Below are 72,089 nucleotides of genomic sequence, written 5' to 3'. Positions count from 1 at the left end.
TTTAGTGCCTCTGTCTCCTATAACTCTCAAACCCTGAACTTTTGCTATAAAACAGATTTTAACTACTTAAAAGATGAAGATAAAAAGGCAGAATTCTACATAATTTTTTAAAAGCATTCAATGATTGAGATACCTATACAACTTCACAGGTATATATTGCTATATTCTTAATATTTTTACATTAATTTATTTTATCAATTTATTTTAAAAAATCAAATTACATAATTAAACTATGTGTATTTTAGATTTATCTCTTGGTTTGTCTGTTATTAACTATGAATTGATAATTATTTTCTTTATTTTAATGATAAAGAAATATATATTTGTAGTTAATTGAGATTATGGAGAAACCTTATCCTGATAAAGAGTTTAGATCGAATTATAAATGAAATCGTATCAAAAGAGTTTTTTCATCAATGAACATGTATAGTTAAAAATTGATTATCCAATTGAATAGGAGATCAATGGATGACTGATTGTTTAGTCACATACATCAATAAAGATATATTCAAGACTACTAGGAATTAAGAAATCATTCAACAATTTCAAAATATGGAAAAAGTCAAGGGCAATTGAGTAAATTAAGCCAAATATGAAGAAAAAAAATTAGTTTATATTTTATTCTAGATTGCAAATGACAATTACATTCGCATATAGTTGTTTATTTATTTTATTATTAATATTGATTAATATGTTTTCAGATTAATTTGACACTCAATCTTGTTCTTTGATCTTGCCCCCCAACCTAAAACCTTAGCTCCGATGTATGAGCCAAAATTCAAGTCTCCAAGAATGAGTTTTACCTACATATATACTTAAATTAAATTATAAAATTTTTATCTTTTATATATATATATATATATATATATATAAAGGAACTTCTCGGAGGGTAAAAAGCTATGATTCAAAATTGGATGATTAACTGTTGAAACTTGAAAGTGTATCCATGTAGGACTCAACTTTGCCAATGATTTAAGAACCAGCTTATCCAGATTTAGGGTAGATTAGGAGTTTCTTTTCTAAATGCGTGTCCATTCATCCATTGCCCATTAAGTGCTTTGTCTTTTTTTGACAATGATTTAAATGGCTTATATAATATTGCAAACAGAAAGGGAAAAATGATTTTTTTTTAAATAAAAATAATAATAAAAAAAGATGTTTACATAATCAAGAGGGTGCATAATTTTTAAGAAAAACCAAATTATTCATGCTCATCTCGAGAAAACGAAGACCAGGATGCATCTAAACACACAAACTACGAAAAACTTAAAAATAAAAAAGAGTTTGTATTTTGAAGTCCTTCTTATTAAGGATATTGAAGAAAAAAAAAATTCACATAAGAGGGAAGACAGTTAGAAATTTCCTATATGATTTCTTTTTCTTTTTGCAAGGTACACACTTAGATTTTTTTTTTTTTTTTCCTTTTTTTGTTGATATGGGTGTGGAGAAGTTTTCAAGTAACTAACTAACCTTTTTTATGTGTATAGTCTAGAAAAATCCTTAAAATGTCTTAAGGTATTAGTCAAAAAAAAAATTTATAAAAAAGAAAATTGATAATTATAACAAAAGAGACGGGATTTGAACCGTGATGACATCAACAAAAGGTGCGCACCACCAATTGAGGGAGCTAGACTGAGTATTTCATAGATCACATATAATGCTAAAGAGAGTTGGGTATTGCTTGATTTCTTGAGGAAGTTATATATAATAATATCTGCAAGTCCCTATAAATTTTAAACAAGATGCTCTCTTCGTCGATCTCATATATGTTAATATATAAAGTTGGTGGACCATTTATATATCTATACCACGCATTTTGATTGGACAAGAAGTATTTTCGTGGAGACCAAATGGAGGGTGGGGCAATAGACATGCTGCACCTGCATGCTTAGTTTATGTAATTACAATTTGGACTAATTTTTCTTAAACCACTTGGTAAAGAGGTTTTAGTGGACACAGCTCGATCGGGTGGTTCAATTGGGTTTTGGCACTGTTTATTGGCTCGAGATATACTATAATTAATAGGGTTTATGTTGCATCAAAAGTCCCCAATGCCATTACTTTTACACGGATTTTACTTCTAATTAATCTAGGATTGGATTTGGAGGAATGAGATCTTAAAAAAAATGGTGAATGGTAGTTCAATCTGTAGTTTGTAAACTTGTCAATGTGAAATTATTTTTTTTTTTCTGTGTCTGTTTAGCCATATATGGAGGACCCTTTTGCTCATTCTCTCTTACTTTTCAAGCATCTAGCTTGTATGCCCTCTGATCACTCAAATATTATTAAAAAGTTCTACTGTTTTTTTATTATGTCCACGAAGCTGCATATTGGAATTAATTAGCATGATTATTATCAAAAAAAATTACACAAAAGATGCATGAAAATGACCTATATTTCTTGTTCAATGTAATGATTAATTGTTCGTAATGTATATTGGTTAGAGCAAGAATATATACTAAATGCTTGATGTGAGTAATCATCTATCAAGGATGTTGCCAGCATCTTAAACCATATGGGTAAGTCAGAATTTCATTTTTCGATCATGATTAAGACATAAAAGTTTTTAAAACATTTGAATTACCAACTACTAATTGGGTGTAAGACAAACTTCCTAATACATGCATGTTAGGTATTGAGTGTCAAGTTATTAATTTGTGGTGGTCTCTTAAGGTACATAATTGTTAATGTTTTGATCCACGCCATGGTGAACCACCTCAGATCATGTGAGTTCACGCTTAAAAGGAAAAGGAGAAATAAGTTTAAAAATGAGAAAAGTCACATAAAAATATGTTGCTCAAATATTATTTGAATTCGTGTGTCTTCAAATAGGAGGACATCAAACCATCCCACAAATATTACCGGCAAAAATGTTCTTTCTAAAGATTCAAAGTTTGAAATAGTGTTTGGTAAAGTTATTCGAAAATGGAAGAAATATATGCCACATAAACAAAAGTAGTCTAATACGTTATACGTAGTCATCGTGTTTTATTATAGAAACTAATTAAAACGGTCAGTACTTAAGGAACTACATGTAGTCGTGGCCAAACTACAAAGTTTTGAGTTTAATAGTATGGTTTTTGTTGGAGAATTCTTTTCCAGAAAAGAAATACACAAAAGTTACCTTTGGATTTCAAAAAGGCCTTTCACGAGTGTTATATATATATATATATATATATATAAGCTAGAATAAAGTTGAGACGACAGAGGAGTGTTATGGTGTGCTCCTTTAAAGATTAGTTGAACCCCTCCTACATTATTGTCTAAAGTGAATATTATTATATATAATAATAAGCCCCATTTATTGACATGCTTTCTTGTCTCCAAGATCATTCTCTCATTTCATGCTCAAGTGGCCAACAAGTACACATGACTCAAAGGCAATTCTCCATTGTAAACGATAATGGCTGCCAATGAGGTTGAGATGCCGCAAACTCCTGTTGATATGTCCAACTGTGTTGTCCAATTGTGCGTCAGTAGGTTAGCCTTGTCATCATCCCTTCGGCTAATCAGTCACGACATGTGTATCGTGACTGATTTGGGAGCAGATTCATTATACTTTTGTTTTTATTTATTAGAGCCCACCTTTGAGTTGACTCATGGCCCCTTAATTTGGTAATGTAAGGCTAGTGAAAAACATGGAAAATTAGTTCCAAAAATATTTTTCCTAATGAAAAACAATGACCTTTTACTAGAGAGGAGGAAAACAATTTCCTCTTCTCAAACACAAGAAGTTGTCTTGAAACCAACTCAACCTTGCGCTGCCTCACTCCAATCACTTACCATCGTTCTTGCCGTTATCTTTCCAAGGTGACCCCACTACATTTTCCAACTTAATTTGTGTCATTTGTGCTCCTTGCTAGTCCTCCTTTGATTTTTGATGACCTTTATCAGTAATTTACCTAAGAATTTTGTAAGAAACTCATTGGTAAAATTGAATGGAATTGACTAAAGAATTTGTTGGTTTTTACGGAGAATGAGAATTAACAAAATTTGAAGTTGTCACCTTCCAAAAATGAAGAAGGATAAGAAAGGGAAATGAAGAAAGAAAATCTTGAACAAGGAAATTGAGAAGTTGCATCTTATTTCTTCAATCTATTCCATGATAAGTTCCAACATTTTACAAGGGTATTTATATATTTACAAACTTATTTCTCAGAGGTTAACTTGTTACACGTGTTGATTGAATTTCACGTGTTAAATGGTAATGCCTAACTATAACTAACTACTACTAATTGGGCATGTGCTTGTAGGGAATTTAACCAAAATTCCTAACCTGTGAGAAACAAAACAAATAGAGAAAACACACGTCAAAGAAAATAATCACACGCACAAGACAATATTTACGTGGTTCGGCAATTTGCCTACGTCCACGGAGTTGCAGGGATTTCACTATTATCAGAGAAAATACAATAGTGCAGAAGAACACTCTCAAGAAACCCAAATCCCAATTACACCCTAGCACTCTCTCACAGAAAAAATAAGAATAGGAACTGACTGCCTCTCTTTTCTCTATTTTCTCTCATGTGGCTACACACTAGGTTAATTAGAATTTCTCTCCATATATGTTCTCACGGCTGCATTATTTCACACAAACCTAATATATATATATATATATATATATATGTGAAGGTCGGCTACACTAGGAACTAAATTCCTAGTTGAATTCGGTCAAAATGGACTGACTTAAAGTGGATGTGGGCTTGTGGCAATTCAAGCCACACGAGCCCACTTCAACAAATCTCCACCTTGGCTTGAATTGATCAAGCTACACGAGCAAACTCCTCCATCAGCTCCACCTTAGCCCTTAAGGGCTCACAAGCTGCAAACATCAGCCACAATCCTCTATAACACAGTTCCTCATCCCTGCAACTCATCCTCCTGTCCTCAAGCTAGAAGACCAATTGAAGCTGCGCACAGCTTCAACTTCTCAATAGTGACACCCTTAGTCAACATGTCTGCCGGGTTCTTAGATCCACAAATCTTCTCAAGCATTACCAGCTTATCTTCAACAAGGTAACGGATAAAGTGGTATTTTGTCTGTATGTGCTTCGACTTTGAATGAAAAGCCGAATTTTTGGCAAGGAAGATTGCACTCTGACTGTCACTGTGTAGAATGCCCATCTCCTGCTTCTTACCCAATTCATCTAAGAAACCATGTAGCCAAATCATCTCCTTTCCAGCTTCAGTTGCTGCAACATACTCAGCTTCTGTACTAGACAAAGTAACAATCTTCTGTAGATTTGAAGCCCATGATATAGCTGTACCACCCAGAGTAAAAACAAACCCAGTAGTACTTTTTCTACTATCAATATCACCAGCAAAATCAGCATCTACATAACCCTGCAGTTTCAAACTTGCACCTGTGAAGTAAAGACATGTATCTGATGAACCCTTCAGATATCTCAGAATCCACTTGACTGCCTCCCAATGCTGCTTTCCAGGCCTACTCATGAATCTGCTCACAACTCCCACTGCATGTGCAATGTCTGGCCTTGTACACACCATAGCATACATCAAGCTGCCAATAGCTGAGGCATAGGGTACCTTGCTCATATGGTCCCTTTCTACTTCTGTCTTCGGTGACTGTTCTTTGCTTAGTTTGAAATGACTACCCAAGGGTGTGCTCACTGGTTTAGCTTCATTCATATTGAACCTGCTGAGAACTTTCTTCACATACTCTGATTGTGAAAGCTTCAATGTACCATTAGCCTTGTCTCTAATGATTCTCATACCAAGGATTTGCTTTGCAGCTCCCAAATCCTTCATTGCAAACTGTTTGGACAATTGCTTCTTCAGATTATTGATCTCCTCAATGCTAGACCCTGCAATAAGCATATCATCCACATATAACAGTAATATGATGTAAGAATTGTCAAAAAACTTAACATAGCAACAGTGATCAGTTTCACATCTCTTGAACCCAATTCTGTGCATAAAACTGTCAAATTTCTTGTACCACTGTCTAGGAGCTTGTTTTAGGCCATACAAGCTCTTTCTCAGTTTGCAGACTAAATTCTCTTGTCCTTGAGCAATGAACCCTTCTGGCTGAATCATGTAAAGGTCTTCCTCCAAGTCACCATGAAGGAATGCTGTCTTCACATCTAACTGCTCAAGATGTAAGTTTTCTGCAGCCACCATTCCCAGTACTAGTCTGATTGTTGACATCTTCACAACTGGAGAAAATATCTCTGTGTAGTCAATTCCTTCCTTCTGCTGGAAGCCTTTAACAACTAATCTGGCTTTGTAACGTTTGCTACCATCATGCTCATTCTTTATTCTGTATACCCACTTGTTGTGCAAAGCCTTCTTTCCTACTGGCAATTCAGTTAGTTCCCATGTTTGATTCCCCAACAAGGAATCCATCTCATCCTTCATGGCTAACTCCCACTTGCTTGAATTCTCATCTTGCAAGGCTTCATCATAACACTCTGGCTCACCACCATCAGTCAATAGGAGATAATTTAAAGTGGGTGAATAACGCTGTGGAGGTCTAATGTTCCTGGAAGATCTGCGGGCTTCAGCTACAGGTGTACTCAGATCTACCTGTGAATTTACATTCTCCTTATCTTCTTCACCCCTTTTCTGGACAGTACCTTCAGTCAATTCATCTAAGTTGACAAACTCAGATTTCTTTTGATCTATCTCTGTAACATCTGACACTACAGTTGACCTGTCCTTGTACATAACCTGTTCATTAAATATCACATTTCTACTTCTGATGATTTTCCTGTTTTGTTCATCCCAAAACCTATAGCCAAATTTCTCATCACCATATCCAATGAAAAAACATATTTTAGACTTTGCATCAAGTTTACTACGAACATCAGAATCAATATGAACATAGGAAACACAACCAAAAACTTTTAAGTGTGAAAACTTTACCTCTTTACCGCTCCAAACCTCCTCAGGAAGTCTGAACTCCATGGGAACTGAAGGTCCTCGGTTTATCAAGTAAGCTGCAGTGTTAACAGCATCAGCCCAAAAAGTTTTTGGTAGTCCAGCATGCAACCTCATACTCCTAGCACGCTCATTGAGAGTTCTGTTCATGCGCTCAGCCACACCATTCTACTGTGGTGTCCCAGGAATGGTCTTCTCCATCCTAATTCCCTGTGCAGCACAATACTCACTGAACCCTCCATCTATGTACTCTCCTCCATTATCTGACCTCAAACATTTTACTTTTAAACCTGTTTCTGTCTCAACCATGGCCTTCCACTTCTTAAAGGTTTCAAATACATCAGATTTATTTTTCAGAAAATAAACCCATACCTTTCTGCTTGAGTCATCAATAAAAGTGATGTAGTACCTTGAACCTCCAAGGGATGCAACCGGAGAAGGCCCCCACAAATCAGTGTGTACTAACTCCAATTTTTCAGCCTTCGGTGTCCTGCCAGTTTTCAAGAAGCTCACCTTTTTCTGCTTTCCTAAGATGCAACTTTCACACATGTCAAAATCAATGGACTTCAATTCTGGTAGTTTTCCTTTTGACAGCAGCATCTTCATCCCTTTCTCACTCATATGACCAAGTCTGCGGTGCCATAGGCTTGTATCAATACTTGCATCAGCAACTGCAATTGTGTCTCTTGGACTTGAGGTCATGTACAGAGTACCAGTTTTCTTTCCACGAGCCAATACCCTAGCTCCCTTTGTAACCTTCCAAGTACCACCAACAAATAGTATTGCATGCCCTTCATCATCAAGTTGTCCAACAGAAATCAGATTCCTCCTTAGGTCAGGAATATGTCGAACCTTCTCCAGTAACCAAACAGACCCATTAGGCAACAATATCCGAACATCTCCCATACCTACAACATCCAAGGCTGAACCATCAGCCAAATACACCTTACCAAAATCACCTGCAACATAATTCTGTATGATTTCTCGGTGTGGAGTGGTATGAAACGAAGCTCCTGAATCCAAAACTCAATCATCAAGTGGACTGTCTACTGCAAGAAGTAATGCATCCTGTACCTCTTCTGTTACAGCATTAGCAGAATCATCTTCATTCTTCTTCTTAGGACTTTTGCATTGATTCCTAAAGTGACCTGTTTTCCCACAATTCCAGCATTGTACTTGTTGGCCTGATCTAGATTTACTTTTGTTCCGATTAGAATTTCTGGATTTTGATCTGCCCCGATTTGAATTTCTGTTATTACCTCTGCCTCTTGTCTCAAGGTTTAGGGCAGAACCAGATCCTGAGGATTCACCTGCATCTCTTCTGCGAATCTCCTCAGCCAGAACTAAATCTCGTATATCATTGTACTTGAGTTTTTCTTTTCCTGTAGAATTGCTTACTGCCATCCTCATTGCCTCCCAACTGTTTGGCAAAGAAGCCAAGACGATCAGAGCACGAATCTCATCATCAAAATCAATTTCTACAGACGACAATTGATTTGTGATAGTATTAAATTCATTCAGATGTTGTGCTACTGATGCATTCTCTGCCATCTTCAGATTGAACAGTTTCTTCATCAAGTGCACCTTATTGTTTGCTGACGGCTTTTCATACATACCAGACAAAGCCTTCATCAGATCTGCTGTGGTCTTCTCCTTTACAACATTGTGTGCAACAGACCTAGATAGAGTTAACCTGATAACTCCTAGTACCTGTCTGTCAAGAAGAGCCCATTCCTCAACCTTCATAGCCTCAGGTTTTGTCCCCAAAAGAGGCAGATGCAATTTCCTCCCATAAAGATAATCTTCAATCTGCATCCTCCAATACGCGAAGTCTGTGCCGTCAAACTTTTCTATTCCAGACGCCTTTCCTGCTTCCTCTGCCATTGCTCCCACTCAAACCTAACCCTAGGCTCTGATACCAGTTGTAGGGAATTTAACCAAAATTCCTAACCTGTGAGAAACAAAACAAATAGAGAAAACACACGCCAAAGAAAAATAATCACACGCACAAGACAATATTTACGTGGTTCGGCAATTTGCCTACGTCCACGGAGTTGCAGGGATTTCACTATTATCAGAGAAAATACAATAGTGCAGAAGAACACTCTCAAGAAACCCAAATCCCAATTACACCCTAGCACTCTCTCACAGAAAAAATAAGAATAGGAACTGACTGTCTCTCTTTTCTCTATTTTCTCTCATGCGGCTTGCTCACTAGGTTAATTGGAATTTTTCTATACACTCACACGGCTGCACATATTTCACACAAACCTAATATATATATATATATATATATGTGAAGGTCGGCTACACTAGGAACTAAATTCCTAGTTGAATTCGGTCAAAATGGACTGACTTAAAGTGGATGTGGGCTTGTGGCAATTCAAGCCACACATGGCCCACTTCAACAGTGCTAACTTCTAATTAACTCATATATCATATGGTAATTGTGCTTTGATAAGTTAGAACATGTGTTACAAGTACAACTCTAATGGGGTATGGTCACATAGCATCCATATCTGATAGGGTTGCTCTTCCTCAAACAGTAGATGAAGTTAAAGCTATGGTGGCATTGAGAGCTTTACTCTTTTCTGAGGAACTCAGCCTCTCTTCTATCATACTTGAGGGTGATTCTAAAATAGTCATCAAATCGCTGTTAAGCGAGGAGATTTCTTTAGTTTCATATGGTTATCTTGTAGATGATGAGGCTAAACTTCTAGCAGATACCTTTATTTAGGTTAAATTTTCTTATATTAGCAACAAAGTTATCTTCAATGTAGTATCCCATATACTCACTTTTATTTAACGCCCCACACTTGGTTAAACTACACATCTCATATCACAATTTGGATGAACAATTTCATCTTTATCAGAGGATTAGAAGGTTTCCCCCTGCTTCTGATCTATGTTGTTAAGTTGATGATTAAAATTAACCAAAGACTACAATAAAACAACTTTGGACATAAAGTTTGCAAGATGACAATGTGTGTGTGTGTGTGTGTGTGTGTTGGGGGGGGGGGGGGGAGGAGGGAGGGGATAGAGAAATTCTGGTGCCACACATTTGTGCACAACTTTGTGCCACAACTCGCCACATGGCGAATTGTGGTTGGTCAGAGTGTGTCCCCCACATGGCCCACTAACACATTCTGACCAACCACAACTCGCCATGTGGCGAGTTGTGGCACAAAATTGTGCACAAGTGTGTGGCACCAGCATTGCTCGGGGGGGGGGGGGGGTGGGTAAGGTGGCGTGTTATAAATATCTCAACCCGCTAAATTATCTATCTAACCTGCCCAACTTGACCTGCCTCACTTAATGTCTGTTTGGGATCCATTTATTTTGCTGAAATTGAAAACTTTTTACTGAAAGTACTGTAAATAAAGGTAAATTTTAACTGAAATAGTATAGTAGGACCCATGAATAGTACTAAAATGTACAATAAGACCCATGAATAGCACCAAAAATAAGCTAAATAATAAAATAAGTTGGCAAAAATAATTCATGTCAAACGGACACTTAATGACCCGCATAAGTTGGGTCGAGTTAGTGTGGGTTAGGTAGGTTGGCGAGTTATGTGGTTTTTTTGCACAACCCTACCTTCCAATTCTCAACTTATTAAAAAAAATAAAAAAATAAAAACCATAAATGAATAGAATATTAAACCAAACAAACAAGATTTGAGTACAAATGAAGTTCAGTGATATTACTTAGTCTCCTTTATAAAGAGTATTAACATTCAAATTTTCCTCATCACTGAAATAAACACAAACAAAATAATAAAAACGTTTTCAAGTTTGACCAAATTTTACAATGAAATAAACACGATAAAATAATGAAATGTTTTTTGTAAAGTATTTTATAGTGAAACAAATGGAGCATTATAGTTCATCTTTCTCGGGTTGTAGTTGATTGCCCAAAACAATTTATGAGAGAATAGTGCTAGAATGATGAATAGAAGGCACCAAAAAAGAAGAAGAAAGATTCTTAGAACCCCAGCTCTAATACGGTAATACCATGTAAGAATTGTAGAAAATTGTGTATTTATTCAAAGATAATTAAAATATGCTGTTAAACACTCAGTTTGAACTATTTTCTCCTAAACACTTCAAACACTCTATGTATATGAAAGTGACAATTGAACGGTAAAATTGTGTATTGAATGATGAAAAAAGCTATTCGTTATATAAGCCTAGTGACCTAGGGTAATAGCATAAAAGTACCACTGTACAACACAAAAGGTACAATAATACAATATACTACAGTTAAATTCGTACAATAAACCTAGCTATAATGTGCTTGGGCCTATTTGGCCTAACAAACCCTATTATCAAAAAATTACTACCTTATTTCATAAGAAATAATAGCCAATGAATTCGAACTAAATTACTTCTCCTCTAATTAGAAAAAATTAAAAACTCCTCTTATAAGTTGAGAGTGGAGGATAATGCCATTGGTTCAACTTTATAAAAGGGTGGGTATCATCATTTTTATTTTTTATTTTTTCTTTAGGAATTAGAAAATACAAGGAAGTTTTTTTTGTGCTAACACTAGAAAATTATAGAAGACTGCTTGGGGAAAAAAATTATAGAATAAAAAACATATTTTTGAAAATATTCATCTTATTGAAACTAATTTTCAGTCAAAATCTTATTTTGCACGCAACAAATAGAACTGTAAAAGTCTATCTATTAAAAGAATCTTCAAGGGCATTTTTTTTTTTTTTTTTTTTTGTTTTTGGGAGGAAATGAGAGAGAGAGAGAGAGAGAGAGAGAGAGAGAGAGAGAGAGGGAGGTGGGGTGTCATTATTAGAATTAGGGTGAAGGGTCCCAGTGCACATTTGGGAGAGGGTCTACATGTTGGTGCATATATGTGACACAAGAAAGTGATTAATGATTATACATAGTGATTAATTAATGATAATAATACAGTATTGCTCGACAAGCTGTACCTTGAGGGCTTAAATAAATCAAAGACAAGTCCTTTCCCCTTCTCTCCATCTAGATCTCCTATTTTTGCTTCCCTTTGGTCAAGTGTTCTATCCCAGTGTCACTATCTTTTGTTCTATTCAATTTTGGAATATGCTTTTTTCCTTTTTCTTTCTTTGTCTCTTTTGCTCCTTTACATTTTGATTATCTGTTCTTCTTAATTAGTATCATTAATCCAATAATGACATCCCACCAGTTAGTGATTAACATGTTAACGAGCACAAAACTGTGTTATTATCTAGATTTAGTAATAATATATATAGTAATATGCACACTAAAACAGACAGTAATTAACAATGAAAAGTAAAAATATAAACAAAATGAAATTTTCCGTCAATAAACGTAAATTATATATTTTGGAAAATTCCTAGCTTGATCCACGAAGGGAATATCAATAATATTAATACAAATTTTACCCACCTCCCACCAAACCTGAAGGGCAATTCTCCCATGCACTCCTGACCCAAGGGTGGTCGTTTAATGGTCAGTAGCCTTACTCCCAAATGGTTAGAGGACATTATGTCCTCCTGAGTCTGACTTCTGCAAAGGGAGCGCCTATAGATTATTGGTGAAATATTGGTTTAATATTTATTGATACTCACTAGAATAGTTATAGCTCACTAAACCTTGTGAATAAAATGTTATTATGGTCAGTGGTCACCCCCTAAGTAGGGAAACCACTTTTAATTGCTCTCTTCTACCCTTTTTTTACTCATTAAAAAAAATTATAACCCTTAAATTCATGCGTCATGTTTTGGACACTCGTTAATAATTCATTTTAAGAAAGTTTTGACATTACTTTTATGGGAAATGAAAAAGGCTGTCAAAACATTAATTATTATTTTTTCTTTTCCCATAAAAACTTTCTTTAACTGGATTCTTAACCAATAATACCCTAAGGGCACTCATTAGTATTTTCCTAAATTCATAGTTGTACAAAATTGCCGTTCTTTGCAAAATAAATCTTTATCAAACAAAGGGAAAAAAATACATTTGCTAATAATTTATTGGTCTGTACGCAAAAATTACTTGTAATTGAGAGTAATTTAATTTCTTGATATTTATACATATTTAAACTCATTCTTTGAAAAATATATAAAAATATTATATAATAGAGCATTAAATACATCTTAATAAATAAAGTTGCCTGGGCCAGGAGCTTCATTGGGTTCGGATTTGCCTATTAAATACTTTAAACTTTTCACATATTGGCTAAAACCCAATTTCAACTTTGGCCCACAGTAGTACTGTACCAGTAGGGAGGATAGATCAGGCTTATAATAAATTTCGCATCTCTAATGAAATCCACTATTGGATTTGGGTGCCCTAGACCTAGAGATTGCAGAAGAATAAAGTCTACTTCTAGGAGGACCATAGCGCGCAGCTAGACTTTAGGGTAGGGTCCTTATAAAAAATGTATTATTCTAGATAACATGATGCATAAGTTTTAGTGTATGTTTGGATTGCACTGAAAACAACATATGTGTATATCTGTATTTTTTTATGTGGGTTTCGTGCATTGTTTATAGGATTCGCAAATACGAATTTCAACAAAAATTTCTTTAAAATTGAGTCTCACGACACTATTCACACATTTAAAAATTATTTTGTTACAGTATTTTTAGTTTTTAATAATTAAGCGGTATCAAAACAAACCATAGTGTTTGGATCTGTTCCATTTGTTTTTGGGTCGATCCACAGTATTGACTCTTAAACCAATCTGACTATTACTTATTAGCTTTCAGATCCCACAATAAAGTTAGTATAACTAAATCACCTTTTTTTTTTTTTTTGCTAAAACTAAATCTCCTTAAAACTGCCCTTGATTGGTACACTAAATTAATGTATGAAACACATGTTATAGGGATCTCTGACCTGATTCCAACTGTAGAGTAGTTCAGCAATAGGTTCTTATAAAGTTAATATATTTAGATTTTCTGATATCTGACACTATTCTTTCAATTTTTTAAAGAAATTATTATTTTTACCATATTAAAAAAATGTTTTTTTTTTAAGCTAATATTTTAACCATAAGATTTTCAATTACCCTGAGAAGTTACTGGTTTTGACAAATGTGATGGAAGACTAACAATATCTAAATTTGGATATTCCATATCATCATAAGTACAAATAAAATCTAATATCCTTCCCAAGATAATTCTCATCTTTGATCATCCTGGAATATATTCTAATTAAACACCCATCCTCCATAAGAGCCTGCCATTTGTTATTACCAATTTAGTAGATTTAAGCACATAATTAAGGTTCAATGCCAAGTTTTTACCTCCTATTGGGGAAAAAAAATCCAAGTTTTTACTCCATTGTTCACTAAGGAGTTGGAAAATCTCCCAAGGTTTTCATAAATAGCATATCGCAACCAAGAAAAAAAAAATAAAATAAAATATTCCATCCAAAATAAAAGTCTCAAACTATAACAAGTATGACAATCAAAAACCCAAATGATATTACAATTAAAGGTACATAAATTGAATTGTAATGTGATTCATGTGAACATGTGAAGTGTTTTAGATGAGTAAATGGAGTCAGGTAATATAGGTTGGACTTAAGACGTCCCATGGCAAATAATTTGGTTATATCAGTTCTCAATTTATGAGTCCTACCCATTTCCATCTAACATGATGTATGACTTTCAAGCCAAAAAGCTTGGTGTATGTCTCAAATTTGTAGACTAAGCATACAACACAAGTTCAAAGAAGTAATATGAATAATCTTTTTCCACTGGAGAGATTGCTTCCGGGTGATGCATCAAATAGTGGGTATTAATCTTCAACACAGAAACTAATGAAGAATTTTACACACAGTTCAATTTATGGTGGTGATTGTTTTAATTTTGTAACAATATGTAAATGTAACAAACATCTTTTTAACCTAAATTCCTTGTTTAATCCTCATTCTCTCAGATTCTAATAATATTCAATCTGTAAACGTAGTTGTAGTTATCGCATATGGGACCGATACATTCAGAAAATGAGCTATAATATATCCAATCATCAAGAAAACTAGAAAATAAATGGGTTTGGTTTATGCTAGCTCTTTTGTCCTATAAGGATGATGAATGGAATCTTAAATAAAAGGATAAAAATTTGGTATGGAGGGGGTGACATCCAGTTTTATATTAAACAATAGTGAAAACTGTAGGCCATTAAGGGAACCTAATGTAATTAATTATTCAATATAATATAATCCACCCCCCTCTTCCTCTGGTGTTTATAAACATGGTGATAATGCCTGGAACAAAGCTAAGAAACCCAACAAGCAATATCAAAACCCCAAAAGATAATTAAGATGACAGGTTCTGGTTCTCCTTGTGGAGCTTGCAAGTTCTTGAGAAGGAAATGTGTAAGGGGTTGTGTTTTTGCTCCTTATTTCTGTCATGAACAGGGAGCCACCCATTTTGCTGCCATTCACAAAGTTTTTGGTGCAAGCAATGTATCAAAGCTTCTTGCTCACCTCCCAGTGAGTGATCGTAGTGAAGCCGCGGTCACAATCTCATATGAAGCTCAAGCTAGGCTTCAAGATCCTATTTATGGCTGTGTTTCTCATATTTTTGCTCTCCAACAGCAGGTTTATTTAGTACCCTTTTTTCCTTTCTCTTTCATTTGATGATTCAAACCCTAATTAATTTGTTTTTTCTTGGTCCTGACTCAATCCTGGTATTTTGCTTTGTTCTCTGCAGGTTGTCAATCTACAAGCTCAACTAGCATCTCTTAAAGAATTACAAGCAGCTCAAAGCTTTCTCAATGGCTCTGCTAGTGCAAACCCTAATGAAAAGTACTATGGAAAACCTTCTCATCCACAAGATGTTCAAAGTTGGTTTCAGTCAGAAATTTCAAACATGATACAACAATTCAATCCAAACATCAACAATAATGCCTCAACAATGCCATACCAAGAGAACATGTCCATGTCAAACTCTATGGGGAACTATGGAAATTCAAACATCCCTGAAGAAATCAATGCTTCATATGGCTGCAGCTATGAAGAGGCTTCTCATTCCATGTCTTCTCTAGACATGAATATATACGACAGGCAATGGTCTCTCCAAGAAACTGATGACCTTCAGTCAGCGGCCTTCGGCTATATTCAGCATTCATGATCGAAGATATGGGACTTGGCGTGACAGATGTGTAATCGGTGAAGACGACCTTTGTCAGTTTTGAATTGCTGCACCATACTTTGAAACATGCACTTTTGTTGCCATAAATAAGCTAGAAACCCTAGAAATGTTCATACAATTGGAAACCCTAAAATCCAGCCTATGATTGTTTTGTTTAATCTAGTGTAATCTTGGAATATATGAGTAGAATAATAGTGTACTTCTTTGACAAAACTGAAGATCTGCCTTATGTTTGAGCAAATTTGCTTTGTTTATGGACCTAGCTAGTAAAGACCCTAAAATTTAGACTTAATAAATACAGTTACCTAGTTTGCTAGTTTGATACTTTCCCTTCATAAACCTAAGAAGTTGCTTTTGCAGACCTTCTTGTTTGGTATAAGGGAAGTGGGTAATACTTTTAAGTTAAAAATCTACTAATTTATAAACCCTATATGCTATATACTTTCATGATCAGTGCTGAGGAACCTAAGGACTCACTTTTTTATTTTAAAGAAAGTTGCTTATATACCAAGAAACTGGTGTTGTTATTCATGTAGTTAACAAATCACTTGAGCAACTATAGCTTCATACTAATTCCCACATTGAGTGAACTTTTGGAGAGTAACTTAATATCCAGTCTCTGTAGCTCTGTAGCTTTGGTTGCTGTTGATCATGGGTCATGGCCATACTAATTGTCTTCTATTTTCCCTTTCTAGATGATTTATAAGCATATGGATGTCTGAAACTCATTTTGTTTGTAAAAAAATTCCTCTGCATATGACACACAGACGTAAAATATAGATATTAATATTTATGTAGTTGAAGAAATTACCAAAGCATACTTGTTTCTCTACCTAAGCCTTACATTGAATGAACTTCAGTAGTGCATCTTTGCTTAGTGTCTCTGCGATCATTGCTTTATTAGTCATTCTTTTTTCTTTTGTGTTGTAATAGAAAAACATATGGATTATCAGAACAAGTTAATGACAATAATTTTTTGAATAAGCATTTGCATTTGTATCTCAGTTTGTGCATGAAAATTAAGCAGTACCTCGTTTTCACTAATTTATGCAATCCCTAGAAAAGATTCCTCTAACTGTTAGTTTACTCGGGATTAAACCTAAATTTGGTCTTCATCTACCTTTTCTTGTTTCTTTATTTATTTAGTTTATCCCTATTCCCAATGTTTCGAATGCTTGAGAAATACATCTAACCTCACATTTCCTAAAATGAAGTAGTTTTTTCAATTCTTTTATTATCAACAACATCTCTTCCCTCATTTGCTAGACAGGTTTCTCAAAATGATTACACACCTCTGTTAAAAGTGTACCACATGTTATCCTCCCTAGGAACCTTACATTGTATAGTACCATTCTTTAAGCATTTTTATTATTCTGTAAGAACTTGCAACCTAAAGAATAATGTTCCACAGTGCAAAAGATTTTATGCTGAGTTTGAGTAATTGAATTAAGGTACTTCATTTATAGTCTCTCCTTGTAGCCTTTCAAGGATTCTTCTTTGCTGATCCACATAAATGAAACTTGTTTTACTTGATTATATGTGGCATGTAGGCTTCAGAATCCTGAAAAGCTCTAGAAAACTTTTGATTGTTTTTTCTTAGTGAGTCAGCCCTTAGCGTATTGGGAATTCCTCTTAAGATCAACTTTAACCTGCTTTCAAGCATGTAAGAAGTATTGGACTTGGTTTGGTTTTCTCATTGTTCTTATGCTTTTCCTAGATGAGCAAAAAGAGGAAAATATAATGCATGCAATTTCCATTTTTGTCAAAACAGTTTGAAAACCTTATGAGAATCAACTGTAGAGTGTATATTCTGAAGCATTCGGGGAAACATAATCAGAAAACCACCCAATCTAATCTACTGATTGATATAAGTTCTAAAGCTTCAGTATATATTTTCTTCAGCCTTAGTAAGTGTTAGTTTACGTGTTTATATAATACAATATGTGGATGTTCCAGCTAGATTATCATGTAGGTAAAAGGCAATTTCTTATATCTGTCTGCATTACACCTAGAGCATTTTGTGGGTGACAAAAATTCTCATTCTTGTTCATGCATCTCACTGATATTCAATGATTTATAGCTTTGTTTCATTAGAATTAAGTTTTAAGAAAAAAATTGGTCGTTCTCATTTACTAAAATGTGCTTGGGTGCAACATGTTTAGCCCTTGCATTAAAAATTGTTACTGGCTTACCACGCATTAATGAAAATGGCTTGGCTTTGATCATATATTATCGCTAACTATAGCCCCATATATACTAAATATCCACATGCAAGTTCTGCAGTACTAGTACAACTTTGGTATTCAATTCTTACAAAAGCCATGCCTTTGTGCTTTTTAATGAAAGTTTATGTCCCAATACTTAATAACAATGTTCTTGTACCATTATTGTACGAAGTGGGGTGTTTGGACCACCATTACAGTCAAAGTGAATCCATGTTCTGTTTCCCAGAATACTAACAAATTTGTAAAATAATTGTCTTGATTGATCTTATGACACCAATCAGAAGAACATAAAGGTGCTCTTAGGTTGTCATGTCTTATATTCTCTTTTTCAATATACTTTGAGAAGCAAGAAAAGCTCTTCTGGAATGCTACTAAAAAATAATGCTTATTTTAACTTTCAGATTTAGCTGTGTGCCAAAAGTTGAGGGGGAAAATAGAAGTAATATGATATAAAGCTAGACACCCATCCTTGTCTTGTGCAATCCATTTACAGCATTGATGCAATAGCCTTTCCAGCAACTTTTAGATGAGAAGACCAGGTTACAACTTACAACTACAACTGCTTTTAATGAGAAAAATCTAGTTGGCCCAATCCAAATGCTAATAATATATGAGGCCCTGGCCACTATCCTTTTTCTTTGGACCAAGAACAAACATATTAGACCCAACTTCTGTTTTACAAAGTCTGACTCAGTAAGCATTAGATTGTAGCCTCCACCCAACAATAAAAAATAAAAAATAAAAATAAAAACCCTCCTCCCATAAAAAAAAATATATTAAAAAAAACCCTCCTAAATTTAGTTGGGCTTATACGGAGTTATAGTAAATACCACTTCAAAACAACAAGTAATAATCCTTCATTTACTAAATTATTAGATTGTAATTCAAATCCATTTACTATCTTCTAATGACCTATCATTCTATGGAACACAGTTTATTTTTGGTTGTGAGATGGGTAAATAGTGGAGGGAGAGGTGGTGTTAGTACCATAAATATTGGACATTATAAAATATGTTATTACTAAGGTTTAAATTGGATATGTGTCCGCATCTTAACGTGTTCAGTGCACTGGACACAAACATCCCATTACTTAAATAAGAGAAATGCTTATGCCTATAATATTTTCATAACAATTCTAAAATGGTAGGTTTTTATTAGATGTTATAGTTGAGCAAAAAAGTAATTTAAATTGTTGATTCAAATTAAAACTAATAACCACTGTTATTTATGATTTCTTATGAAAATTTTTGGTCGATCACTTCCCATACATTATTTATTTGAACCGATTTATTATTATTATTATAAACAAGTTCATTGAAATAGCGCTATATGGCAAGATAGAAGGAAAACACAATTTTTTTTTTTTTTTTTTAGGAAAACAAATATATGTATATTAAAAAGAATAAAGAAAAGGCTTTCCGCACGAGCAAGCAAGAGCGCAAGACCCAATTCAATTGGACTGACTTTATTCAAAACCCACGTCACCAACTTTGTACTTTCCTCGGTGAAATAGCAAAAGTTACATGGAATTTTGAGATTAGCATCGTCACCGCACATGGGCATAGTAAATAAATAGATAAAAAAAGAAAATAAATAAAAGTCTGGTTTTAGACATTTTAGGATTTTTAAATAGCAATTATAAAATTCAAAACTCTGTTTTACAACTCATTATAAATTTTTTTACAAACGTTCATTTTAAATTCAAAACACAATTTTTCAACCGTTTATACAAATACACTAAATATATATATATAGAGTTTGTTTGTGATGTGGTGAAAAGTTCAACTTATTTGAGTTTTTAACTTTTTTTTTTTTGTATTACTACCGCATATTCTTGGTGCGATGGTCACTCCACAAGTATAAGTACTTGTAGGATGTGGGGGGTAAAGGCTGGAATTCAAGTCTCTAAGAGGGAGTTTCACACACGTATACATTTAGATTAGGCTAGAGTAGAAATTCTATCATATATAAAAAAAGAAAAAAGAAAATTTTTTTTGGTACTATTCATGAGCCCCATCATACTTTTTTGTATTATTTATAGATTTCATTATATCATTCAGCTAGATTTTAACTTTTTTTTTATATTTTCAACAAAAAAGTTTTCATTTTCAACTAAATTAGTCGTCCCCAAATGGACCCGTAATATAATAGGTTGAGGGGTTAAAAAAGGTGAAATTTGAAAATTAATTATTTTAGTATTAATATTTAAATCGACATTGTTTTGAAGTTATTTGGGATCTAATCTTTTTTAATCATATTTTAGAAATACGATTTCATAACCTGATGTTTTGTTTATTTACTATAAAATATTTTTCAATGTATAATGTTTTTAGAGAAAATATTTGTTTTTTTGATGTTTGGTTGCATTACTGAAAATGCTTTGAAAAATATTTTCAATTGTTTGGTGCAGCATGAAATGAAAACATTTTCCAATCTCACACACCACCACCCATAATCTACCAAATCAGTGCTAACCCAACTGAATCCATCCACAAAACACCATTATTAGCACATTTTAGACCATATCCACCCAGGGGCGACTTGATAGATTTAGGGGCCTTAGGTAAAAATTGACTTGAGACTTTTCATATATTTAAATATGAATTTTTTTATTAAAAAAATTAATATTACTTAAATTCTATTATCTTGTTTTAGATGAAAAATTACTAATATTAACCATGTAGAATCTTTTTTTCTTCAGAAAATCTATAAATACAAAAAAAATTGACAAAAATTTTCATAGTTGTTGATGTGGCAGATTGGTAATAATAAGTAAAAATATGATGTTAGTGATAGATCTAAATGAAAACTTGTAATTGCCAACTCAACTGTTGTGAAATTCTTTGTGTATTGCTCTTTTTCTTTTTCTTTTTTCATTTTTGAAAAGTGTTATCTTCACAATATTTTCATAATAAATCCTAAATATTAAGTTGTTACTGGTTCTAATTTAAACTCACCACTGAAATTACTTTTTTTCCTACCAATAACAGCCAATAACAACCTACCACTTAGAATTTGTTGTGAAAAATGTTGTAGACGTAGCATTTTTCTCTCTTTTTTCTTGTTTTTTATTTGATAAAAAATGTCATTTTATTTATTAGCTATTATTTTTGGGCTTAATGAATAAGTTTATAATAAAAAAAAATTACTTTATTGACTAAAATTTGGGGGCTTTTTTCTACTTAGGGCTTTAGGCGGCGGCCTCACTCACTTTCATACTATAGCCCGCCCTGTATCCACCCACAAAAGCAAACGATTTGATGCAAATCAGACTGTGTCCACACACAAACCCATTGGATCGCATCACAATCTAAGCCCATGTCGAACATAATGCCACTGTGCCACCCCTTACGTCCACCACAAACCAACGTTGCCTAGTGTGAGGTGGTGCTTGATGTCTCTTGGCCTTCGAGGTTTGAACTAGAGAGAGAGGTTTGAGACTTGGTCAAATCAAGTAGAGATAGGAGAAAGGAGAGCCATTGTTGGTGATGGTGGTGGCATGAGCAATGAATAATGATTTGAGGTGAAGCCTAGCCTAATTGGCCATGGATGGGTTTGACTCAATGAAAGAGAGGTTATATTGCCACAAAGCCGCTTCTACTTGGTAGGTACTACCGTATTACCAAATGAACCATGTATAAGATCTTATTGATTTTCACAATAACTAAATTTTGAAGGGGTAAAGTTTAAGTTTAGTATCCAGTTGCACTGAATCTGTTAAGATAATGACACATGTCCAGAAATGAACATATGTCATCATTTTGATGGGTTCAGTATAATTGGACACTAAACAAAAGCCAAGTCCAATTTTAAGACACCCGTATGTTGGGTTTGCAGACCCAAAATTTTAATTTCAACCAATGTACAATCACGATTCACGATTATGTGAAAAATCCTAAGTAAGAATCAGCTATTGTATGTTAATAAGTCGATGGGTTCACATCTTTTTCTTGAGATTCACATGCAACATCCAAAGTCTAGTAGCTTGTACAAAACTCTATAATTTAGCCCACCAGGAGAGTATTTTGCTTTATCATCAGCGACATTTGGTCATTTTCACACAAGACACTGCACACAGCTCAATGAGCTAAACTCATTTTTTTACACTACTCTTTATGTAAAGTTGCAATTGCCAAACTTCTGATTTCTCTTTCTCATATAATATTACTACATATAAGTGTTTTAAAAATAATGGTAGTTACTTGTAAAGACAAAGTCTCTTGTTTGATAGGTCAGTTGGCCCCTATATCGGACGGCTAAGGTCGCACGTGTGCTCGTATTCAATGGTCAAATTTTTGTTTTTTTAAAGCCAAAAAGAAACTATTACTCTTGGTGTTTTTTATATGCTTGGTCCAATCTTTCTGTTTTATATTATCTATTTTCCTTTTTTTTTTTTTTAAATAGCTGTTTCTGTTTATTAATTAACTAATTAGATTGATACATAATCAACACTGCTGTCATGTGAATAAAACAACTGCTTTACAAACAATCACTTGGTACTACAAATCTATATTATATTCCGGTTGTGAACAAGGAATCTATACAAAATTAATTTGATGAGGCACTTATGAAGTTCCAAAAAATTAAAAATTTATACTGGTGGCAACATGAATTTGCATTGATTAGTACTAAGAGTATATTATTTCCCTTAGTGCAGCTATATATATATATATATATATATATAATTTCATTTTCTTTTTAGAAAATTAAATTAATTCCAACTTATTCCACAACATATAGATAGAAATTAAGAGGGAAGATGGGGAAGTGTTTGTCATGATTCAAACACATATAACATGCGTCCCTCTCCTAATGGAAGAAGACTATCAAGGAAGAGACCACACTTTTTTTCTCTTTTGAACTCTGAGTTACATATCTATTTTTATATTGAAAAGTTCAATTCTTTATTGTCTTCTTTTTTTTGGTCCTTATTCTACTTTTTGGTGACAGCTTTTGCCCTCAAACTCACATTCAACTAATGATCACTCATTACCAATTAAATTATGTGTCTTTGGAATAATTACTTTCCAAGTGCAACTAATGAAAGTCTATTGGGGGGGCGGGGGGATGAACAAAATGGGATTCTAGAGCTAAAGTTTTTCAATTTCTTTTTCTCTTTTTTCCTTGCTATTGTTTAATGCTGACTACAAAGTATGGTAGTGATTACATGTCCCTTGACTAGATGAGTTATAATATACATTTTATTCCATGGTCATGGGCTCGAAAAACATGACATTTGATTAATAACAATAACAATGTGGCTTGACTAAGACAATATGTTCACTTTAAATAAATTTGCATGTATTTTTCCTCTCTTTGTCTTACGTTTTAAGGTGGTCCATGACCAGAAGAGCACCAAAGGCTAGCTTCAATGGCCATTATTGCACAACAATAATAACACCCCCTTGCCCCTACAACATTTGTAAAGACTTATTTAGCGATGATGATCTAATTTAAGGTGGATTTTTGTATATCAACTTGTCTAATGCCTGATTTGGTGGGGCGGAAGACTAATAATACGAGTAAAATTCTCCAAGTATATATGAAGTTGTGTGCACGAAATCACTAACACATTGCTCAACTTTTCCAAGTCCTTTGTTTCATTCAATATGCTTGATTCTTTATCAGCTTGAGCCTTCAACCTTTAACTTCACCGGAAATGGATGTGGCTCTTTTGCTTTGAAGTTTTCTTACTCTGCAGTTGAGTGAACCCTTCATTATTATTAGTCATGGGCTATTGATTCTACATGTCTTACTTCTAAACAAAAATTGGAACGAATCGGTGGATTCAGTCGAAGGATTCTTATCCCATCAAATTCAAACAAAGCTCATAGACCTTTACAGACAAGTTTGATTTAGTTTATTAATGAGCTTGTTAAATTAACCTCTCTTTTTTTCTTTTTTCCTTTTTTTGTCTCCAAGTGTATGATCAAATGTCATAAATAACATCAAATCTTTACCCAAATTTGTTCCTCATTTGCCGTCTTCATCAAATATTAGCAAGCTAAGAAAACATACAAATTTGTCAATGGGCTTACAGTCCAATAGTATCCTACCTCCTCTCCCTTTCTCTTGTTGTTGGTTCTATTTTGCCTCTCATTCCCCTCGTTAAAATATTATATATAAACTAATACATATCATTTTTTTTTTTTAAATTGAGATTTATATTTTGTTAGAGTATCATGACCAAGCCCACTCTTAGGCCTATTTATTGTCTTTGTATTATTCTTGAACCACCTTATAAAATCACACTACGCATTTACTATAGTTATGTAGTTTTATTGTACTATTAGATTAATCGGCCTTTATATATTGACCTTATACAGTACTCATTACTTATTCATTTATTAATATATTCAACTATAGTCTTGATCTAAACATGGATTTTTTTTTTCAAAATAACACCAATTTTCAAACAATTTCGTTAGTTAGCATATTTTCCAAACTATTTAGGAAACTAACATCTCGAGTGTCTTAGACTCGATTTCACTGTAGCAACTCGAGTATCAAAGACTCGATTTCTATGAAAATCAATGTAAAAATCGAGTCTCTAAGACTCGAGTTCCACAAATTCACTAAGAAGAAAGAGGCAGAGACCACAAAGAAGAAGGCAAACCAACAAAGAAGAAGAGAACAACAAACCCAAATCAATCAAAAACAACGAACCCACTCCTTTGCTCTCTGAACTTCTGTGGCTGAGCTCCTTGGCTCTTCCTCCGACCATCATCGCAACCATCGGCAATGGTCTGATCTCCAGCTCATCTCTCTCAACCCAAACCAAAACTATTTTTGTGATTTGTGGGTTTGTTCCTGAAGTGGGTGTGGTTTTTGCCGTGGGTGGGTGTTTGTGGGTTTGTTTCTAGGTTCTTGAGGTTGTTCTTGATTTGGTCTTTGTGGGTTTGTTCTTGATTTGGTCTAGAGAAACGATCTAGCATCTGGAGAATGAAGAACGAAGGAAAACGAAAAAGAGCAAGGAACTCAAGTTTCTAAAACTCGAGTTCCATCGAACTCTAGACTATTCCACTCAATTTGCTACAGTGAATTCGACTCTCACAAACTCGAGATGTTAGTTCCCTAAATAGTTTCCAAACGATGCTAACTAGCGAAATTGTTAGAAAAATGATGTTATTGTGAAAAAAAAAAAAAAAAATCCATCTAAACATGGTATCATATCCAATGTCATGAAACTCTACCACCACCTTTCCTTTCCTTTTTCCGGCGTTTTTCTCAATAGTGCCACACATGCTACCACATGTCACATGCTCTTTCATGTGTCAAAACATGACTTCTATCACGTGTTGCCATCCTATTTTGACAAGTTAGGCCTATCTCCACATCATCGTAGGCCAAAATCAATGTCACATTAATGCATCCTAGCTACCATGTCAACAAAGGTTGCCATGTAATTAGTGCCACATCAGCAAAAGTGATCATGTCATCAGTGCCACGAGAGCACCAAATAAACCCTATCTACTATGTCAGTAGCCACATCAATGTTAAATATTCACTAACTTTGACATGTGTTTCTCACTAATTATTTTATGTTGATTTCATATTTTCGGTATGTTTTTCATGTGAAGTGTCTAGATGGCCTAGAAAGATATTTCTCGCCTTATTTGCATAACTCTGTATGACATAAATTACATTCTTTGGTCCCAATCCATGCACAACTTTTTCTAGGGTTGCAAATTTTGGCTCTATGTCACAGAGGAACTCAAGAATGCCCACTTAAAAGGAACATCTGTCTGAGTCATATCCCTCGTCTTTTGGATTAAGCCTATTGCAATCAAACACTATACCCCTCATTATTTACTACTACACCTGCACATCATCCACTTGAAATTCACAAAACTATAGCTCCATTATGTCTGTTCAAACAATAGACATTGTCTCTTCTTCTAACATATATTTTATGCACTTGAGGTTTTCATGTCCCCATACTTTCCTCCAATTGTGTTGTGCAAGATCCTTTGACGGGACAGGCAATCGGCACAGGTCATATACTTGGGTTCTTGTTCAAGCTCTCCATCTTACACATTTCGATTTCTACCTATGGATTTTTAGTAGCTATATTGACACCCCTAGCTACCCTCAGTTGCACTTTGGACTTCTCGACTTGGCTATGCACTTCCACTTATGATTTGTGATCAATGTCTACTGGTACTTTTAATTACATTTTTTGTTAACTTGAAAAACAATTAACATCGTTTGCTACTTTTAGTCACAATGAGGGTCTATTATGCTTTTGTATCATCTGCTATGTTAAGGAGACCGTTTTTCATGGCCTACACTTCTCTTCACAATAAACCTCTTATACTTCGAGCCTAACCTAATGTTGATAGGCAAAAGACCTTACTAATTGTCATTTGCTATTGAGTACAACTTTATTTACTTTTCTCTTATATCATGGTGAAGTAAGAAACAAATCAATATATATATAAAAGCAGTGACCTCATGCGGGAATGCATGAGGTCTTGCCATGTGGTACTCTAAGCTTCCATTTAGTCTTTTTAACCTTTTTCCACATTAAATTTTTTCACTGTAACCCAATAATTTATAGTAACTTATTTTTACTGTCACATATATGGGTTGAGGTTGACAATGACCAAACAATTGTAATCTTCTAAAAAAATAACTACGTTCTCAAAGTAGATGAAAAGCCCAAGCACATAAATATTGACCCAAATATGAATTCCCCACCAACATGTAGCTCAAAGGCTACAATCTGAATTCCCCACCAACGTGTACCTCAAAGGCTAACCCATGCCAAGTCTAAACACCCCACCAATGTGTAGCTCAAAGGCTAACCCATGCCAAGGCTGACCCACGCCACAGTTTAGTAGATGAAAGCCTAAATTTTTACTCACAAACCCTCTTCTTCCTCCCACCTGTAGATGAAGCCCAGCCAAGAAATTCAGTCACTTTCAACCTCTGTTTCTCTATACAAAAACTCTTCAACTTCTAAGAAAACAACGATTTCCATTCCAACTCAATGATTATCTGTGCAAATACTCTTCAACTTCTAAAAAAAACAACGGTTTCCACTCTGACTCGGTGATTATTTGAAGACATAAATGAAGGAGCTAGCTTAAAAGATTTTAGCGTTTAGTATTTTGGGCTTCAATGCAGCCACTTCCAACCAATTATACAATGCAATTAACACCAGGTAAATGCCACCTGATTTATGAAATTGAAGGGTTAGTTTCATTTAATGTTTGCTTTGCATGTTGTAAAATTTGTTCTTTTATATATCTCCGTCTCCTTATGCCTCAAAACTTATGCCACTATAATTTCTCACAATTCATTTTAGAGAGGTATGTTTACTTTCTTAATTTTATGTTCCTCTTAAATAGTTCGTTTATTAATTTATTTTTGAATCCCAAAATACTATGTTCATTGTTATGCCACTATAATCTTACATCTCATTTCACATTCATTGTTAATTTCATGTTTATCTTCAATAGTTTGTTTATTGATTTGTTATTTATTTAGTTCAGCCATCTTTGAAAACTATTTATAATTCAATAGTTGTTAACCCACAGAAACAATATTGATTTGCTTGTTGAACCAAAAAAAAGAAAACACAAATAAAACAAATCAAAGGAAGTATTTACAATTAATTTCAAATTCCTTTTCAAAAACCATGAGGTTCCTTAACACCTCAAATGCACATATGAGATTCTCCAAACTAGAAATGATGTAAACGACTTGTGATTTTGATGCAGAGGTCAAAGGTCATTGTGGGTTTTGTGAGGGTTGTGATTGGATATGGGTCTTTGGTTGTTTGAGATTTTTAGTGTTGGAGCTTTTGTATTGGGTTTACGATGATGTGTGACTGGATTTTTGGTAACAGGTTGAAGCCACAAAGAATGTTTTATGGGCTTTGAGACTTTTGATTTGATAGATATATATGTCACTGTAAACTATTCTATCAACCTTCAACCCTTATTTCACTTTTAAAAAAAACTTATTCTCTACATTAGTCTTTTTTTTTTTGTATTTTTTTACTTTTATTGCATACGCATAAATGAAATAATTTTTTTTCCCTTATTAGTGTGAACTATTTGAATTGTATTTAAAATTATGAATGAGGTTTATAATTTAATAGATTTGAGAAAATATGTTAATAGTTAACATTAAGTTATTTTATATGAATTTAAAAAATCGTACGAAATCTTTTAGATTTTTTTTCTTTTTTCTTTTGCAATTTTCCTTATACTATATGTTTTTTTTGGCTGAATTTCCTTATACTATATTTGAACAGTTGGGAGCTTGCTTCACAAATCTATTAAATACTAAAAATATTTTGAATATGAACATTGAGGATAATTGCACGGATACTCTAACAAAGCTAATTAAAGAGAATGGTATACCATCAATTTGGAAAGTAAGTATTTTCATTATACCTTATTTTGCATACTATAATTGCGATTTAGTTCCAATTTTTCTACATATTATTTTTAATATTAAATTTATAATATGGTATGGTCTCCTAGAAATGCTTAAGAACTATACAATTTCAATCTCATATATTAATATTAGTGAACAAAAGCCAATCAATAGTTTGGAACTACTTTTAGAAGTGCAAGAGGTGAAAATGGTGAATTAAAATGCTAAAAGTTTTGTGTGTAGAGCCTCAAGTTAATGGCACACCAAGAAAATTGCGCAACCTACAATTGCTTTTGAAAGAGTAAGACATTTTTTGATGTGATATTGATGTCATTATATGTTTATATAGAAAAATCAATTATAAATAATAATAAAAATTACTGATAACAAAAAAATCCTCAATGATTTAAACTATACCATGGGAAAAGAAATTAGGCTTTCATTATGGGGAACAAGTGTCTGGCAAATCGATGAAGATGTATATAAGAACAATCCAAGACCTTTTGTCTTAATTGCAACTCCGACTATTGTCAAATCATTTGGAGGTAAGTATAACTAAATAATGTTTCCAACTATCAATTTTAATGTACTTAGTACTGCTATCAAGTTAATAAGTATATTGGTTACTAATCTTAGGCCATAAATTTTACATTGAGAAATGTAATCACTAATTATAAATTTTTTGTACTCAAACTTATTCATTTTCAAATCAATCTAATGATACTTTTAGAGAATCTCATTCTCATTAAAACATGTCTTCTTTTTTCTCAATTTCAATTCAATACGATTTTGGTTATTATAATGTATTCTGCAATTTTTGCAGGCAAATCCTCTTTGTCATCGACCAGTGCAACAAAAGTATATCTAAATCTTGAGATTCTCGAGATTGCTGAAATAATTGACAGGTGCATATTTTTAAAATTATTAATAACAAAAAAAAATATGATAAACAACATTTTTTTATCTCACAAAATACCATTTACATTCTTTTTTCCTTTTGAAAAATTCAATGATAGGAATGGTAAAAAACATGATCCTATATAAGAAATACCAAAAATACATGCAAAACAGTTTTCAAAGGAGGATTTATCTTCAAACAATATGAAGACAATACCAAAGCTCAAATGCATTGAATGAGATCCTACGAAATAGGTTTGTTAATCATTTCAAAGTAGACTCATCATTTACATGAAAATATAATAATACATCATTTAGTTAAAAATAAAAAAAAATAAAATAAAATAAAATAAAATAAAAAAGCATATTAACTTCAAAGTTCATTGTAGGATGTTAACTGCTATTGTGTTGCAACAATAAGCAACATTGATACTACAATGGGTTGGTATTATATTTCATGTGTGTTATGTGGAAAGAAGGTCAAATCGTAATCAGGATCGTTTTGGTGCACAAAATGTGAAACAAAAACAAATCTGCCTATCCCAAGGTTAGTGGCACACACATTAACTACAAAGTTTGCAATTTTTTTTATAAACATATTCATCTTACTATAATTACTATGCAATTGCAAAATACTAGATTCAAATTGAAGTTTTTGATTCAACTAACAAGACAACTTTTGTCATATTTGATCGAGATGCTGAGAAAATCCTAAATAAATCTGCAAGAGACCTTGCTGAAAAACAAACTGGGGTACAACTTATTTAAATTATTAAATTTATTGTGAAACTATTGATTATAATATAAATTAAAATTCCTAATATGCAGATTGATATTGAAGAAGGAATCCCATGTGATCTTAAGAAAATTTTTGGAAGAAAATACATTTTTCTACTTCGCTTGAATGAATTCAATCTGAAGGATGGTTTTGAAAATTACACCGTTGCTAAGATTTTTGATGCACCTTCAAATGAGAAAAAGGTATAGAAGAAAAAAAAAACACAAGCCAGTATGTTATATTATTTCTTTTGCTACACTATACTGATGTAAATAACATGCTCAAATTTAATATGAATGCAGATACCTATGCAAAATCTTAGCGACAACAAATCTACTAGCAGAAACTTTTTTAAAATCCAGCTAAGAATCTTCCAATGCCATTTCATCAATGATCAACACAATATTACTCTAAAGCTGATTCTTTTTTCGTAGTTACTTCAAAAAAATAATTATAATGAATATGTGTCTGCAATTTATAATTGTTACTTCTTATGATAAACTCAGTACTAACAAAGTTTTATAACAAATATGTTATAATATATGTACAATATTCTTCATAAAAAATTGCATAAACCATTAGAACATTATCCGTGCATCGCACGGGCAACTTACTAGTTGTTATTAATTACTTACTTTACCACTAAGATTACTGACACTACCTTAGAGGAATATACAAGGGTCCTGCTATCTTTTACTACTCCTATATATTGTGACAACAAAAGTGCCATTTAGATTATTCATAAAAATTTCTTCCACAAACAAACCAAACATGTTTATATTGAGATCATTGTCATTTTGTTTGTCATAGTCTTCTTTAGGGCTCCTTACAACTCCATTCTATTTCATCTCATGCTCCGTGTGAAGACATCCCAAAATCAGATTCTTATGGCATTTTCGTGATCTTGTATTCAAATTAAAATTAGGCTATTGCACTCCACCTTGAGTTTAAGGGGTTGTTAAAGTATTAGACTCAATTCCCCTATAAGGCTCATTGTACTATTTCTGTACCACTTTGTACTATTATAGTTTACATGCATTACAATCTCGTACTTATTTTGTACCACTTTTTTTTTTTTTTTTTTTTTTTTTTTTTTTTTTTTTAAGAATGTTCCACTAGGTTAATTGACCTCTATATATAGACCCTATTTATACAGTACTTATTTCATTCAACAATATATTATTGATGTCCCTTACTTTAACATTTATGAACCTATAGTATAAAATAAAGATTAAAACATGTATATACATGCATATTTTTATATATAGAAAAATTAACCTGAAAAGTAGGCTAGGGAAATATGTTAAAATATAAATCTTAGATATTATATGCCTTAATAACCCTTAGCATAGATGAACCAATCTTAAACCAACACTGATATACATTAGTTTAGTCCCTTCCTCCAATTTATTGTAAGCTAATAAACTAGTTTTTAAAGTTAAAATAAGTTATTTATGAACAGTTTGATTCACCTAATATACCTGTAAGAGAACTATATTTTTCTTTGAGTGGTGCTTGTAAGGTAACAAATAAACCGAGACTAACTTCAAAATAAGACCGTTTCCTAATTTGCTTTGCTACAGGATTAGGAGAACCAAACTATTTGATGTTAATAGTTTCCAAAATACTCAATCATGATGTATCCCTGTGCATTCAATCAAGGGGACATTTTGTCTATACATATGAATACAAAATCATAAGGTTGTCATTATTAAAATTACATTAAGAGTACTAAACTACTAATGTTAGGTGAACCTACTTATTAGCACATAAACCCTATGCAAGTGGGTCCATTAAGTACTCACATCAAGGGAGTGCTTAGCTTCAACAAGAATGATATCGTTCACCTCTTCACTAATCCCTATACAGCCAAATCAAAAATTTCAAAGCAAGCTAGCTCTTCAATTCATCCCAAGGGGACGAATTCTTTCTTCTTCTTCTTCTTCTTCTTCTTTTTTTAATTTTTTGAGCCGGGGGACAAAAGAAAGATCTACATTTTCTATATATTTTGGCCCCCAAGAGTTCCTTAAAGTCAACACTCATTGTTGACTCTAGAGCTAGCTAGAGAGCTAATGACTAGTTAAATTTTCTATATATGTTACGTTAGTTTTACTACTAGCATTATATTAGAAGCATGAATATGATTTTTTAATCTAGTGAAGATAGGACAGAGGTGACCAATCATCTTGGCTAATGGCTAAGGAAGAATAAGAAAATATAAACATAAATCTTTGGGATTCCCATTGATATTGTAATTAAGTATGTGTTATCTAGAACATCTTGAACCATGTTTGGCTAGCTCTTTAATTAAAACAATATAAACCGCATGTGGGATGGGAAGGACAATTGAGAGTGATATATGTATCATTATTGAACTTGATAGGTGAAGAATGTAAAACAATTCAAGCTGACCCAAATTCCAAGACTTAACGTGGAGTCACTCCATTATTGTTGTTCAGTAAAAACTACATTATCTTCATGAAGAAAGTGAACTTTAAGTCTTCATAGTAATAAGAGAGAGGGAGAGAGGGGCTCATTTCCGAGTTCTTGAAACTAATTTTGTTTGTTCTGACAAAGAGGAAAATTAGTGATTGGGACAAAAGATTAAAAAAAAAATTCAGGGACATGCCTATTTTAGGCTTATCAGTCATACCCAAAAACTTAGAAATTCTCATTATATACAACATTTGAGCATAGATCATCCTCACCCTCATCCTCATCCTCATCATCATTAACATCAACATCAACGTCAACATCATATTCTACAAAGAGACATGATGAATTAGTTCCTCATCATTCTAAGGGCTAGTGCTTGAAGCTCACCCAAGTCATTGCCATAAGGTCTTTTCTTAGAACAAGGTTGGACTGAGCAATCCTCTCTACAGCTTTGTATTTCTTGCATGTACATTCCATCATTGCTATGGTCAATTGACTCAAGTGAGCTCTGAGGGGAAATGGGATTCATGTAAGTTGGATAAGTTGGAACCATTGGCACCCCAGCAACGTTATTCCCCGGCCACTGATTCTCTATGTTCCTCGAATCAATTAGGCTTTGAGCCATTTGAGCCTTCACTTGAAGCAATTGTGCTTGCAAGCATGCCACCTATAAAAAAATATAATTAGATTTTGTTTGTACATTGCTATTTTATGTAACCAACCATAGACTTGGCTCTTGAGGACTTGCTAAAGCCTCCTTAGACGCTTAATTTATCAAGAAAATTAGAAGAAATTTGCTTTGGTAGAAAATTAGAAGAAATTTGCTTTGGTGCAAAAATTTTAAATTGATTGATGTGATGAGTGATGTTTTTAATGGATATGATTGGTACCCATTAACGAGAAGTTGCAATTTTAGTCATCTAATTGATTCAACTCTTCCTTTTTTTAATGATGAAAAAGGAAGAGCCGTATTTAATTTTTTTTTTTATTTTTTTAAATGGAAAGAACAAACCAAAGAAAAACACATCTCCATGAATTTTATCTTGAACATAATTTATGCAACATAAAATGACTTATGGAAGGAACCAAAAAATAGAAGGAAAAACAACTTAACTCAAAATCTCATCAGAAGGCTTTGTAAAATCGTACACCTAGCTCGCAACCCAAGTAAGAAATAGCTTTTAGCCCAGAAGGAAGAAAAAAAAAATTTGTAGATATGCATGTAATGCCAGGCAGGGAAAAATAAATTTAAAAAAAAAATAAAAAAAAAAAAAAAAAAAAAAAAAAAAAAAAAAAAAAAGAAGAAGAAGAAGAAGAAATATTGAAAATAACCTGTTGTTGCAAGGCAAAAATGTGAGCCACACAGCCATAAACGGGGTCTCTAATCCTTGCTTGAGCTTCATAGGCAATAGTGACAACAGCCTCACAGCGATCATGAACTGGGACATGCAACAAAAGTTTGGACACATTACTAGCACCAAACACCTTGTGAATGGCTGCAAATCTAGCAGGACCTTGTTCAGAGCAAAAATAAGGAGCAAAGATACAATCTGTGGCACACTTTCTTCTGAGAAACTTGCATGCCCCACAAGGAGAGCCAGTACCAGTGGCAGTAGTTCCATTATTCCCAGCCCCAGATGCCATAGTAGCAACTAGAAAGATACAGTGAAACAAGAAAAAAGGAATAAGAGACAGAATAATCAAAAACAATTTTTAGGCACACGAGCACACTAGGAAATGGTGCACAAAAAAAATGAGGAAAGACTTATGTGTGCTATGGTCTGGGGGTATGGGTTGGCTAGGAAAGTGGGGCAATGAAGTTAAAGATACATAGAGAAGGGGAAGTTTATAAGGAGTGTGAATGGGAGACATAGAGGGCCTATGTGCAGGGTTCTAAGGGAACATTTTTTAATGGGTTTGCTAGTTTTTGTTTTTGTTTTTGTTTTTTTTTAATATATGGGTTAAAACTTGGACCAACTTATAGACTTTTTTTAAGAGTATGGTTTAATAAGTAACTTTGTAATATAATATTTGGGTAAGTTTGATTTTGGGGATTTAATTTTCCGCCGAACGCCGCACCTGGGAACTGCTGCTGTTTGTCGCTTTGTGGATACTGCCACCTGCCGGTTTACTTCTACCGACAACAACACTCATACCACACTCATGCTTTTAGGAACTACTTTGTTTTTTGTGGTAAAGTAAACGTTATAATCTTCAAATTTATAAACGTGTGTTCTAAATATTTGTTCCCCCTCTCTTTCAAAAGAGGTGGAGTTTCTAAAAATAAATGTATTATTGGTGTCTGTATATATATATTTGGAGAAGTCATTGCACTAGGAAAATGGTGTATGTTGTTTGGCCGTAACTTATTTTTAGTAGCTTATTTGTATGGTATTTATTAAAAATTTAAATTTTGGATTTTTTTATATTAAACGTGTGATTAAAAGTTAAAAATTAACTTATTTTTAAAAAATTTTAAAAAGTTGGGTATTTACCAAAATAATTGAGACAAACAAATAAAATAAGTAAAAGTCATACGTACTCTTTAACTTGATAAAATTTGCTAGAAATGAGTTGTTTTAAAAGATGAGCTTAAGAGGAAAAAGGTTTTTTTTTTTTAAACAATACTTAGAAAAAAAAATTTCTAAGTCACCTTCTCCAATGTAGACTTTGTGTGCATTTGGATCTTATTTATAAGTCAACTTTATTACTTTTTTTTTCCTTACTATTTGCGAGTCTCATGTTAATCTTTTATTTAATTTATTTAGATTTTACTTTTTCTCAATGGTAACAACAACAACAAAAAAAAAAAAAAAAAAAAAAAAAAAGTTAGACAAGTTGTTCCACTCTTTTACAGTAGCATTGGCGATTTTTTATTTTTATTTTAAATCCCGGAGTGTGAAAGCTTGAAATAGGGACACCAAATAGTCATGAAACTAGTGCTTTTCTTTCTCAAAGTCTTCAATCCTAAGAAAGTCTAGGCATAGAAGCTGTGTGACCCTCGTGCAATAAGCTCAATTTATTACATGAGACAAAAATAGTAGCTTAAAGTGGCAACAAACTAAGCTGCTTTGCACATAGGCCATCATTTCCACAAAGCAAATGACCTCTCACTAATCACTAGTATATCGCATCCCTTTTTTCTACTTTTTTTTAACCACAAGGAAAAGCATTAATTATTTATTATAACAATTTTTTTCATAGCCATTATTATAACAAAAATTAAATACATTGAAGGATGGTCATTTCTATAGCATCCACGGAAAGGTATGATACAGAAAGTTCGAACACTCATAATTTTGTAATTTTTTTATCACTAGCGTCTTCAATTGGATTCGCAGGGGTTATTCATCCAAAAATTCTAGCAATTATATTTGTCGTTTTTTTTTTTTTTTTCAATATGGTTGCATGGCTTTTCCGGCAATAATTCATTGTTGCTATATATTCAGGTGTCATGTTAATAAATGTCCTTAGGACAAATTGTTAATAAACCATCTTAGAAAAGTTTTAACATAATTTTTATAAAAAATATAAAAAACCGTTAAAAAATTTAATTATTTTATCATTTTTCCATAAAATATTTTCAAAAATAATTCATAAACTAATGGCCCATAAGGCATCCATTAATTTTCCCTACATTCAGAACCAATTACCTAAAAAAATACCCAATTACTAACCTCTTTTTTTCATGCTATAAAGAGGAGAAGACCAGAAATTAAATAATGTCATTGAGTTACAAGTCTCTTATACATTTACTTATTATAGTCTTGCCTTGCTCATTTATCAACCATATTATCTTACCTATCGCCATATCCACCTACATGGTTGTCGGCCTCCTCTCTCTCTCTTAGTGACATACTTATTACTTTTCTCTACTACAATTTCCCGCATTTAATATGTTGTGTATTTTATATCTCACTCATTTTCCTACCCATGCGGGTTGCACGTTAGGCTGTAGCCTAAGCTACAAGTTACTGGAGAGGATACACCATCTTTTGAATCATCAGCCATGGGAGAAGAAAACAATTTGGTCTAAACTTAGAATTTTCAACTCCAATCTCACAACAGTCAAAACCAGCTGTAGAGAAAGTTGGGTTTGAGAATGGTGCAAGAAGAGCCACGTTCCTTGTACCAAATATTAAAAAGGTAGAGCATACATCATTTGAAGATGAAAAGAAAAGAAAACAAAAACAAGCATGAATGGGTTCGTCACTCTTAACCAAGGAAAATGGCTCTTTGCATAGAAAGTACACTCCATGTCATCCTCCTTACCTCAGCTATGCCGCTTCATGCTTTATCTTTGCTTGGAAACCATTAACAACCACAACACACACAGCCTTTAAGGGATCCATAAGAATTGCTCACATGCAAAATTTTCTGGTCTACCAAACAGTGACACAAGCATCATTAATTTTTGAGTCAATCTATAACATCATCCATGCACATGGCACACATGCAGGCTGCCTAAAAGATGTCCTAACTTAAAAAACATCTACCCAACCAACACTGTTCTATCTGCGGCAGGACCAAAGGCTAGCTTGGTTAACGAGAACATTCTCATGCTTTCATTGTTTAAACACCTTTTTTTTTTTTTTTCTTTTTCTTTTTCCTTTTTTGATGGTGGGGAAAGCACGATTTGAACTTTGAACGTCTCCGTTGAATTCAATAATAGGACGTACTAGTTAAACTACAAGGCTCTTGGCTAAGCATTTGTTTTTGAACGAAACTGAAACTTATACCCTCTTATCAACTTCAATTTGTGCCCATATCTAATGCCATATTACACCATAAAAAATGCTTTTTTCCATGGGATGGGATTTCCTTTTTCACCAGCAATAGAAGCAGAGGGCAGCGTCGTTTTCAGACAACACACCATTGTCAGCGAACACAACTTTTAGAAACACTTAAAAGATTTTCACTTTTTTTAGTGAATACGAAATTCGTAAAGAACAAATAGCAGGAAACGGAGTACAATTGAAACATGGCTGCACTAATCAGAACAGGAATCCCCAAGACATGCTAAAAGAACAAACATGCCAGAAAATCAAAGGGTGTAACGAGCAAAATCTTAGGATCTTTGCCAATGTAATCGTTTCATTTTGTTAAATCTACATGGACCCAAACACGTCCTCAAAGCTGTATTTGGCACCAATATGGCAAAGAAACTGCTTTTTAGTTTAATTATATTGTCTCAGAAGGCCAATGAACTTATTTGAGAATTAAGCCAGGAACCACTAAATTTTTTTTTTTTTTTAATTACTTCAAGTACCAACATAACATTTGCAATCCAACTAAGGTTGGCATTTGGTAGTCAACAACCAATATAACATTCTGGATGGTGTAATCTGGGTAATTATAATAACACCACCCTCTTTTACTCTCCCCCAGCTCACTCCACCCTACATTTTTTTTTTTTTTGGCCGGGGGGGTACTCTGCACTTGGTACATGTTGAAGACAAGCACTCATCCCAACAAAAAAAAGGACAAGAACTCCATTTACTACTCTTAAGTCCAAGTGCAAATGCATTTCGCTACACTTAGAAAAGTCAAAAAGGGCAGAACAGTGGAGAAAAACTTGTGCATTTGAATCCAAAAGTTTGCATGACAAAAAACCCACATGTGCGGTAGCTTGTGGTGTGACAGTTGAAAATATATAACACTTCACAGTATGGAAGGGGAGGGCCCATCAATGAAAAAAGGCAATCATTGAAGCATACAAAACAAAAGGGTCTAATTTGCATGAAATGCTTCATACCAAAAACTATGAATTTTCCCAAGATACTGAACTTGCTTCTACTACTTACAACCAACATTTACACATTGAAAGATCTCCAGCAAACCCCAAAACGAGATCTTATCGAGACTAATAGGTTAAAGGATCCCAAAACAGAGAGAACATTGTGTGAAATGCTGAACTGAACAGGATGCTATATAAATCCACTTACCTCTCCTCACCTCTTGTGATGAAACCTCACCTTCAACAAGAACTGCATCTTAACCTGTCCAAGATAAGAACCGCCAGTTCAGTCACACTAACTTGCCACATGGACATGCTCTAAAAGAGCACAATTATATAAAAAGCAGATCAATATTGTTGAAAGAAAACTTATTTAGTATATAGCCTGCCCAACTCCAAAGCATTATTAACTTTTAAGTAGGCTGTGTCAGTAAACCCGCCCTCAGGTCAAATAAATTGGTGCCGAGTCCACAGTACTAAAAACACCCACTAATTCAAAATATATATATATATATTTCAAACAGATACAATCCTCTTCCTCACATTAATTTTAACAATAAATTTTTTTTTTTTAATGACATGGAACCTCACCAAAGCAGGGCCCTTTGGACCCATCCTTGAGGATTAAACCATGGATACATGATCCCACCCACCAGAACCGTGTCAGAGAATCCAAGAGAACCCCTAGTGGGGATCGAACCAAGGATGTCTAAGTATCAGATAATTTTAACAATGAATATTATAACTCAGTTAACTCACAATACTGAATCTGATGACATTCAAATAATTGAAGTGCCTGCTCACGGCAGGTTTTTTATGGTAACATTAATTAATCCACATTCCAGAAGACCCTGGAACTTCAAATCTATTTTCATATCTGTAGTACATAAACATCTATCAAGTCTGACTTAAATTTAAGACTAAAATGCAAATTACACCCATATACCCAAACATGTCACCAAAGAACCCTGATTGACCCACTCAAAGGCCCAAAATTGCCATTGCCTTTCTGAACCAAGACCCAATCCTCAACCCACACCACAAACAACTTGACCCCATGTCGCTGCCATCTAAGAGACACTCTCCACCATCCCACAATGATAAAAATTAGACAGAGATCAGAATCAAGAGATCAGAATCGAGAGAGAGAGAGAGAGAGAATCAGGTGATATGAGAGAAAACAGTGAAGATGAAGAGCTAGGAAGCATGGGTGCCGATTCAGGTGCAGAGCGGCAACATGGCAATTTCTGAAAAAGTAGGACACAGGTGCGGCGGAACACGTTTATTAATTAATTATTAAATATATTTTTATTTTTATTTTCTATATATTGTTAGGCCTTTTTTTCATATAATTGTTAAATACATATCAATTTAAGAAGAACAATGGATAATAAAGTGAACATATAACTATTAAATGATGTTTAGAAATTAGAATATAAAATTGAATAAAAAAGGTACAAATTAAAACAGTAATATAAACTTGATAATGAAATATATATACACACACACATATATTATTAATATTATATAAAATAATGAATTTAAAAAAAAAAAAATCTTAAATAAAGTGAGATTAAGAAAATCATAAAGTAATTAAATTGGTAATTGAGAAAAATAAAATTCAAATTCAGGTATTATTGTAAATAAACAAATATAATGGGATATTTATACGTTCCACCACGGCACCACCTACCCCTACCCCACGTGATGGCACAATGCACATTCCAATGTCCCACCTCCTACCCCACTAATGGTCATCTGACTCATCTCACTTTACCCATTTTGAAAACTCTCCAGATGCAATCTTTAAGCTTTGAGAGCTTCTTCGTCCACCATAGCTTGAAAACTCTCCAAGAACCTTTGAAGAACCTCCTTTGTCCACACGTGATAGCACAACTCATTTCTTGAAAGTGAATATGCAGGTCATTTAGTTTGTTGCCCTTAAAAAAAAAAAAATCATGTGAACGCACGTGCAGCCGCGTCGCACCCCGCACGAGAGTTGGACACGGGTGCGTTAGATGAAGACATCAGGCAGGAGGGAAAGAAAGAAAGGAGAAATGGAAGGCATTCGTAAGAAGAGGTTAGCAAAGAAAGAAGGGGTTGAGAATTGAATCAGCGATGAGAGGTTAGCAAATTGGGAACCACACTTTCTGTTAGTGCACTGAAAATGCAACAGTGCATTGAAAATGTAACAGATGTGTTCTCCATCATGAACACCTTGTACTTGCTTTCTTCTATTTTTCAGTCTGTTTGATAAAATTCTTATTACTTATCAAAAAAAGAAAATGTAACAGATATGTCATAGATTAGAATGTTTCTTAAATTTCTATTACTAAGTTTAAATTTCTTTGGCTTATTTTGATTGTTGTTGTGTGGGGACCTGTGGTTGTTGTGGCTGATGGTGGGTTGATATTGGTGTTGTTGCATGGTGTGTGCAGCCAATAGCAAAGAGATAAAATGGGGTCTGAATCTGTTGGTGCTGGAGCTTTGACAGTCTATTTGGTGGCCAGTTGAATGCAGCTGTGGTGAATTTTGGTAGTGATGTAGGACAAGAGGGAACAAGCAAAATCAGTTTTAAAACTACTGGGTCAGATCTGGGCTGCGCTGAGATTTTGAGGATTAGGGTCAGGCTTCAATTATGGAAAGGCTGGAAATAACAAGGATTACTAGGGTTTCTAACCAGTAAAAAGAATAGTGGGCTTTGTGGATGAAACAAAGGGGAAAAACCAAGATATGGGTTGCTGCTCTCAGGCTGTGCACAGTAACCCATGAACAGTGATGGCACTGTTTAAGGGTTATTTTAGAGCTATTTGATAGATGAGTGGCTTAATGGGTTTTAAAGCTTTGGATTTTTGTGGTTTAATGGGTGTCAAATTTGCATCACATCTAGGGTTTCCTTGGCATCACACCTCAGAGAAGGTTGCATCACACAAACCTCTAACAAGATTCATAGCTCCTCTTAAAATATAAAACCTTATTTATATTCTATAAAAAGCAATATATGTTTTTAATAGAAGACTAACACCTATTCCTAGTAGAACTTGAACTTCTTAAAACCCTAATAAGAGTTGGACTCCTTGGCCTTTTATTACTAAACCCAACTAAATAACTAAACTTAAATAAAACCCAAAATAAGACCTAATGGACCATTAGTACAGCCCATGTCCAGAATTTAGGAAATTACAAAATTTCCTGACACTTTAAAATAAATAAAACTGAGATTGACCCACTGCCCGCATCAGGTTGCTTTGGTGGTTATGGAGATTGGTCGGTTTATTTGGTGGTATGTGCCTGTGGTTGTGGATGGTGGGTTGAGCTTGGTGTGGTTGCAAGGTGTGTGGCAGCCAATAGAAAAGAGATAAGATGGGGTTTGAGTATGTTGATGCTGGAACTTTGATGGTCCTTTTGGTGACCAGTTGAAGGCAGCAATGGCAAATTATGGTTGATTTGGTGGTTTTGGAGATTGATTGGTCTATTTGGTGGTATGTTTGGAGATTGTGGTTGCTGGCTCTTTGTTTGGATGCCGCAATAATGCTGGAAAGAAATATCTTTTTGAGTTTTTTAATTGATTTAATTTTCAATTTTAGAGAATTATTTAATTTTTTAAGGGTTTTTTTTTTTTTTTTTTTTGCTATTCAATTGATCTGACATTTTAAATGACATGACATATTTTAATTGGCCCTGTCAGCACATATTACAGGCTTAAATGGAATTTTACTGTAACATTATTAACAGGATGGACAGCAGGATGCCATTAAAAACAGTGTAAAACTGAGTTGAAGGATTAAAATAAAAAAATTTAATTATGGACCAAAATCAAAACTACCACAAACTAAAAGGGAGTAATTTACATTAGCAATTCGCCACCATGGATAAGTGTAAATAAAAACGAATTGCTAGTTTGCCAAACCAGTGATGGGGAATTGAGAAAAATAAAAGCAGATAACTTACCTGAGCTGTATTGTAAACAATGTACTCATTGTACATCAGCTCAGATGCCTTGACCTTTGATGGCACAGGTTTGCCACAAGGGACAACAATGTCATCTTTCCAATTCACATATTCTGACTCCAGAGGTATATTCTTGCCAAGTCCTTTTGTAGAGTGCTTTCCTTCAGGAGGTTTATCCATATACTGAATGAAAATAGGAAAGATCGTGAGAAGGGTGAAAGTCGCTAGAGAAATAACAAGTTTAATGTATCTGTGTGGGCTGATTTTTTTTCCCCAACAAACCATATTGGAAAAGTTATGGGAGAATGAAAGTGTGTCCAAAAGTATACTGCAGCTATGTATGCTAGGTTATGATATTGCACATGCACATTTGAGTGAGTTCGTGCACATCAAATTATCACTTCACTACATAAAACACTCTTAAATATTCAAACTTAAAATCATGTATTTTGGACTCACTTTGGCCTTTTTGAGCTCATAGATCTCCCCCAGAGCAACTTCACTAAGAAGCATTAGGCCAACAGGATTTTTCTTATCAGTAAAGCAATACTGGGCACTCTTACTGACAAGGTCAGCAAAGTAAACCCCTTTGCCAAACTGCAAAGCAAAATGAAGAAAGTAAGGCTGGCAGAAAAGTAGGTCAATATATCACATATGCATGTAAATATAAACACACATATGCACAGAGAGAGAGAGAGAGATAACCATATAGCCAGTAGCTGGGGCTTCAGGAGGGGCTATTCTCAGTCCTTGGCTAATTATTCCCACAAAATTTGTCAACCGAGAACCTGCCAAAAACAAATTGTTTTGAATCTTTAAATTTACTTCTACCTCTAATTTGACTTTCCCGACACTCCAATAGAATCCCACAAACCTCGATCTAGAACAAACTTTCAAGAAAATACTGTCACTCACAAGTCAGAGCAAAGAACTACTATTAATCAGCACCGTAACTTACCATGCCATAGGAGCATTCTGTTTTTAAGCTTCTCTCGGTATGGAGCAAACTTATCAAATTCCCCTTCTCTCTCAAGTGAGAAAACTTCTTCCAGTTCAAGTGACCATTCCTGATGATATTAACAGTTTCCAGAATTAATTTGTCAAAATGAAAAAGAATCCAAGAAATAAACAAGAAGTCATCACCAGCCTAGTAAGCGTCAGTGCCCAAAGTAAACCCACCGTATGTGTAGGGGCATGAGTAGTAAGGAGATACTTCTCAATCAGCTGATAATCTTCACTATCATGAGGAAGTGGAGCAACATCACAATGGAGCTTCATATACTTTTCATCTAGGGAGTCATCACTATCAGCATCAAAACCTACTAATCTGGAAGCTATTTCAATATCCTGGAGAGCTTCTAACATTTTAACCTACCATGGAACAAAAACAGCGTGCTGAGCATAAGTCCTTGTACTGTATGTGGAAAATGAACGAGTGACTTGCATGTGTATCGCATTACTCAGCCATCAAAAATAAAAATTCCTGTGTTCCATACAATGCATGAACAATAATGAAATTCCATCTCATTGTTTTTTCAACCATTTTGGAGATGGTGCAAAAGAAAATACTCTTTCCTACAGAGCTTCCCAGCTCAACAAAAAAAGGTGATACCCTGTGCACAATGCCCCCCACTTTTGCATGCAGTAAAGTGGTCATCTGTAGGAGATTGTATGTGTTGACAAACAGAGTTAACAGCAAATGCCAAATCAGGTGGGTCTAGGAGAGGTGATTGGTAGGCAGCCTTACCCCCAACTTCCCAACTCAAACTATTGTCATTAAGGTCAACTCTAGACAGAATGACTACGAATCTGAACTGAATTTTAAAATGATTTTGGAATCTGTCCTATTTCAGACCATCTCAAGTCCAACCAATTTGAAATTTTCAGCATAAATTTTCCACTCCATTTTCTTCACTCTGCTTCATAGTTCAAGCCACGACCAAAAGTGATGCTGAACCAAGAATTCATAACCACTTCGAACCAAGTGATAATTTGGCACTTATTGGTTTTTATCAATACACACTTCCATTCCTAGACCTTCCTTGATTTCCATTTCCATTCTTCATTGTGTGTTTCAAATAAAACAACATCCATCTTTTAATTTCAGGGTACAACTTAGTTTTTGTATACTAGGTTTCAGAGGTCTTCCAAGTCATGAAATATTCTTACAATATTCTTATCTAATACAATTGACATGATAAATGAAGAAAACATGTAAATAGGTAAAGGGAAATGTCTTCCTCTATTATTTACTAATTGCTCATACTATCAAAATCAACTGAAAATATTTGAATATATAAGATTAACAGAGATTCTTCAGAATAATGCTGTTAGCTTTAACAAGAAAAGGGTAAGAGTTTATTACATCAGATAACATGCCACCTAAAAATAGTAAATTTTTAGATACAAATACAACAGGGTTAGCAAAATAATAATAATAATAATCCATCATTTATGTGAGTTAATATCATCTCTAATTAAAGAGACAAGTAGATTGAGAATATGCAAAAAGCCAAAAGCATGATAGATGCTCCATGCTGGATCTTGTACCTTTGACTTAAAATCATCCTCATCTCTAATAATATGTGGATGAATGGAAGGGATCACAGTGAAAAAACGATTGCTGGCATCAACAATCAAGCTTTCCTTGACAGAAGGATTATGAGCATTACTATTTAGTAGATTCTGTATTTCAGTTAATGCCTCAAACCCTGGGGGAAAAGGAAAATTATAAAATTAGCAAAATGTTAACATATCCTCTTTTTCTTTTTGTGCATCCTTCTGTCCAAGTTAGTTTAAGAACAAAATAGCAACATATCTTAAGTGCAAGACAAGATTTTTGACGGTATGTACCCTTTTGGATATTGCTTTTGCTCAGTTTTCCCAATGGCATTTCTGACATATTAATCTCAAATTCCAGCATGGCAGCTCTGTAAGGATTGAGATTTAGCTTTCCAGGCATATAAGGTTATGTTTGATAACAGTTTTTGTTTTCTATTTTCAAAAACTTGTTTTTCGGAATATAAAGAAAAAATAATTTTCTTGTATTTTTGAAATGAAAAACATGTTTGATTAGTTGAAATTAAAAAGATAGTTTTTTGAAGAAAAAAAATAGAAAATATTAAAATATGTTGTTACTAGGATTTAAACTTTAATGCAAACTCATTAAATAAGACAGATTCATTAAACTAAATGCATGTTTTCATTGACTTTTGAAAATTAGAAACTGAAAACAGCCTTTTGCATGTTTTCAGTTTCCTTTACAAATTGAGTTTTGAAAACAGTTTTTGTTTTCTGTCTATTTTGGATTGTCAAACAAGTTTTTTAGTCTCAAAAATAGAAAATTGTTTTTGAAAACAGAAAATAAAAGGAAAAAACAGTTACCAAACATTCCCTAAATCTCCAATGAATAAATAATAAAATAATGATCTGCTTATAACCTGTATGTTTCCACATTAAAGAGCATCTTCATCAATTCAACTACAGCAGGAGCAAGTTTGCTCTCTGCATCGTTCTGTCTTTTCTTAGACACCTGTTTGTTAACTCCATAGTCCTACAAATTCCAAATAAATTAATAACTATGAGAAATGACTACTACCCAAGCAAGTACTAAAAAATAAATTAATAACTATGAGATATGACTACTACCAAAGCAAATACTGGAAAAACATAAAATAAATAAATAAATAAAAATCTTTACAATATCCAATGGGAAAAATCTTCCAGGTTGTTTCTGAAAATTTTGCTTTTTTTCCCATGCCTCCCATGGGTTCCCAGTCTTCTCAAGAAACAAACGTTTGAATTCGCGAATTGCATCTGATTTTGACATTTCTTCCAATTTGCTTCCTCCAATTTTTTCATTTCCCACTCGACCCCATTTACGGAACACATAGCAATCTGAACCTTTATCATCTTGGATTATTTGGAGGATGTAATAACTGTACTTGGGCAACATATAGAGGAATAACATGCAGAAGGTAAAAGTTAATATAAAAGATTTAAAAGAAGAGAAAATGGCCAATGCAGAAACTTGGAAAGATAACGCAGAAATTTGAGAGTCCAATTTAACAGTGTATATGTCAAACTACAGTAGGATAAGAGGTTGAGGTAAAAATTAGCTCAACGTGAACCACGCTATTTGAAATTGTCTCAAAGTTCAACACCCGCCCCCCTTCTCTTCTCTAGTTCCAATGTTTTATAATCACTCAGACTTTTCTTTGAGAGATTATATGTTTGCTTGAAAAATTATAGTTTTGGTCACCAACACTATTTATAGTTTCTATACAATCCCCCCAAGCATATAACAATTTCACTTCCAACTTACCTTTTAATTCTTGTTGGGTTATGGAAATGCTCATTCTCCAAAGTCTTAGAAATAAACGTACACTATATATTCAGATAGCAAACCCAAATTACCAATAGAAAATTTCTTGGTCATCCCCTAACTAAACTATGATCCTAACTACATGGAGCTGTAGTACTATGAAATATTGCTGCATTCACACAAAATATCCCAATAAAAATGATGCTGTATATTTCTGCCCAACTTTGCATACATTTGATTTTAAGCCAGGATAAATCATAGCTATTATTTGAAAAAGAGATAAATAAAATCATTAAAGAGATTCAAAAGAAAGATGGAATAAAACAAATGTCAAATTACAATTTTGGTCCCTCTACATTTGTCACAGTTTCAATTTCGTCCTGCTACACTTAATTGTGTCAATTTCGTCCTTCAACTTCAAAATCAAGGTCTCTCAACTATTAGTTGTGACAATTTCATCCCTTAAAATTTCAAAATCAAGTCACTTAATTTTGAAAGTTAAGGGACACGCTTAATAGTTGAGGGACGAAATTGAAACTACCCCTAATTGTTGGAGGACCAAAAGTGTAGTCTGGCCTAAAATAATATTACCTGTTAACACCAGTTGATAAGTCAGACATACTCAATGTCGTATTATAGATGCTTTTCCCATCCTCAAGTATGTGACCTGTGTCTTGCAGGCCAGAAGATTCATGCACAGCACTTCGCCCTTTTACTTTAACAGTGACCATGCTAGAGGCCTCACCAATGGCTTCAACTTTGTACAAATCAAATGGAAGCTTCTTTTGTCTTTTGATGCAATCAGTCAGATAATCCTCCCGAACAATTGGTAACTTCATCCTCCTGTTAATGATACCATTCCAAGTCAAATGAAAATGAATCAAAGAAGACAAAATACTAAAGACCCACAATTTGAGTCAGCTTTACCTTGCCTTCCTCGTCTCAGCATTTTGATCATCCAGCACTCCACTCACAACTAAGCAGTTAGTATCTGCAATTTAAATTGTTAAGCAAAACAACTAAAACAATGCATCATTACATCCATAACTTTGAAGACACAAGACTTTAAACTTAAGGTTCAGTTGAGACACAATATTATTAAGACTAAGATTCAGTTAATGGATTATATACCTTTCTTGATCTTGGTATGAACAGATCCACCTGCCCCCTCAATTTTTCTCTTAAATTCCTCCTGCAAAATTCTCCATCATGAGATTAGCTCACTACTAAATTATTTACCACAGATTTTGGAACCACCTTGGACATGATTTCTGTAAAAGTGTATAACATCAAAAAAAAAAAAAAAAAAAGTGGAATGAAATCCTTGTTGATTGGTTTGGGAAACATTCTTTGGATTTATGGAATCTGGTGCCAGCATGCTTGACATGGATAGCGTGGATGGAACAAAATAGTCTTATGTTTGAGGACCTTGAGAGAACCCTTGATCAATTAAAATCCTTGTTGATTCGTACTCTGTTTGATTGGTCTTGAGCATGGGGAATCACACATTGTATATCCATTTTTAAGCTCCCATGCTCTTTTAAATCTTTTCTTTAATCTTCTTGTAATTTTTTATTTTAGTTCAGCATCATGAACACAGTATTTTCGTCATCAATAAAACCTATACTAATTATCAAAAAAAATGGAAGGAAAAAATCATACCATGGATTCCTTAGGTATTCCAGATACAGCAACCCTTAAGTCTCCCAAACTTTCACTCTTTGTTGATTGGGATGGGCTGTTAGTAGCTTGACTTCCAGAAGGATTGTTGGATGATGATGTAGGCAATATCCGAACAGGTTTGGTACCCTTTTGTGATCTAAACCACTGCACACAATTGAGTAACTTATGTCACAATTTGGGTACTTTAAAACATGACAAGAATACAAGTTGAATACCTTGCTGAGATATTGATTATTGGTTTCTTCCGGGACTTTCCACTTCCCTTTCAGACGTTCAGGTTCATGAGTAGAGTAAGAACACTTGCTCCATGCTGATAAGAACCCACGGCACCGATACATGCCTCCAGAATAACAAAGAGAACCAGAACAAAGTGGGCAGGTAGCTAGTGCTCCAAACATCATCCCATCAGCACTAAATAAGAATTACAACAATCAATATTGTGTCCATGTTAGTAAAAGGGATGAGAGTAATACAAAATAGTGGTAATTATCGCCTTATTAACAACTTACGTATCCATTTGAACTATTTTCAAATATAAAAAACGGTTTAATAATTGCAAAGTATGACAAACAAAGCAACAGTTTCACTCATTTATGTCAAAACTTATTTATCAGGGTAATAGTGATCTAGAGAACAATAATGATACACTTGGCATACAAGAGGTTAGTGTCAAGACAAAAAATAAAAATAAAAAAATATCTCCTTTGGAGAATTTAGTGATGACATTTCATCAGGAACAGATACACAAATTCATGACAAAATTTGTAGACAATTTGATATATATATATATATATATATATATATAAGACGCTCAAAGATAGCACAAAAAAAATATATTACCAGCGCTCACGCAAATCAAGTTCTGATCCTGTCAACTCTTGCCCATTGGCTTCAAGCATTTCACGCAACTCTACTGTTGACACATATTTTTTAAGATCATCTTTCAGAGCCCACAGTTCTTTAGTTTGGGTCTCTAGTTTACTCTCCAAATCAGAAGCTTTTGAATGTTCATTCCTGGAGTCCGCAACATTCTCCATACATGCAGCCGTACTTGCTGACATTTCTCCTTTAGCCTTAGCAGCCTTTGGCTTCTGATCACCACTAACTTCTTTTTTACGTTTTACACCAGCTTTGGAAGTTGATTGTTGCAAGAGTTCTTTATTCTCTTGTATCTCAACTTTAGTGCCTGAAAGGACAAGTACAGTGAAAGAGAAAAGTGAAGAAAAAAAAAGAGTTCTGTGGTTGCTACAGCATTAGAAAACAATCTCCTATAAAATCAAAGTGAACTTCATACCACTCTTTGCAGTAGATGGAACCTTCTTAGTAAGGGCACAGATGACTGCCTGGTCAGAAGCTGAGAGGCTCTCCCATCCAGACAACTTCTCCACTTGAGTAGATGGAGACTGTTCCAAGAAACAGTTGGCATGGTTCCATGTCAAGCCCCTAGCTCCTTGGCCATCAGGCTTGGTGGATATACGAACCTAGGGGTAAAATAATAAAATTATTGACTTGAAAGAAAATTGAAAGCATTATGCATTACTATTCGCAATAATTCAACCATCAAAAAAAAAGGTGAAAACATTCAGTACATAAACATCTTCGTGACAAATAATCATTGTCACCACCTTTGGCATAGCTATTTTATCTTCAAGTAGCATTTATGCATTACTAGTTACTTTGGCATATATAATCTTATCTTCAGAATTCAGATGCCGATGTAACTTTATGAATTCAACTCTTAACATCACTAATATAAATTTTAAAACTTCTTCAAGGACTTCTATAAAATCTTAAAAAGCTCCTTAAATCAGGCTCTTCTTTTTGGACATTAACTACAATTAGACCCAAAAATAATACCTGCTTCATTGTCATTTTTTTTGCAGTCAACTCCTTCAATTATAAAACCCATATAGCATACCGCATACTTTATAAAAAGGTCATGAGAAGTGACCACTTGCAATAGTTTTTGGATTGGTAGCATGGTGGAGCAACTTAGACACATTATTTAAGGACTTTTGAGCACTAGACACTTGAAAGAAAAAAGGTGCTAAGCCATTAATAACATTACAATAATGTCATGACAATGAAATGCTATTGGTAAGAACTAATAGAAGAAAAGTAGCAAACATATGCTGATCACTGTGTAATAGACACCTATTATGGTAAGTAAGGTAACATAGGACACTTTGCTCAAGCCCTTGTCCGTCTCACCTATCAAAAATCTGCAGATTCCTTGTGCTTTGGTAACAATGCTGACCAATTCAATCTCTGACTCATTTTGGAATACAGAGCAGATTGATAAAAAGGACAATAATTTCATTAATAATTTTTCTAACAAATCTTCCTCTCTAAGTCTTATCTTATGTTTCAATTTCTAGAAGAAGCCATTATAATTTCCAGATCTTGTTTCCCCCAGAAAATCCCTTGATATCCAGTAAATTCAAATTTCATGCTTAAAAATATCTTCTGAAAATAGAAACATACAGAGAAAATTAATAAACAACCTCTCCTTTCATAATCTTCTGGCTGCAGTGCTTGCAGGTAGCACGAGAAGTTTGTGAAACTTCAATACCATATTGTGCAGTAGGGACAGCACTTGTATCCGGGGTCGAGGGTCCACCACCCTCAACATACTTTCTGATCTTCTGCTGATCTTCCCAACGAAGCAACTCAATGCCTTCAACATCATCAATACTAAAAGCCAAATAATGCATAGCAGTTAAGTTAATTACTGCATCTATCTGATTTACTTGATGGAAATGGTGATAAATAATACAAGCATACATACGATTTTATCTGCTTTGCTTTCTTCAGTATGCAACTAGCATGATTCCACATCTGATTCAGAAAACAAAAAACATATCAAAGTTGTATTGTATACATCCATAAATATGCGAGGTTGATATGGAAAGTAAAAAATTCCAATTTAAAGTCATGAGGCTTGTGGCTTAGTGGCATGGTATGATCTCCTTTATTAGGAGAACTAGGGTTCAAATCCCCCATCCCATTGTTGTAACTATTGAATTATCAAAAAAAATCTGAAAACATACAAACATCAATCATCATAGAAGCCCTGAACTGATCTTGTTATAGAACTTCAAAGTAATTGAGAAAAGCTAATCCTACCACACCATGAAAAGTTGTAGCAGGTTGTTAAAAAGTCGAGGGATGTGTACCCATGATCAGCTTTATTTTTTTGATCGTACACCTCTAAACAACGGAACATTATAGATACTATTTTCTTTAGCCAAACCAAAACGACTTTGAAAATGAAAATGGGGCTCACTTTGAAGTCCAACCTAGGAAGCACAGACACTTCATTTAGGGAGTCATACCCGGTGTTATACAAGCCGTTACATGTTATAATTTTTAAGAAATTGCTTGTGTCGCTGTGTTGTGGCCGTGCCTATGTCTGTGCTTCCTAGAGTCCAACTTATAAATTTTCCCATATAATGGCATTGGCTTGGCTTGGTTTGGTACCCAAAAAATAAAGATACCCTCTCTAAGTGTCATGAATCAATAATTAATCGAAATTGCTTAACACATAGCCAGTGTCACTGATCATCAAGATAAAAATAATACAAAAATGAAGACCAGTTCACATAAAAAATAAAAAGAAACCCAAATGCAAAAAATGAAAAACATAATATAAAATATAGAAGAACCAAAAACCAAAATTGTAAAAGATGGAAAACAACACAACAGTCAACAGCAATAGAAAGTAGAAATACGAAAGAAATGAGAATGAGAATTACTAAAAATAACAAAAAGTCGATGATCAGAAACGAAATAGCATAATCTTTAGAGCGAAAACCCTAAATATTAGATAAGGAAGCAAAAGAGAGAAAGAAAATGGGAAAGGGTTTGAGAAGATGAAAAAAGATAATTTACGGGCATGAAGCCGTCGAATTGGGTGGCTTGGACCATTTTGCCGAGGCGGAGGACCTCTTTGTCGATGGGAGTCTTGCACGTCTTGCACGACGATCGTGATGACTTCGCGTATTCCGCTTTCCATGGCTTCTGAACTACTAGGCTCGCCATTCACACTCTCACTTCTCACTCTCTCTCTCTCTTTCTGTCTACCTCACTTCACAAATGTTCTATTCTATTCTATACTCTTCAATTCTAGGTAGTGGTGCCCACATATTATTATTATTATTTTACTTTCAAAAACAAAAACCATTCGGGAGCTTCACACACGTGTGAGTAACGCTTTTCTCCCCTGTCGTTTGCTGTTCCATGGCTTCTAAATGGGTTGCCAGCTTTCAAAGCAGTATCACACGCCTTTATTAAAAACTTTTTTGAGAATCTTAAGCCAAAGTTTCCAAAAAAAAAACAGATTTAAAAGTAAATTTAATAATTTATTTTTACACAATATGTTTTCATGATGCAACTTCAGTCATTTTTGCTCATTTATTTTTTATTATTTATTGTAATTTTCAATTTTATTTATTATATTTCTTTTAATCCATGTATTATATTATAACATTAGCATAGTACTACTTCGTCGAGTTTTTTTAAATGAGTAAAAATAATATCAATCATGGAAAAAATGGTCTTAAACTATCTCAATGAAGAGATTCAATCAGGAAGATAACAGATATTTATAGGCTCATCTCACTTACAATAAACCGACCAAAAATAATTGTGGGCCAAACAATTAATATTTTTGTTTACAAAACAAAAATCCTGACAAGAAGAGGGATTAAGAGAAGCAAATAAATATGGCAAAAAAGGGTAATAAAATCTAGCGCCTTAACTAAAGAGTGATGGAGAGCCTCAATGATATTGAGGGAGTCCCCTTCAAATACAACAAAAGAGAGGCAATGTTTGGATGGCCAATTTAAGGGTTAAGACTTAAGAGGGCATCATGAACTTCACCAATACACTAAACTATTTTCCAAATAACCAATATTGTTAACGAAATTTTCTTTCTAATTTGTCTTTCTACCAACATACCACCAACTAGGGCTCAAAAAATAAATAAATAAATAATACCACCACCTACTTGTTTTATCTAGATCAAATCATTGCCACCTAAACCACCATTTATCAAGCTTAACAAGGATAACAATATAATTGGTAACCTAAAACCTATAGGTCTTAGGAGTGATACTTAAGAATTACTAGGGAAATTGGATTTGTAGCACTTGGGCAATTTTTGGGTAGTTTAATATGGACTAACTTTGGCTTCGTATGACTGGAAGTGGATTACACTATTGTTCTAATTTTAATAACCACTAAACCCCATCTCTCTTCCTTTTTCTTTCTTTTTTTTTTTTCTAGGATAATTTGATAGATACAATAAGGATGAGAGATTGGAACCACAAATGTCTTGTTGGAAACATAAAGAAGTGTCAACCAGTCGAGTTACAGAACCCCCTTTTTTTTTATACATAATAGAAATTTTACTCTAGTATAATCTAAGTGTATATGTGTAAGCTCCTTCTTGGAGACTTGAACCATGGCCCTTACCCCTCACACCCCACAAGCACTTACACTTGTGAAGTGACCATCACACCAAGAATGTGCGGTGATGAGTTACAGAACTCTTAGCACCACATATCTCTTCTTAGTTCTAATTTGTATGCTCTTGTTATTGATTACTGGGCCAAAATATCAACACTCGTTTTTGGTCTACAACTACAAGGATACAATGGGACATTGCGCTAGTTTATAATTTAATTTATAATCAGCGTCCAACTTTTGTATTCCAAAGTTTCGTTTGGGATTTGAGGGGCTACTTGTTGAGTTGTTGCCATGTCACCTCCTTCCCTAGGCCCTGTTTGGATTTTTTTTTTCATCACTTATCACTTAAAATACCCTATCACTCTACACAAAGTCTGTTTGGCACCATCACTCAACTTGTCATCACTCAATATTTGTTCAACTATTTGTGAGCCCCATACCTGTAAATGAGTCAGACCCTTCACCACCATCACCATCCACTACAAACAACAAATCCCAAAAAAAAGCCCTCCACCGCTCACCACCACCACTTACCAAACCCAGAAAAAACTCACACCCAAACCGGCAAGCAACCCACCGATTTAAGACCGAAATTCAAATTGTCCTTCAACACCAAACTCAGACCGATTCAAGCAACCCACCCCTTCAGCCCTGTTTCTTGATTTTTTTTTTTTTTTTTTTTATGGGTCCAAGATGAGAAAGGCGAAAAGGAAGAGGGGAAAAAAAAAGAACAAATTGAGATGAGAAAGGTGAAAAGGAAGGGAAAAAAAAGAGAAAGAAATAACTGAGGTGAGAAAGACGAAAAAGGAAGAAGAAAAAGAAAGAAAGACTGAACGGAAGAACAGAGAAAGAAGAAAGAAAAGTGGAGAAGGAAAAAAAGAAAAGAAAAGAAAGGAGAGTGAGTCAAAAGTTGCGGCTGGTGGGTCCCTTGGTGTATGTTTAATTACGGAAATGCCATTAAAAACAGAGTTATGGAAACTGAAAACACTTAAGAGCCTGTTTGGTTTAGCTGTTTCCGTAACTCAGTTCTCAGTTTTCATAACTCATAACTCAAAAACGGTGGGACTCATAGCAAAAAGGTTGTTTGGCCAAACGATAACTCTGTTTCCATCACTCAATTCTCTGATTTTTGAGTTATGAGTTATGGAAACTGAAAACACATTTTGGCTGTTTTCAGTTTCCATAACTTATAACTCAATGGTATTTTTGTAAATAAAACTACTTACCCGGTCCCACAGTCAGAACAAATTCACGTGGTGCGCTCCTTTTCATACTCTCTTCAACGGCTCTTCAATCATCTCAGACTTCTCTCTTCACTTCAGTAAAGCAGAGCTTCATCTCCATTCCAGTACTCCTAGAAGAAGCTCTCACTGCCCTCACCTCCTCACGCACTATTTCACCGCTCCGAGCTCAGCCAACCGCGCCGCCATGTCACGGTAATGCAGTGCTTCTCTGTTTGCTTCTTCAGTTTTTTCTTTGTTTGATGTTTGGGTAAGCATTTTATTTGATTTATTGAAACCGTGGTTATGGGTTTGCTTCAATGGTTATGGGTTTGCAGTTTTTTCTTTGTTTGATGTTTGGGTAAGCATTTTATTTGATTTATTGAAACCGTGGTTATGGGTTTGCTTCAATGGTTATGGGTTTGCAGTTTTTTCTTTTTTTTTTCTTTGTTTGATGTTTGGGTAAGCATTTTAGTTGATTTATTGAAACCGTGATTATGGGTTTGCTTCAATGGTTATGGGTTTGCAATTTTTTTTTTCTTTGTTTGATGTTTGGGTAAGCATTTTAGTTGATTTATTGAAATCGTGGTTATGGGTTTGCTTCAATGGTTATGGGTTTGCAGTTTTTTCTTCTTCTTTTTTCCTTTGTTTGATGTTTGGGTAAGCATTTTAGTTGATTTATTGAAACCGTGGTTATGGGTTTGCTTCAATGGTTATGGGTTTGCAGTTTTTTCTTTAATTAAGATTGAAAGGCTTGTTAGACCATGCTTTGGCTGGGCTTCGGCTTGTCTTAGTGACCTGAAATTGATTGGTTTTGTATGTTTGATTTTTGCACTAGTTTTAAATTTAAGTTTGAAGACAACCTTAATTTGACAAGTTGATTGTTCTATAAAATACTTAGTCCATACTGGCCCATTGTTCTGTAAAATTTAAGTTTTAAATTTCTGCACTAGCCCATTGTTCTGTTTGAGATTGTAGGGCTTCAAACCCAGCTTACCATATTATGAACAGATGATACTTTTTTAGCAAAGGCCATTATATGCTATCTCGTGTATGATATTAAAAAAAATACTAACAAAGTTTTTATTTATTTAATAATAATGAATTTCTGAAATCTGCTAGTTTTTATCTTATTATCTGTTTTTGCTTTATTCAACAGCTTCTTGCCTTTCTTTCCTTTTCTGAATTAAGGATTTTTTTTTTCCCGGGTGCGCATGTGTGTTGGGGTCTCTGATGTAACATTTGGCACTTTGGCATTTCTTGACATGACAAACAATTATAATTGAAAAACACTATAGAAAATATTGAATTTTTTTTTCTTAAGCCATCCGCACCTTGTGGTCTAGGTTGGAAACTTTGGTGCTTGCCTTTTTTATGCTACTTAATACACAATGTTTGGTCTCTGATGTTTGTTTTTTAGTTATGGTGGCCTTTGTAAATCACATTAATTTCATGTACTAGGAAATTCCTACAAAGTACATAGCAAAAAAACAAAAACAAAAACAAAAAAAGTCTTGCTTAGACAGAGGGGAAAGTCTTGTTTTTTAGTTATGGTGGCTTTTGTTTTTTAGTTATGGTGGCCTTTGTAAATCACATTAATTTAGTTCTAGCACTACACACTGTTTGGTTTGAATTTATTAACAACTGATACGATGATTTGTGCCTTCTTTTTTGTCTTATATCTTTAATACTGTTTATGGATTTCAAAGAACATAAGTCAGTACATGTCATTGCAGTCATATATACATATTAATATGGATCATATGCTCAATATTTGTTCATCTAAAAATACTGGGATATCTTTATTGTACTTGTGATATGATTGTGTATGAGATGTGTGTGTTGTTCTTTAAGATGGTTGCGGAGTTGAGAACATGGGATGCCAATTGTGAGGATATGTTGTGTGACTCCATACTTGGACACTTTGTTTGTGGGAATTTACGTCCTTATCATGCCAATGCGCACGTGTGGGAGGAGATCACAAACTTTATTAATGCCCGCTTGGGAAAGGCCTTTACTGTGAGGCGGGTAATGAGGAGATGGAAGCATACTCGACGGAATTATCAAAGATCAATGGGGGTCCGTACCAGAGCTCTTGGGCCTAATGTTTCCCCCGTGTCCTCTCCAGACCGATTGTCTGATGACCCGCCTCAGTAAGAGGTGGATGCGTAGTTGAACTAATGTAGTGCATGTCTTTTTTGATATACTGCTGACATATTTTGTTCCAATTATGTTCAGTAGCGTACTTTGTTATGGGTTACCATGTACTTAACCATGCACTAACCTAGTTGTATTTGTGGCCACTTACAACCGTTTACTAACTCATTGTTTCGATCTTCCATCTTTTGTATATCTGGTCACACAATATATGTGGTAAACCTCGATGAAGTATTTATATATTACCACTATTTCTTATATATTGCCACTATTTCTTACATTTCGTGCATGCTTTTTCTTATCCATGTTGATTTAACTGTGGAATATTTTTTATTTTTTGGACTCTTTAATTCTACATGGTACATGAATCCTATAGTCCTATTAATCAATTGTTAAAATTATTATCTATCATGAGCTTACCACGTGAGATATTTCAAATAGATGGCACATGAATCACAAGAGACAGATGAGAAAAAGTGGCCTCCACATGTAGAACATATTTTTATTGAGATCATGTTGGAGGAACAACTTAAGGGTAACATGCCAAGCGGTGTGTTCAAGGGTCCTACATGGGCATCAATTACAGCTGAACTTAACCGAAGGACCGAGAAAGATTTTGTCTTTAAGCAAGTTCAACAGAAGCCAATAGGCTCTGACTCAAACAACGCAAGTGGAGCCAATTGCTAAGACACACGGGGTTGGGGTGGGACGAGCAGACCCAAACAGTGACTTGTTCTGACGAGGTGTGGCAGAATGTGATTGCGGTATGTTTATTGTTGTTTATTAATTATAACCTATTGCAATTATTTATTTATGCAATTTGCCTCCAAGTTGGTAATATATGAACTGTTGTGTTCAGTGTGCTAATGTTTTCAAGAATATTGCAGGCCAATCGTGGTGCAGCTAACTTGAGGAAACAGGGATGCCCAGACTACCCATCACTGCAGCAGTTGTTCGCCACTAGTACTGCGACTGGGAACCTCCAGATCTCCTCAAACACTCCTCCCCTGAATAGTGACGAGGAGTGTGCCCTAGAAGAAGAGCTTGCCAATGCCAATACAGATGCCAATGCTGATGCAAGTGCACCCACTCATCTGGATGATGACTGTTACACCCCTAACTTTGATAGTTTCCCACAAACTGTGGAGGATGCTAAGGTTGAGAAGGTAACCCGGAGGGCGGAAAAACGTCATGTGCAAGATGCAAGTGGCAAGGGTAAGAAGGCCTCGAAGAAGTCGGATAGGGCAAGTGAAATGACTGCGGCCCTAAAAGAGTACAACGCAATGTCCGAACGTAGGTATAGTGGTAAACTCGGCAGGACTACCGGTTCATCCGACCAATTCGCTCAATCCGTTATAGGGGATGATCCTTGTTCACTCACCAAGGCAATGGACGTGCTGAACACGTATCCGGATCTAAGTAACAAGGCCTACATCAAGATGTCAAAGGTTTTGCAGCAAAAGGATAATAGGGTAGTGTTTATGTGTATGCCGGAGCATAGGAGGAAATCTTGGATTGAGGACATTCTAAACCCGGAGGAGGATCGATGATGCATTGTATCACCTGTGTCTAAGTTATTTGGTTTTTATGTACTATGGATTCGAGTTGTTCTATTTACATTTATATTATGTTTCGTATGGATAATACGAAGGTTTATGTTATTTATGAACTTGAGATGTTTGTATGGTTTGTGTTTCGTATAGATAATACGAAGGTTTATCTTATTTATGAACTTGTGATGTTTGTATGGTTTGTGTTATATTATGTGACGGATTCGGATTTTGGGTTTGTTGATTTTTAGGTGTTTATTATGGTGATGGTTGAATTAGGTGTTTATATTATGCAATGTACTTGTTTTATTTTATTTTATTTTTTTTGTCTTTTTATAATCTATGGTTGATGTTATTAGTAGGACTATTTGATAGGTTTCTATTTCCTATGTAGGTGGTCTCTCATAACTTTGTTGAATTACATGTTGAGGTGTAGATTGTTAAGATTTACATATTTACTTTTATATCTCTCTTTACATAACCTACTTGAATAGTGTGTTTGTGCTAATGTATAGATGACTTATGGTGTCCGGAAATGACTGGTGGCGGGCGATCCAAGAGTATGACTTTGATGATGCATACTTCAACAACGTTGGTTCCAGCAATGACTGTGAACTTGATGATGGTGATTGGACACATTCGGATTCCGAACGTGAAGAAGAGGCAGAGTTTAATTTAGTGAATCTTATAGTTGGAGAGATATATGCGTATATGCAGCGGCATTATAATAAACAACCAATGCGTGCTAATGCGTTGACCAGTAAGGCGTATATGGACGAGGTCATTGAAGGTAATGCTATGAACTGTTATGAGATGTTCCGCATAACACCTAAATTACTGTTACATTTAGTGGATGAGTTGGCTCAACATGGTTACTTGAGGGACGAACGTGGTGAGGTGAATGCCACTCAGGTCGTGGCCATGTTATTGTACATACTTGGACACAACACCCGCTTTAGATGTGTTGCCGACAGGTTTCAGCACTCAACAGAAACCATGTGCCGGCATTTTTGTAAGGCGTTGTAAGCTGTTCACCACTACGCGAAGCATTTAATTAAACCTGATCAAAATGTCACAGGCCTTCCTGAACATCTTCAAGTGAACAAGTACTGGCCATGATTTGAGGTACAAAACATTCTCTTACTTAACTAACTGGACATAACAGTAAAATAATATGATATTTGATATATGCTTGCTAAGATTAATGAAAACTTTCATGTGTAGAGATGTATAGAAGCAATTGATGGAACGCACATGAGTGCCCGCCCTCCTGCAAATGAGACTCAAGCACACAGGGACCGCAAGAGTCTTATAACAACTAATGTGCTCTGTGTGTGTAACATGGACATGCAGTTCACATTTGTCCATGGTGGGTGGGAGGGCAGTGCGAATGACTCAAGGGTTTTCGAGGATGCAATCAGTGACCGGAAGCATGGATTCTCATAGCCACCAACAGGTACTATACTGTGACTTTAACTAAAATTACTGTGACTTTAACTAAAATTATTTTATCCTCCACGTCTAAGTAGTATGTTTATGAACAACTTAATTACGTGCTTACTAGTTGTGTGTGTGTGTGTGTGTGTAGGGTCGTACTACTTAGTGGATTCAGGTCTACCAATTGGCACTAGTTTTCTCCCCCCTTCACAAGTCAACTAGGTACCATGTGCAGGAATTCAACTCAAGCGGTAGACGGATAACATCAAAGAAAGAGTTGTACAACTACAGGCATTCGTCCTTACGGATGGTTATTGAGTGGTCCTTTGAAGTGTTGAAAGCCCGTTTCCCCATTCTGAATTTAATGCCAAACTTCAAGCCAATTAGGCAGCGGTACGTGGTTATTGTGTGTTGTGCTCTACACAATTTCATACGCATGAACAATCGGAGTGATGAATTGTTCAGAACAATAGGAGAGAGTGATGGCGAAGGTAGTGCGACCAATGGCGAAGGCAGTGGAGATGTTGGAGCATCAACAAGCTCAGCGACCCAAATGCATGTACTAGAAATGTCAAGTGCATCAAAGTGAGCGATGGGCCAAGTTAGGGACAATACCACTGACACAATATGAAATGATTATGTTGCTCGTGGCAATGTGAGATGAATATAAGTATTTTGGGTTTTCAGCCTAACTTGTAATTTTACTGCACTATTTTAGGTCTGTGTAATTTGGAATATTATGTACTTTTGGTTTATAAGTATTTTGGGTCTGTATAATTTGGAATGCTTTGTTATTGTTAAGGGTGATGTTCTTGGTTCTGTAGTGAAATTCGATAAGGCAATTGAGTTGGACCCTCGTCAAAAGGCATGTAGGTTGCAGGGATTTTTTTTTTTTTTTATAATGCATTTTTTGTGATTTGGATTTGTATTTGTATTATTTGTTGATTTGCACTCTTTAGCAACCAATATATTGCAACAGACCCGCCCACCAAAGCTGTGAAAACCATCCATCCAAGCAACCATGATACACTTAAATATTATATCTACATCAAATAAAGTTTTTGCTGTTAACTTAAAGAGGGAATTTTTTTTTTTTTTAGGAAAATAAGTGTACTTGTTTTTTTTTTTTTTTTTTGAGAAACATAAGTGTACTTGTTGATAATCTTAATACAGTTTAATGTCTCACTTATACAAGGTTTGTAGATTTATTTTTAAAAAAATGGAATAGAATCCATTTGAATAAGAAGTTACTGATCGGGATTACTTTTGGTTTTGTTGTACAAAATACTTTCATATTCGAACCAAAACCAGTAAATAAGAAAGAACATCTTTACTTCATCACTTAGATCATAAAGGATAATATTGACTTATTAGAAGAAAATAAGGATAACATTCGATTTAGGAATTATGATATGTAGAGGGGGAAGTGCTAAATTTGCCCCACAAATATACGCATCAGTCATAAATTGCCCCACAAAACTGAACACATCTGCACAAAGCACGCTGCTTCACATTTGTTTCATCCAACTTTCCCCAAGATCACCTCATCATTTCCCACATCATTTAACAAGTATATAGTAATCTAGAAATATAGCAAGATACACTATTGCAAAATTTTGGATCACAACAACTAGATAGCTGATCAAACTCTTCTTTGAAAAAAGAAAAGAAAAAGATGATCCAACCAAAAAAGGAAGCTTAAATATGAAAGATATTTACATTACACACGTGATCGTCAATGGGTCATGGCAGACACAGTTGTGTATGGCCATGGCCCCTAAAAGCAGTAGAGAATACAAAATAAATGCCAAGCATAGTCCAAGAGAAAAATAAAGCTAGCCTATACTTGTAGACCTTGTCTTCAACAATCCGGAGTACGAGCTTAGTTTTTTCATCCTTGCGCTTTGCTATCCTTAGGAGCACCCGTGCTTCTGCTTCCCTTGCATGAGCCTCATCCCTTTCATTTCTTGCAGCTACGGCCTCGGCCTTATATCGGATAAACCTTTCATGGACAAGTGGTGCTGTTGCACGGCCATGTGGGCATGTGTTCTTGTCCAACCATTTGAAGAACTTACATGCCTGATCGGAGTCCTGCATACAACATTGAAGACATATAAAAGATGGTTAATAAAGATAGTAAGAATATGACAAGTCAAATATGTAACGACAATAAAATCATGTAATACTAACCGGCGACCACTGTTGATATCCATAGAACCTCCTACCGAAATTATGGGTAGATAGGGAGGTCCTTTCCACACACCGATCCATATCGCACATATGGCCACTAGAAGTGGACTCATAAGTAGTGGCAGAAGACATATTATAGGCTGAGAAAATGAAACTCATGCAATAAGTCCAATAATAACACACTGGCAGAAGACATATTATAGGTATATTTAATGTTCAATTAGCCTAAAAAAAAAAATTAAACTTGGTCATTATTAGTCTCTTCTTACTCGGATATGAAGATGAGAGAAAGAAATTTCTCATCAAATGAATAGAAAAAGTACAGCTCTACTTATATATACAAGGAACAGAGCAATGGAATGAAACAAAACAAAAGGAATTAAAAACAAGCTTTTTAATTTTAACCCAAATCAATTTCTTGTACTACATTTTTTTGGATTCTCAATATCAAAATTAGCCTAAATTCTATTTCTTAATGACCAAAGAATTGAATAAATCACGAAAGAATTGAATAAAATGGAATTAAAAAATGGTATGCCTCAATAAGTGTAAGTAGGATGCAGAATGTATATCCTAAATTCCTCATTTTTTGAAAGTTCTCTGGTTTTCAAAATATGAAGGGCTTGTTGTGAAAAAAATTTCTCAGATTTGTAGAGTTAACAAGAAGACAAATAGAGGATTAATCTTTTTATTTATATAAATATAATGAATGAGTGTTTCTCAAAAAAAAAAAAAAACGCATGAGATCACCATTGCAACCTGTCTTTCACTTACGCACTGCCAACCAAAATACTTGTTGGGAAAAGCTGCTTTATACATGGAACTGTGCTATAAGCTACAATGACTCAACTACCCAACCTATTAGGGCTCCTGACGTCTGAAAATAAACTCTAACGTTGCAATAAGTAAAAGATAACAATAAGTCAATGACAATACCAAATTCTAACTTTAATATAACAATAGTATATTAGTAGATAAACTCAAATACTAATGGCACCTATTATTTCACACACAACTTAGTTGTTGGCTCCTATTATTTCTCATCATCGCACTTCGATCTTCTAGTGCTACTTGTATGGACACCAACTACACACATACATGACCCCTTCATAGAAACCAACATGCTATGCACTCCTACAATTAGTCTAATGGACCCACAAGAGAAGAGACTATAATAGAACATGAGGCTAGATAATGTGGTCTTAAAAACATACCCAATCTCAACAATACAATTTGAATTGTTGACCCAAATAGATGATAAAATATTAAATTGACCAGAAAAAATTTTTATTCTTGAAGTTGCAATTTTTTTTTCTTTTTTTTTTTTTTAAAGTCCAAACTTTGCCCCCCCAAACCTTTGGCTCTAGCTCCGTCCCTGCCAATAAAGCTCAAAGGTTCTTTAACTAAGTTGTTCCAGGCATTCCCACAAAAAAAAAAATCAAGTATCGTATAAAAATAAGAGGTGAGAGAAACCATCAACATATCACATGTTCTACTTCCCACTGTGAAACCAGCAAGATGCTGTCCTGCACTTCACAAGATACTGCCCTGCCACTGCTCTTACGAATTACTTACTCAGTGCCTCCATCACTATCATCAATAACAATTGTGACAATGGATCACCTTGACATAAACCTTTAGAACTAAAAAAATAAAAAAAAATAAAAAAAACAAAACAAAAAAAAAAATCCCACATTTCCATTCAAGCTGCCATTAGCTAGAATCAAAAACCTAATTGTAGAAATGCAACAAATAATCCAATTCGTCCATTTCTCTCCAAAGCCGCACTGTTTCAACATGTAAATGTGAAAGTTCCAATTAGTATGGTTGTAGACTTTCTTCAAATCCAACTAACTTAAGTTCCAATTAGTATGGTTGTAGACTTTCTTCGAACCTCATATGATTCCCATTTTTCTTTGTTTCTAATGGTTGAGAACATAATTTCCAAACCATTTTTCCATCAATCCTAACTTATCCTTTCTTATATCTTTGTTTTTGAGCCTTTACCTCAACAAGTTTTTACCATTTCCAATACTTCAATCCCAATGGACCTTTAAGATTCATAATTCATAGCAAACAAAATCAACAAAGCAAACAAAATCATAATTCATAATTCATAATTCATAGCAAACAAAATCAAATAAAGTAGCACCATCAATATCTACAGAGCAATTGGTTGGTAACAAGAACAACCAGCTTAATTGAAAAAAAAAATCAAACAGAAAAGCACCATAAATTAGTTCCATAAATTATTTAAAAAATAAATAAAATAAACCCATAACCACGGGAGTTCAGTAGATCAAACCATTGAAGCAAATCGGCATACTTCAAACAGTGGGAAAATGGGTTATTTAGAGTAACAAATAATATCACTAAAACATAATTTTCACACAAAAGCAGACATGAAAATATATGAACATCTATGCAAATTATTGACAAAAAAAATTGTTCAAGGATCTGGGGATTCAATCTCCTGCAAAAACATAAACCCATACCCATTGCCAGCTTCCAATCAAATACAATATGAACAATACCAACTAATCACTAGCATTACAAACTTGCTTTTGTATATAGCAAACAACGTAACCAAATAAAGTAAATTATGTAGGTGTCCTGTAACAATGATTTTATTCACTCATTAAAACAGGATCCAAACACCATTAACAGTTCCAGAAAATACATTTATAGCTCGCAATATCAACAAAGAATTTAAAAATTAAAGTGGGTATTTCTATTCAAAACCATAAAGAGTAAACTTGGAGAGCTACAAGCATATAGAGTATGCAAACCAATATTTACAATAAATTCAACAAGTCAGTCCATAGCTCCTACATCAAAAAGCTTCCGACTTTAGTCTACAATAATTCAGTTATTGTCTAAAACATAAAAATAGCACTTTACTATGTTTTCCCAGGTACCAAACAAAGATCAGAGGGCTTTTTCCCACAAACACAAACAGTATTATTATTAAAAGTATAGAACAACTAGCAGATCTACAAAATAGGAAAAAAAAACCCTTTAGCAACAAAGATATTTAAGACACAACAGTTAAGGAAATAAAAACGAACTTCATAAACAAAGTTTAATAAAGAAAGTATTGAAAAGAAAAGAAAATGAAAAAGGAATACCTGAGCTGAGCTAAGTGAGGGAGGGAAGCACCGTCTTGGGTCGGAGGAGATCGTTCGTGACAAAATGGGGAAATGGGTGACGTTGTTGTTGTTGCTCGTCGGTGCCGCTGGGAAATGGGTCACGACGGAGGAGATCGCGCCGCTGTACACGTCGGAGAGTTGGGTGTTGTTCACTGGTGATGTCCTGACGAGTCGAGAAAGCTTGAGAAATTTTTATGGGTTTGGGTTTCCTCGTCGGCGTCGCTGGGAAATGGGTCATGACGGAGGAGATCGCGCCGCTATACACATCGGAGACTTGGGTGTTGTTCACTGGTGATGATGGTCCTGACGAGGCGAGGGAGGTTGAGACATTTTTCTGGGTTTGGGTTTCTGCTTTGGGAGAGTGACAGGGCTGAAGGGGAAGAGGAAATGAGAAAAGAGAAATTTTGATGAAAATGTTCCGCGGGTAACAAAACAGAAGTGCTCTGATACAGTAACAGGTGTGGGGTCCATGAATAGTATAAAAAATATTGAGCGATAGAAATTGGATTTCTCAATCATAGGTCCCACCATTTTTGAGTTATGAGTTATAGGAACAGAATTATGAGTTATGAAAACAGCAAATCCAAACAGCCCTGACTTATTTGTTAAAACAAATTTAAGTATAATTGTGTTCATAAAAAGTAAGTTTTTAAAAACGCTACACAAGTAAATAGATTTAATTTTTTTAAAAATAAAAGTTGTTGGAAACGCACTTGCCATCTCTTCATTGCCTACTTGAGGATTTGAATTCATGTTGACAACTGCACCCAGGGGAAAAACTGAAATGGTACAGGGCATCTTAAAAAAAAAAAAGGAGAAACTGAATTTCAAGAATTGGTCCTTAAAAGGAGCTGCAATGTTATGTTATGTTATGTTTTATATATATCACACGTATACACGAGTACATGGACAGTGGGGAAGTAACAGCATTAGAAACTACCTGAAAACATAACTACATACTTGATCAAATTAAGAACATTATCAAAGACAACTTATACAATACACAGACAAGTGACAACCCATAGTGCCCCTTTTTCACTAGATGCCTTGTCTAAAACTCTACATAAGAAAAAAACTCTCCACATCAGTTTTCTTTACCATTGTTTCGCTCAACACTGCAGTAATAAAATTCTAAAACATTCCCAAAATCATTCACTAAGCTCCCTTCCTAGTCAAGTCTTCGACTCCTGATGCAACCATTACGATAATTTGACACATACCTAAATACTTGTTTCCTTCAACTACATCTCATAACATTCATTCCGGATTCCAACTCCATTTACTGGACAAAGTTTTCATGATAGCTCAACAATCTTCTGACGCTTTTCTGATTGATTGACATCTACACTCAAAGAATGGTCTTGGCTAGACTTTGATCTTTTAAGATTCACAGGAAGGCATGCTTCACCATCATCATCATCATTATCACTGCTATCTTCTGAATCTGTCCCGCTATTGCTAGCAGCCAATGGAATCACAGGGTGACAACCAGCAATTGCAGATTCAGCAGCAGCAACAGCCTCAGGGGTATGAAGATCAGCAATACCAAGCATCAAATCCTTATATTAAGAAGCACTGAAAAGATCAGTTATGATATCGTTGATTGCAAAGTTAAGTAGGCAGAAAGAGAACGCTTACCAATTCAATGATTTCAGATTCATTTCCAGTGAGCACTTCGATATCATAGTTCTCAGAATTGTCCTGCATTTTAGTTATAGATATACACAGGTTAGAAGTAAATAGAAAATTTAAAATTTAAAAATAAAAAAAAAATAAAAAGAAAGAAAGGGAAGAGAAAGCATGAATTAGAGATTAAAGGAGACTCTATGTAATTCAATTAAACATAAAATATCAAAACACAACCTTTGCACCATCTTGAAGCCTTTCATTAGCCTCTGATATCACTCCTAAGAAGTCTTTAACTTTTCCCAAAACTGCAGCAAAGGCAAACAAATTAAGCACAAATTATTAAAGAAGCATCACTGTCTCATTCCCTTCAGTTTCTTTTTCAAAAAATAAAAACCCCTATTGCATGTTGTTGCAAAATTCATATTTTTCATGAAATATCAAGTACAATGTAGAAAGTGAAAGCTTGGTGCTGAGCAGCTCACCATTCCTACAATTATTTGAATAATGCCTGTAATGTTTTAACTTATCCTTCAAACTGTATAACAACGGTTAACATTTTTAAAGGAATGGGGAGGTAAAGCTTAAAAGCCCAAAAGGGAGCAGGTTGCTAGCTCACCAATTTGTCTGACAGCACTAACCACCCAAAACAACAACAATAACAAAACTTAGTCCCAAAATTTTGGGGTCAACTATGAATCACAACAGACGAATCAAGGTTGGCCACACATATTCTTCTCCACCATTCTATCTATCTAAAATAATACTCTATACACCTTCTTTATTAACATGTCCTTTTTTACTATGAACAACCCAAAACAACAATCACAAAAAATCAACACATGCATATGACAGTAAAATTTATGCCTAATGCTCCATCAAAACTAGAAAGAGATCTAGTGATGATAACTCTATTAGGACCAATTTGGAATTTGCAAGGAATATCTTCTTTGTTCATCAATTCACCAATTTAAAGAACTTAACAATTATGTTTTGCTTGTAACAAGAGAGACCCCATGTTATCCTCTAGAATCATCTTAACAGTAGTAAACAAAGTTCTAAATATTCAAAACGCAAAAACTTGTGACCAACAACTCATCTTGCAGATATTAAACAAGTTCAAACAAACGTCATACATTATGGAAAAACTAATAAGAATATTTGTCTTCAATGTAATCATAGCTTTTGGTTAACGCTAAGCCATTACAAACATGTGTGTGTAAAAAAAAAAAAAAAAAAAAAAAAATTACCAGTGACAAGCCAAATCTCTTACATGTTTTGCTTATTAACGGCGCCACAAGTGACAAGCCAAAGCAAATAACTCAAATTATGTCTATCTGTCAAAACAAGCTCATTCCAACTTCACTAAGCCAGAATTTGTTTACATAACAGTAAACTGAGCAAGGAATAACGGTTCCACATTCAAACAAGACAAGTGATTTACAAGGAGGATTTGAGTAGAGTATCAAGTAAATAAACAATTACCCAATACTTATTTTCATTTTTTTAACAAAAACCAATGGCCTAGAAAACCATTTTGGGGAAATAGTGCTGACTTTGCAAAAGCAGATAAATAAAGTCTAAACAAACAAAAGAATGAAACCATATAGTAGTAATTCAGTTTCATAATGCATTCTAATAATAAATTCAGAAGAGAAAGATGGGTAGTGGGTACCTTGGCTTTTGGGTACAGGGGCAGTAACGGGCTTTGCATCAGGAATGGGTATCTGGGGTTGAGGAAATGAGTCTTTTTTACAAACGAGAAGTGTAGACTCTACACAAAATATTATACATCATATATAATAAAAATAAAATAAAAACAGTCCAACATATATATATACATATAAAAAAAAAGGCACCAAAGAGAAAGAGAGAAACCTAAGGCTAAGGGTGAGGTAGAAGGATTGTTGTGCTTGTGCTCCAAGTGAAGAAGGTCTTTGCTTGTATTCCCCATATCTCTCCCTCTAACGGTGAAGTTTCAAAGAATAGGGTTTTCCTAAGAATATTTCTTTTTCTTGCTGAATCCTAGGAAGATTTCTTTTATCTATTTTAAAATAAGGGTTCTTCTAAAATAAAATAAGGGTCACAACAACAGTGCCCAAACCCATCAACCCGCCCCCGACCCGTTTGATATAATAATCGATTCTATGGCCAAATGGGCTATATATAAAAATAAAAAAACAGTTTTTTTTTTTTTTTGGGGGGACCGTTTTACTTTTGTTTGACTTCTCAGTTTTTGCTATTATTTAATACATATTCTTAAATTAAATTTAAATTATATTCTATATTTAAACTTTCCATTAAATTTGTGTAATAATTAAAATAAAAATTTCTAATAATATCATAATTATTAAATTTTCATATTTTAAAAAAATGACAAATTTTCTACAAAATTAGTTGTAGGCTTAAGCTACAATCTAACTAAATCTTTTTATTGGAGATGAAAATATATATTTTTATTTGACAAATCTACCATTGGATTACCTTTTCTTTTTATATTCTCCGTACTTGTAAAATTTATAAAAAAAAAAATTAAAGATCAATAGTTATGTCATTAATAAATTGTTTAAAGTGTAAATTTTTGTAGTTTAAAATTATGCATAATCTTATATATCATATAATAAATTATATCCGATTGATATAAAATTTGACATGTGTATTAAAAGCGTAAAGAACATACAATTCAACGGTTAGATTTTCAAAATATGTAATAATGTTTATTTTAGTAAGGTTGTAGCCAATTTTGTAAAACTTTGTCCTTTAAAAAATAAAAACTATTAATAGCTAACATAATTATCGTATTTCATTTTTATATAAATAATAAAAGAGAGGAAAAATCATAATTTGTTAAATTTTACTGTCGATTGCACGAGTTACTGATTTAAAATCAAGTGTGACTTTTGAACTGACATCACCATATTGTGTCATGTTAGCTTTTCAGACCTCACACTTTTACAAATTACATATCATTATAATAATTTATACTATTTTAATTGATTTTAATTTCTATTTTATATTTAAATAAAATTTTCTAATAATGTACACAATTATGTTCATTTAGTTTACACTTTTGTTCAAACAATGTATACAATTCAACGGTTAGATTTTCAAAATATGTAATAATATTTATTTTATTAAGTAAGGTTGTAGCCAATTTTGTAAAACTTTGTCCTTTAAAAAATAAAAACTATTAATAGCTAACATAATTATCGTATTTCATTTTTATATAAATAATAAAAGAGAGGAAAAATCATAATTTGTTAAATTTTACAGTCGATTGCACGAGTTACTGATTTAAAATCAAGTGTAACTTTTGAACTGACATCACCATATTGTGTCATGTTAGCTTTTCAGACCTCACACTTTTACAAATTACATATCATTATAATAATTTATATTATTTTAATTGATTTTAATTTCTATTTTATATTTAAATAAAATTTTCTAATAATGTACACAATTATGTTCATTTAGTTTACACTTTTGTTCAAACAATGTATACTCTTTTTCATAGAATGCATACAATTTTGTATATTCAACTAACATAATTTTTCAAAGAATCTATACTATTCTTTACATTCCATATTTAAAATTTTTCATACAATGTACATAATTATGTACATTCAATGTATACCAAATTTCAAAGAATGTAAACAATTTTGTATAACAATGTATACAAAATTTCAAAAAATAGGCTTTTACATTCTCAATAATTTGTGAAAAAAAAAATCACACATAAATTTTGTGTGTATAAATATATTTTAATTGTGTATATTGGTTATATAAAATTCTGTTTCTTTGAAAAATTATGTACTTTTAATGTACAAAATTTTACATTCTTTAAAAAAATTATGTACATTGAATGTATATAATTGCTTAAAATTAAAAAAATTGTGTACATTTTTTGAAAGTTTGGATATTGAATGTACAATTTTATAGTCTTAGTAATTTGTAAAGAAAAAAAATGATCATATATATAAAAAAAAAAATTAAAAAAAAATTGTGTAGGTTGAATATAGACTTATTTATATAATTGTTTATATAAGAGCATAATGGAAATTTACTTTTTATCTTTCTACTTTTCATTTGCTATACCAAATACACATGAATAAAAGGATTTTATATAAGGGCATACAAAAATCAAACATCTCTCCATGGCCTTAGGTAACAAAAGGACAAAACTTAACCAAGATTATCACTCACAAGAACAAAATAAATTTACCAAAAAAAAAAAATACATCCAGAAGCACTCATCTAAACCACCATGATAGAAAAAGTAAAAGTAGAGAGTTTGGAAAATCCCGTTTGGTAGAAGAGTTTGAATAATATTGTTTATAGTTTTTTGAAATACGTGTGGGTAAAAAAGTATGTGAAAATGTGTGTAATATTGTTTAAAAACTGAAAATGTGTTTTTTAGCTACTCTACCTAAGAGCATCAACAGTGGGCTTCTCAAATGCCAAATTGTAAAGTATATTTGGCATTTGGGCCCAAATTACTCCAGCAATTGGATAGCCATACCTGGGACCGGCCAAAATTTTTTGGCATAGTGCTACTGAGATCGCATTGTAGCGCTATGCCATCCAAAAAAATTTTATTTTAATAGCGCACAGTCCGTTCAACCTCTCTCTCTCTCTCTCTCTTATTGGCAGGATGACCGTTGGAAATGCAAGCATTTGAAAAAGCTGGGAATAGTTGATTTTGAAAAAAGAAATGACGGTTGGAAAAGTAATAATAAAAAAAGATTAAAAAAATAATATTTTAATAAGATGGTAAAATAATAGAATTTTGGGATGTTGAGTGTATTGTAAAATGGTATGGTATAATTGATAAAGTAGCTTTTTGAGATG

General features: G+C 34.0%; 5 protein-coding genes across 5 annotated transcripts; 1 reads left to right on the top strand and 4 right to left on the bottom strand.

Annotated features, from left to right (window-relative positions):
- The first annotated feature begins 15,191 nt into the window (after window positions 1-15,191).
- LOC115959458 (LOB domain-containing protein 29-like) lies at window positions 15,192-16,002 on the top strand. The gene is made up of 2 exons (XM_031077864.1): window positions 15,192-15,470; window positions 15,583-16,002. The coding sequence occupies exons 1-2, from the start codon at window positions 15,192-15,194 to the stop codon at window positions 16,000-16,002; spliced, it is 699 nt and encodes a 232-aa protein (XP_030933724.1).
- Window positions 16,003-32,962: 16,960 nt separating this feature from the next.
- On the bottom strand, window positions 32,963-34,549 carry LOC115960979 (LOB domain-containing protein 16-like). Its single transcript, XM_031080018.1, has 2 exons — window positions 34,081-34,549; window positions 32,963-33,415 (listed from the first exon to the last, which is right to left on the bottom strand). Exons 1-2 carry the CDS (start codon window positions 34,390-34,392, stop codon window positions 33,095-33,097), a joined length of 633 nt encoding a protein of 210 aa, XP_030935878.1. The 5' UTR covers window positions 34,393-34,549; the 3' UTR covers window positions 32,963-33,094.
- Window positions 34,550-38,344: 3,795 nt separating this feature from the next.
- On the bottom strand, window positions 38,345-52,603 carry LOC115959675 (poly [ADP-ribose] polymerase 1). Its single transcript, XM_031078171.1, has 20 exons — window positions 52,335-52,603; window positions 51,232-51,281; window positions 50,948-51,137; window positions 49,738-49,924; window positions 49,284-49,629; window positions 48,659-48,854; window positions 48,423-48,587; window positions 47,892-47,952; window positions 47,688-47,751; window positions 47,352-47,603; window positions 46,137-46,374; window positions 45,877-45,989; window positions 45,290-45,366; window positions 44,987-45,147; window positions 43,616-43,807; window positions 43,395-43,503; window positions 43,142-43,224; window positions 42,896-43,033; window positions 42,437-42,619; window positions 38,345-38,747 (listed from the first exon to the last, which is right to left on the bottom strand). The coding sequence occupies exons 1-20, from the start codon at window positions 52,482-52,484 to the stop codon at window positions 38,700-38,702; spliced, it is 3,003 nt and encodes a 1,000-aa protein (XP_030934031.1). The 5' UTR covers window positions 52,485-52,603; the 3' UTR covers window positions 38,345-38,699.
- Window positions 52,604-61,952: 9,349 nt separating this feature from the next.
- On the bottom strand, window positions 61,953-66,088 carry LOC115958853. Its single transcript, XM_031077102.1, has 3 exons — window positions 65,595-66,088; window positions 62,467-62,606; window positions 61,953-62,367 (listed from the first exon to the last, which is right to left on the bottom strand). Exons 2-3 carry the CDS (start codon window positions 62,596-62,598, stop codon window positions 62,020-62,022), a joined length of 480 nt encoding a protein of 159 aa, XP_030932962.1. The 5' UTR covers window positions 62,599-62,606; window positions 65,595-66,088; the 3' UTR covers window positions 61,953-62,019.
- Window positions 66,089-66,463: 375 nt separating this feature from the next.
- Window positions 66,464-69,290, bottom strand: LOC115959170. Its single transcript, XM_031077482.1, has 5 exons — window positions 69,120-69,290; window positions 68,917-69,015; window positions 67,479-67,549; window positions 67,254-67,316; window positions 66,464-67,174 (listed from the first exon to the last, which is right to left on the bottom strand). Exons 1-5 carry the CDS (start codon window positions 69,193-69,195, stop codon window positions 66,911-66,913), a joined length of 573 nt encoding a protein of 190 aa, XP_030933342.1. The 5' UTR covers window positions 69,196-69,290; the 3' UTR covers window positions 66,464-66,910.
- Window positions 69,291-72,089: the final 2,799 nt, after the last annotated feature.

The sequence above is a fragment of the Quercus lobata genome, chromosome 9 (assembly GCF_001633185.2).
Source record: "Quercus lobata isolate SW786 chromosome 9, ValleyOak3.0 Primary Assembly, whole genome shotgun sequence".
Taxonomy (NCBI): domain Eukaryota; kingdom Viridiplantae; phylum Streptophyta; class Magnoliopsida; order Fagales; family Fagaceae; genus Quercus; species Quercus lobata.
Note: the sequence above shows the minus strand (reverse complement) of the source record. Positions and strands in the feature narration are given on the sequence as shown.

Excerpts from the sequence above, each read along its gene's own strand:
- LOC115959458 (XM_031077864.1), top strand. The coding sequence starts at position 15,192 with ATGACAGGTTCTGGTTCTCCTTGTGGAGCTTGCAAGTTCTTGAGAAGG. Across the intron at positions 15,471-15,582 it reads TTTTTGCTCTCCAACAGCAG|GTTGTCAATCTACAAGCTCA; the intron begins GTTTATTTAGTA and ends TGTTCTCTGCAG.
- LOC115960979 (XM_031080018.1), bottom strand. The coding sequence starts at position 34,392 with ATGGCATCTGGGGCTGGGAATAATGGAACTACTGCCACTGGTACTGGC. Across the intron at positions 33,416-34,080 it reads TTTTTGCCTTGCAACAACAG|GTGGCATGCTTGCAAGCACA; the intron begins GTTATTTTCAAT and ends ATTTTTTTATAG.
- LOC115959675 (XM_031078171.1), bottom strand. The coding sequence starts at position 52,484 with ATGGCGAGCCTAGTAGTTCAGAAGCCATGGAAAGCGGAATACGCGAAG. Across the intron at positions 43,034-43,141 it reads CCCCAGCTACTGGCTATATG|TTTGGCAAAGGGGTTTACTT; the intron begins GTTATCTCTCTC and ends TTTGCTTTGCAG. Across the intron at positions 38,748-42,436 it reads TTGTTTACAATACAGCTCAG|GTTAAGATGCAGTTCTTGTT; the intron begins GTAAGTTATCTG and ends TATCTTGGACAG.
- LOC115958853 (XM_031077102.1), bottom strand. The coding sequence starts at position 62,598 with ATGTCTTCTGCCACTACTTATGAGTCCACTTCTAGTGGCCATATGTGC. Across the intron at positions 62,368-62,466 it reads GATATCAACAGTGGTCGCCG|GACTCCGATCAGGCATGTAA; the intron begins GTTAGTATTACA and ends TGTTGTATGCAG.
- LOC115959170 (XM_031077482.1), bottom strand. The coding sequence starts at position 69,195 with ATGGGGAATACAAGCAAAGACCTTCTTCACTTGGAGCACAAGCACAAC. Across the intron at positions 69,016-69,119 it reads TACCTCACCCTTAGCCTTAG|AGTCTACACTTCTCGTTTGT; the intron begins GTTTCTCTCTTT and ends TATTTTGTGTAG. Across the intron at positions 67,550-68,916 it reads CCCTGTACCCAAAAGCCAAG|TTTTGGGAAAAGTTAAAGAC; the intron begins GTACCCACTACC and ends CCTTTGCTGCAG.